Genomic DNA, 72089 nt, shown 5'->3' on the forward strand with positions numbered 1-72089 from the left:
GTCATCAGTTTTCATCAGCTCAGATCTGATGGAAAGGCTCTCAACAGGCAATTTCACGAGGACAATGCAACAGTTTCCATTTGAATATTTGTTTCAGTTTTCAAGTTGTCATGTGAGTGGCATTTCAAACCTCCAAAGTTCTTCTAAGCACAAAATGTAAATGTACATGTGAGGTATTGAAATTAGGATCTTTCACGCAAATGTCAAAAATCTCAAGGGCCCACAATGTATACCTCAACAACTGTCTGTTCACTATGCATCGTCGAGCTGCAGCAAAGACATTCTGAACTAGTCAATGGTGCGATAACTTCTAACATGTCTTACTTGACAAAACACTGTCACACTGTCATTGGATGTGTTTCACGTCAAATAAAGGAGAAAAAAAAAAAAGCTTTTTCAGAGTTTTTTGTGCCTCTTCTTTGAGCACGTTCCTTCCACCAGGTGGCAGTCTAAAAAAAAATGGCTGCCTTTGTGAATATGTCACAGTGCTGTTTCTCTCAGTTTAGACCATATCTGCCTATTATTTATGATAATATACAGATATTCACATCTTTAATACAGCTTTTACTCGAACTTTACCCTTCAGACATTGTTTATTCATGTAAGATTGACAGAGAAATCAGCTCCTGGATTCACATTCAAATGTTTGAATGAGGGTGTAAAACAGCCTTTGCAAAGGGTTTACTGATCAACTATTTGGATGGACGAGTTTTGAAAACTCCATTTGGCTGGTTTTCTCTCTCCTTTTTAGTAATGCAAAATAAAAATGTTAACATTACAATAAGTTAATACATTTTGTTTTTTTTACACTTCAGTGTCAAATAATCCATAATGTTGAGATCATACCTGCTGTAATACTTGTTTTGTAACACTGCCATGGTTTATCTAATAATGACTTTAAACTGATATATGAAGCCTTGTTAATGTGCTCATTGATAAATCCATTTGTTACAACTTAAAAGCCCCTAAAATGCGTTCCTCATCAGATCATGGTGCAGATGATACTGTGAATGAATGTGAATGTTAACTGCAGTGTGAAGAGTGAATCATGTTGTTCAGTTTTGACTGCTGGTCAAAGTGCATTAAACCATTTAAACAAGCATGTCGTTTCCTGGACACAGTTCTGTAAATGATCATTTCACCACTGAGATAATAGCTGCATTTATTGGATTTTGAATAAAATGTAAATTAATGGATAATGGATAACTTCAAACACAACATTTATATCTATGACAATTGTTTATTCTATTGGGAAACGTGGTCATGATAGTTTTTTTTTTTTTCATTTCCATCATGTTCTATCTCTTTTCTTAGTTGAGCTTCCCTCTTAATGAGTAACAGGTTTTTAAAAGATCAAAATATATGTAACATTTTAATATTTCAGCGCTGTGTAAGTATTTTTTGAAGTAAATTGAGGATGCTTTCAAAGCAATACTCCAGAATACCCTCATGCAGAGTTTGGTCAGGGGTGTTGTGCCAAGCACCTTTGAGAAAGCTCTCAGGTCAAAACAAGAACTGGTCTAATGCTGAAAGAGACTGGATGCCATTGCCCTAATTAATCACAATGGCTAAAAAAAGAATTAGACTTGGCTGTTCACGCTGAGATTTTTGGTGATTTGAACACTTTGTTCAGCAGTGGTCTTTATTGCTGTTTCAGAGCAGCATCAGAGCAGCAGTGAGCAGAGCACAGATGGGTCCTGTGATTGGTCTGTGTGCAGCAGCAGATGCTGATGACGTCTGACTTGTCTTCAGCCAACCTGCGAACCTGCTGGTCCGCGCATACACGCCTGGCTTGTGAGGAAGTCCACACTCTTCCCCAAAGCTTGTCACTCCGACCACATAAAACCTCTCCTCATCCTCACTGTAGCACTGAAGAGGGCCTCCGCTGTCACCCTGAAACAGACATAAACGGCAGGGAATATCATACGGATCTGAAACCTGGGGCAAAGTTGATACACATGTCACAAAAAATGCACAAAAATCAGCACCTGACAAGCATCAACCGCCCCACTCTCCTGTCCAGCACAGATCATGTTTTCAGTGACAAGGCCATTATACCAAGTGCTCAGGTTACACGTTGTCCTGTCAACCAGCTCCACCTCAGCTTCCTGTAATCTGTTCAACTGCCTGCCTACAGCAAACACAACAATAGTATTTTCAGTGTCATTAACATATGCATTTGACATGTAAATATACTATATAATACTTTACCTAAAGCAATTATCTGTGACAGCAACATTTGAAAAGCAGGAGGAGAAGCCAACCTGTTACTTTAAATTCCTCTATTAAGCTTTCATAAATCATCCATCCATCCATCTTCATCCGCTTATCTGGGGTCGAGTCGCAGGGGCTTTCATACACGTTTAAATATTTAATGACAGGCTGTAATGCTGCGTGAGCAGATAGAAGTGTTTACCTATGTATTTGTCAATAGTTCTAACTTCTGCTCTCACCTATAAATATAGAAATGTTTTGATCGTAAATGCACTAAAGTGATGCTATAATATTATAGGCCATGTCTCTGTGGGAACAGTCATGCCAGCTCACAAACACTAGAATAAATCACACATGCAATATGATTATTGCTATGCATGACAACATTTTAGTGTCTCATAAATCATTCAAATAAAGAGTTTACAAAGAGAATAAAATTATTTCAAGTATAAGAGAAACCAAATAACATAGAAATGGTCAAATCAGCCAAGGCACAGAAAATTTGATGTATTTTTAATATAAAATACAGTGAAAAAGATGAAATTGCAGATGCTCTTTCTCACAGCTAATACAATAAAATGTGCCTGTGTTCAAATGAGGGCAGTGTTTTGTCTTTGCAGGCTCACATGGTTTATTATGGCTACTTCCTGTTTTATTTTGAAGCGTGTGTATGTATTCCCTTGTCTTGTCTAGCTTCCTTCCTTCCTTCCTTCCTTCCTTCCTTCCTTCACACCTGTATGGAGTCAGCATGAACTCTCGCGGGGCTTTTCATGAATGCACACGCTTTGTTTCGTGGTTGTATTTCGGACTCCACAGATGTAATGTTGAGGCACACTTTTTAATTCCCGGATCACACGAATTTCTGAATGCGCATTTACGAAATCTTCAGCCAAATCACGTGGCTCCTTAGATTTCTCCGCACTGTTAACGTTGTCGTTATGGCAACAATAAACAAAGGCAAGTAACACAAGGTCACGTGGTTTAAGAGTGATTAAGTCTCTCCATGCGATTGGCTGAAACAAAACGCACCTTATTGGTTGATGAATCTGTCAATCAGAAACATGGACAGCTCTATCAGCCAATGGTGACGTTGTGCAGTCTCAAAATTCAACGTACACGTTTCGTAAATGCGCATTCAGCAATCCGTATGCTCCGTGAGTTTATAGTACAAGTGTGCCTCAAAGTTACATTTTATGAAGTCCGAAATGCACCTGAGAGCCCCTGAGACCGTTCTGAATCTGTGTAGCTCCCATGTTGATATGAGCTGAGCTCAGTTCAGCAGCGTGTTCGCCTCAAACATCGACCAGGTTCCTCTGGTTTTGTGTCTCTGCCTGGTGTGTTGGATTTCTGTGTGTGTTTTGTTTTTGTTTTTTGTTAAAGGTTTGGACGTGGCCTGGACCTCGGTGGGGTGTTGGAGGCCCTTTGGCAGATTTCAGCCGCTTCCTGCTGAACCAGACTGTCGGCTGTCGGTGGATATCTGCCTGTAACTCTTTCTAGCTTTATGCCAGCCAGCGGCTCTCAGAGCTGCCACATGACATGTTGATGCTAACTTCTGACCAGCTAGTCCCAATCACTTTTTGTTGACTTTACCCCACTGAAGGTCAGACCCAAATGCCTTTTACTGCTCTGAGTGTTAAGTTGAACTTGACTTCTCTTCAGGTTTCTGTGCAGTTCTTCTGTACAGAAGCTTTTAAAAGGAAGTAAATGTGAATGTCTTATAAAGTGGAAATGTGTCCCTTCACAAATCAGTCAGAGGAGCCAGCAGGGAGACGGGGTCTCATTCAAGCACACTTCAGTGTGAAAAGTCACTATGAAACACTGATTAATGCTGCAAAATCAGTCTTGGAACAGACCTTTGTAATAGGAGCTCCCCCATCCGGAGATGAAACAGTGGCTGAAGTTGAGGGCAACTTCGTGGGTCACATTATGAGGCGTGCAGGCAGGCTGGACATGGTCAGTGAAGTTGAAGGGCGAGCTGAGGAGCAGCAGCGTCACGTCGTTGTCATACGTGGTGTCGTCATAGTCCTGGTGCATTCTCACTTCGCTGATGGAGCGGCTCTGAACATGATCTCCGGGGGCAGATAATACAGTGAGTCCTGCCAACACACGAAAATGGGCCCTGCCAACCCAGCTGGACACAAAACAGAAGGAGATGGAAATTAAATTAAACAAATTTTAAGATGCTTTGTCTAAGGTTGAAAACAGAAATGAACAAACCTGTATGTTAGACTCATGTAACAACAGATTTGAACAAGACGTTTGTGTTTCTTGCAGCCAATTATGTATTCATGCATCATGACATTCAACACAGGTTTGTTCTCTCGACAACCTGTTTTTTTGTTGTTTTTTTTTTTAAATTCCCTGTGGAACTTTTCCAGCTAACCACAGCTTTTGGTGTTCCTGCTTGCATCAAGATCTGGTCTCCTGTTTGAATCCAGCAGGCCGGATAATAAGCACAGATCTATCTGCGCTGTTCCCATGTTGTCTATGGTCACGAGTTTGTGCCCAGATTCTTCAGACATCTCAAACAGATGTGTAAGTTTGAATACAAATTACTAAGCATGACGATTCCTGTACATGTTCTTATAAACATGACAGAAAAAAAGTTTCAACTCTTTTGACAAAAATGGGTATTTTGGAGTGATTTCAGGTTGGATATGGATTTTGAGAGCATGACTTCCTCAGGTGTCTGGTTTCAGAGTTGGCTTGCCCTGACAGCAAACATTTTGGGGCTGAGGAAATGTCTGTGTATGAAGGTCAAGGAGTCTCTAAATTTGTTTGTTCATGAGGTTTTGTTAACCTTCATTAAATGTATTTTATATATTTTATTTTGTCTACCTTCTGTGCACAGTTGTAGATGTGACTGGCTGCAGCTCAGTGTCATACTCACAGGTACTTGTAGAAGCAGTGTGTGGCAGTGAGCACCCATAGGTGGTTTAGGATGGTCCCCCCACAGTGATGCCTGGACTGGATCTGGATACTGACCTGCCAGGGCCAGGCCCCCTCATGAGCTTCCTGGCCCCCTATTATCCGTGACAGACCTGGGGGGGCAACTAGGGAGCGTTGCCCGCAACCTCAAACACAATCCAAAAGTTTTTCAGCAGTTTAGTTCATACGTGTGTGTGTGTGTGTGTGTGTGAGAGAGAGACTGTGATCTGTTAGTAAAATTAAATTTCTTGGAGTTTGCTCTATGACAGTATGTTAAAAATTGGATTTATCTTATCTATATCTGATTAATGGTCTCAATTGCAAACTAATATCTAACTAATATCAGCGATATATGCTAGGTTAAAAAGGAAAAGTTTGTAAAACACTTTCTAGACATAATGTAGAAAAACATTATGCGCAGCTTCTAGATTCATAACTTATGTGGTTTGTGATAAAGTCATTAGGCAGTTTGATTCGATTCAGCCAATCGATTGAGGCCTAGAAATGAAGGAAACTTCCTGGTTGTACTCACTGTACTGTGAAGTCGGTGCAGCCAAACTCAGAGCACTCACAACCAGCAGCAGCCCCTTCAGCTCCATGAGCTTTTTTATTTTTTGAACAAAAACAAAAACAACTGCACGTCCCTCCAACCAATGATGTCATGTGCACGTCCTGAGACACAAAAAAAGATTGTAATGACATCATGACCAAAAAAAAAAAACCAAAAACTGAACAGCCAATGTCTTCATAAATAAATTGTGAACAACAACAAAAAAAAAGTCACTCAAAGTTAAAGACTCATTTTATTTTTTAAATGTTTCAACTCATTCAGTTCCATTCGCACACATTATGTAAGAAAAAGAAAAGGGGGCAGGTTACCAGATTAGCAACTGTCTATTTTCATATAGGAGGGGGGAGGGGGGGTGAGGAAATTATGAATGTAAATATTTTTCAATATTCCCTCTGTGAAAATATTGTTCCTCACAGAAACTGCCCAGAAGGTATTAACGCAGATGGGTTTGGTCCGTATATATATATATATATATATATATATATAAACATATTATATATATATATATTTTATATATAAACATATTATATATATATATATATATATATATACGGACCAAACCCATCTGCGTTAATATATAAACATATTATATATATATATATATATATATATATATATATATATTATATATATATATATATATATAAACGGACAATACACTTTCGTTACAGTGTGTATTTATAACGTTTACATTTACTCATTTACTCTTTTACAAATGAGATAAAACCTAATGCATCATAATATATGTTTATATAAACTGTTCATTCTTTTCTTTCCCTCTTTACAGTGATCTTCTGGGAATCTCTCCGACCAACACCAACCAATAAATTCCTGCACTCCTAAACTCCCCTCACTGCTCCAGCCGGGTTTCTGTGAGGGACGGCCCTGCACCCCCCCCTCCTCCCTCTGCTCGGTCTCCCTGAGGCTGGTCCCTGGACCCGGATCGGCCGCTCTGTGCTGCAGGCCTGGATGACCTTTAGGATTTCACCGAGCACCGCCGACACTCCCTCACATTCTGCTGAGAGTCATCAATTATGCAGGCGAGCTGAGGGCGAAGAAGGCAGCAACAATATGGCGACAACCGCAGTTTCTCCCCAACCTCTCCCACATCTGCAGTCCTGCCGCGGCGCTCCGGATTCCCTGTAACACCGACACGGTGAGTATGGCTCTTTTCTAACCGGTGGGGGATGAAAGGTGAGGGCTCATTTTCTCCTCCGGCCGTCTTCTTGTGCTTGAATGTCGCAGAGCTGCACAGCTTTTTTTTTTTTTTTTTTTTTTTTTTTTTTTTGGCAGCCGGGTGTCTGAGCTCACCCACCGGCTGGACTAGAGCAGCGCGGAGGAGGGGGGGGAATATTTTTATCCATCATTTTCTGTCGATGGGGAGGAATTTATCGGATTAACCGTTCGACGAGCAGCTGAGACATTTGTGAGGAGGAAATGTCTGGTAGTTCAGGCTGCAGGTAGGAGCCAGCCCTGAAAAAACAGAAGCCGTACAGAGGTGTTCTTCCAAATTGTGCTCGCTCTGTGTTTTTTTAATGCCGTCGGGATATTCAGGATGATGCTCTCGGCTCCGGGAAAACAGATGCTATGTGAGTAGCCCGTTTTTCCTTCCTACTGTCAGCAATGGCCAGCATATTCACCTCCAGGTGATCTCTGTGTTTTGTTCGTTGGTTTGTTTGTTATTTTGGTGTGGCAGCACCATCCGTGTTGTCTGCTGCTCTTATTTATTGTGTTGCGGACCGTGTGTTGTGTGGCTGCTGCTGTCCAAGCTGCAGACTCCTGTGTGCAGATAGAGCCTGTATTGATTTGGCAGTCGACATGGCTCCACGGGTGTGGTGCAGATCCTTCAAGGCAACGCGCAAAAACGCACAGAATAACCCCCCCCAATCCATCCATCCATCCATCCTTCCACCCCTCCACCCCCTCCTCCACTAGCACCAAAAAACTCTTTTTTTTTCTGAAGCATTTTTTAATTCGTGCTGTGTAACAGGAGGGGCACATTGAGCTGATTCCTTTATGTTGCATCGACATCACACTGGTGACTTGTGACAATCGCATGGCTGCGTTAACCACAGCGTGACATTTCCAACACACCAGCCAGCCACTGCAGCAAAGCGCCTCGGCTCCGGCCGGCTCCGGCCCCCCAGATCCTCTCTGTGGCCGAGCAGGACCTTTCTGTTCAGTGGAAGCTGTTGGGAGTCTACAGGCCCCCTCTGCTTCTTAATGAACAGCTTTAGTAAACAAGTATCCTTTTCTTGCTGTGTGCTGTGTCTCTGAAAAGGAGAAAATGACCGAGAAGGTGCCAGAAGGTGCTTTTGCCCCCCCCCCCCCCCCCCCCCCCCCCCCCCCCGGGTGAAAACGATCGGATCGTCAGGTCGGGATGTGTCTGAGCCAGAGACACAGCAAGACGACTGTTGTCCCAGAGACTCGGAGGATGGAGTGCAGGCCCGAGGGCGTCGAGCGCAGAGCGCACCGTGCAGGCCTGCTGGAGATCAAAACGCGTTTTTTTCCCCAGACAGATCGGTCATGATTTTCCCTCTCCGTCAACCCCACATGTGCATGTTTATGTGTGTGTGTGTGTGTGTGTGTGCGCGCGTGTGCGTGTGCGTGCGCGTGCGTTCTTGTGGTGCTGAAGCGGACAGCGCCAGCAGAGCAGCAGAAGGCTCAGTGACTGCGAGGTTCCGGGGTCCATTTTATAACAGACGTCTTGGCTCACAGGCTGCATGCTTTCTGTGACTGCCCCCCCCCCCCTTCCCACAGCACCTCCCCATACCAGGACAGAGAGAGTGGAGTCTTTCCTGTCAGACGTCTGTTTTAAATGTCCAGCATTTTCAATTAGATGTTGTTATGCAAGAGGGGAAGTGCCAGGCCTCGTTTTTCAGATATGGCTGATTATGCATCCACCCTTCTTTTCTCCGCTCTTGCCTGGTTAACAAAGATTTGTTTGGAATAGAAATGGGTTGAAAGGAATGCAAATGAAATGACAGCATTACCGTGTAAAAAATGTGGCCCCCAAAACTCAAATGTCATTTTTTTGCCAGTTTCAGGTGTGGCTCTTTTTTCTGCTTCTTCCCTGCTAGCTCTCTCCTCTCTCCTTCACTGATGCCTCACATTAGTACATTGACCCTGAAATGTCCTGCATCTTGAACAGCTGTCATGTAACCACCATACCCTTTTTACATCTAAGTGTGCTGGATAAAGGCTCCACTGACTCATGCAGCCATTAAGTTTGTCATGTTTTGTGTCAGCCTTTCTGCAGCTATTCAAAAGAAAATCATAGGGAGCAAAACTCCTAAACGTTCCGGTTGTCTTCATTGTCAGAGGTTTAGTGCACGAGCGAGGATTTGTTCTAGGACTGGAGGCAAAAGAAATTTGGCATCATAAATAATTCAACCATTAAACTGGTGTCTGAGCATAAGATTGAGCTTAGTTCATGAAAAATATCAAAATTTCGTAACTGTCATGTTTTTTTTAGTAATTTTACATAGTTAACAAATGAATGAGAAAATATTGCAACAATAAACTTTGTAAATTCAGCTATCAAATATAAAATATAAAATTAAACCAACATTTTCTGCTCCTCTGCTTCTGCAAATAACTAAATGTGCAAATTTTAGTATGTATAAAATATGTTAATATGAATAACCAGTAAAATGTGTGATCAGGTGTTTCTTCCTTTGCCAGTGTTGATTTAAAAAATCATCAGTGCTCATGTTACAGAAACTCTTATCTGTATGAATACTGGGTGAGACTTTTCATATGAAAACGCTGAAAAACAGAAAAATCTGTTCAACTTTAATATAAAGAATAACTTGCTTTATTTGTCTCTGTCGTTTACACCCAAAATATGGGAAAATATTTCCATCAGTTATCTACACAGCTGATAAGTGAAAGGTCACTGGAGCCAGTCCTTTTTGGTGACAGGTCCCTACTCTGTCAGAGGGCCAACACATAGCGACAGACAATCACTCACCTTCGCAAATTACAGGCACAAATGAACCTAAACATGAATTAATCTAAATGTGCACGTCTTTAGACGGAGCCAAGCAGGCAGAAGGAGAACATGCCAACTCCACACAGAAAGACTCCAGGTTTGAACACAGAACTCTTGCTGTGAGGTGATAGTGCTAACACTGGCCCACAGTGCCGTCCAACCAGAATCATCCTTGAGGATCAAATGGACATCATCTCAGTCTTAACTAGTCATTTAACCAGCCTCTCTTTTTTGGTTAACCAGACAATAGGTCTAAGATGGTATTTATATACAATTATGGTTTAGTTCTGGTGCCTCTGGGGTCATTTACACTGAGCTTCACCTTTTGGTTCCTTTCTGCCTTTATCAAGTCATGAACCTTCACCTGTAAATATGTGATTAGGTTAGTTTCCTTCACTATTTTAAAACAAATCCTGTACCTATAAGACATGTAGCACAAGATAAAGCTTGTTTTTGTTAAATCAGTCATTACTGATAAAGTGAGTGAAAATATTGTTTTGTATTATTGTTATATTTTTAGTTTATTTTTGGAGACAAAGATGACTGAAATATTGTTTTGAGCAGCGTTTCAGCATCTCCTTAGCGGCTGAACTTCACAGCGCTCCCTGAATGTGGATGCCAAATAGACAATGAACGGAACATGTCCGTGGTGTATCTTGTTACATTTTACAATCAGGTGCACTAAACAGCTGTGGTTGTGTTTTTGCCATGAATCTGAGCTGTTGAGGACCAGCAAAGTGATTCAACATTCAGGCAGTGATTTATGTTGTACTTTGTATTGATCTACTACATGAGCTAAAGACATTTATACATATTTTCTGCCTTTAACTCATATTTTTTATGCTCAGGACTTCATAACTCGATATGTAAATTAATGAACATGATTTCACCAGAGTGTTTTTCATCTTTCCGCTCATGTTTTGTCACATCTTTTAAATCTCTTCCTCTACATGAAGCAATATCTGAAGTCTGATATAAGTCTTATGTTTTTATCTAATAAAAAAAAGGAAGCACTAAGGTTGCTTACATTGTGAATATTTCATCAGTTGTAAGCTCTTGTAAGCGCTCATTTTGTGGTCATGATCTCTGTACAGGATGGCTTGTCTGTTGACCTTTTCTCTTTGTGTCTGCTCCTCCAGCAGAGCTGCTACTGTGGATGGTACAAACCTAAAGACCAAGTAGCTGCAGGATGAAAATATGGCTGCACCCCTTCTTGCACCACCAGGACCTGATAGCTTCAAGAAGTTTACTCTGGAATCTTTGGCAGCACTCGAGCAGCGCATCAATGAGGAGAAGAACAAGAAACCACCCAAGCAGGACAGCAGCTACCGCGACGATGACGACGAGAACAAGCCCAAGCCCAACAGTGATCTGGAGGCTGGGAAGAGCCTGCCCTACATCTACGGGGACATCCCTCCAGGAATGGTGGCGGTACCACTGGAGGATCTGGACCCATACTACCTGAACTCTCAAAAAGTGAGTTTACACACACACACAGACTAAATAAGCAAAATATGTGTGTGCGTGTGTAGCATTTAAAGGATACTGAATCAACACAATTCAACGTTTAAGAATCGTGTCCTCTTTTGTTAAATTAAGCTGTTTTGTAGAAAAACAGCTATATTGTTATGAAATTAAGGAAATGTCCTGAAACATGTATTTCCAAAAACTTTGACAGAAGTATTACATATTTTTTACATGATCCACTTTATTGATAGTATTTGTCCCTCTACCTCAGACTTCCAAGATCTCAAATGGCTGCTTTATATTCTACAAACCTCAATATTATTACGTAGCATGATGATAACTTTACTGACTAGCTTTTATGTTGTTTTAAAAACACTTTTATGTCGATGGCAAAGTTTTTTTGTCATTGGAATCTGTCATTAATTCCTTTCTCTTTTTTTAAATGACATTGTGGCATCTCTACAAGAACCAAGCCCATTATTTAGAACATTTTTAAGCCCCACCTCATTTTTATAATTCTCCCACTTTATATTTGATGCCTAGCAGTTAAACCCAAACCTGCTCGTTACTCTTTCACCTAATGGTCAGTAGACACACAGCCTCATGATGTCACAGTGAGTCATGCATAATGGCTGAATTAACGCGGGCAAAGGCGACTGTGATAGTTTGTTTCTAGGTGGGCCGTCTTTACAGTTATTGCAATTTCCTAATTAGGATGCAGAATGTAAATATGCTCTCCTCCTCAAAGGCTTTTGGGGAGTGTGATGGGCTTAGCACTTGAGTTGTTGAGTGGAAAGTTGGCGTTATCTCACAGGGCTTTGGGGAAAAGGTCAGATGTGGTAATTGTTGTTCCACGCCACAGATTTGTCTAATACTTGAAAATTAATCTGTGGCTGGAAAGAAAAGCTGGCTGGTTGTCTTAGAGGAGGTCAGCGTCTCATTGGGGTTTCAGGAACATCTAAGTGTGTGGATGACTGGATGACCTTGAGAGCCCCTGAATAACATCATAATATGTCCTTGTCAACCAAAACTGTAAAGGAGGCTGTATTAATTCCACAAGGCTTCATCTCACATTTGCTGGTAAAATCTTTTTTTGTGTAGGATACGTAAAATATACGGCCATCACTTACAGATATGACAGACTGTGCTTTGAAGACTGAGGGAAGTTAGAAACTAAAATATACAGCCATTTTGAATAATCTGAGCCAGTTGTGCATTGTAGCACAATGTTTTCTTTATGGGTGTGAACCTGTTAGACTACTTTATTGTAAAATGGCTGTCATTTACATGAGCATTAATCAAGATAAAAAGTGTACCGAGATCAGTTTAAAGCTGGAATGTTTATAACAGGACAGAGCAATGAGTCTACAATCTCTTACCATAGTAACATCATTTGTTGTCTATTTTTAACAAAGAATTATGTAACAAAAATAGCATTATTTTAAATTCAAAATGGACTCTTCCAATCACTTAATCTTTTAAATACAGCTGTGCTTTTGACAACAGGGTTTTATAACTGTCCGTACTGTATACCATAAAATATATCTAAATCCCACCTGAAGCCATCATTACCAGTTAAAATGTATTTATAGTGTGTGTGTGTGTGTGTGTGTGTGCGTGCGTGCGTGTGCACACTCATTTAGGTGCACAGGCTTTCCCTACTATTCATCTGTCTCTGTACATCTGTGTGTCCGTCCGTCTCTGTCTCATATCTCCCTGTCTTTACTCAGTGACTGTTATGTAATGTAATAGTCCAGCACACGAGAAGAAGACATGGTTCAAATGTGGAGAACATGTCCAGCAATACATAGAATTGGTGATAAATTAATTCACCAACACATAGCTCACCTGTCTTTTATTCCGCACATGCCCACGCTTTACTGCCAAAGATGTATTTGAGTCATGCAAGCTTCGTTCTGTATTGTGCTTCTTGCCTCAGCTCCTGCCTTCTTCATCCATCAGTCCTGCCAGCCCTCAGCTTCAGGCAAATCTAATTATGGCCCTCGATCTAGTCTCATTCTAAGGCCAATGGGTACAAATGCTGCTGTGGATCTAACATCAGATCAGGTTGTGACCTTGATGGGGGAACGTTGTATGTTACTTGTAGGGAGGAGAGGGTGGGGTGTGTGGGGAAATATCCCCTTAAAGTAAGCTGCTCATCATTTCCTCAAATCTTTAGTTGTTGCTCTTTTAGATTGTGGCATAGTTAAGATGGGGGGGGTCTTGGCAGACTGTCTGGGTGATGATGCAGCATCAAGCCCTTCCCACCTCGCCGATGGCTGAAGCGTGCTGGGCCATGCTAAGCTGAGCCAGGCCAAGTCGAGCTCTGTGCCGGTGTATATAGCTGGTGGAACAAATCATTTTGAAGGAGAGGCGCTTGGAACAATGACAGAGGAAGGGAGGGAAGGACAGATGAAGTGAGGACAGGGATGAAATGGATGAAATGTGCAAGGATGCATGTGAGCATTTGCTCTCCTTCTCACAGAAGCTGAAATGTGTTTGGATTTTTTCTTTTTTGAAGACCTGAAGCTTCAAAAAGGACACATTACCTTAATGAGAAAGTTTTAGATTTTTTTATAATAAAATCTGACAGAAAAATACATTACCACACTAAAAATGTGTGTTCATCAGGTCTAAAGAAGAATTGGTTCAGTTGTCCTCTGAGTGTTACAGTGATTATCTTAGAGACAGTGATGGTAAACTAGATTTAATCTCTTGCAAAGTGGTCAGTTTTTCATCTATACAGATATCCAGACTTTTTCTAAACAAGAATAAGCATCCAAACATTTTCTGATAATACTAATTACCAATGACAAGGAGCAGGTGAGCAGCCAGCATGGCAGCTGAGCCCCAATTTATTAATGTGTGTGTGTGAGGCTCTCGAGCAAAAGGCACCATAAAATTCAGTCCATTTGCGATTTACCACAGGGGCGGGAGACGGGGGCTCTCTGAATGGCTGCTGCGGCCCTCAGAGATGCAGAGGCTGCAGCCCTGCCTGATGGCTGGAGCTTCTGTGTGTTGAAGCAGCTCTCTCGCTCTCTTTACTTGTCTCCCACCCATCCCCCTCTCCCCCCTCCTCTCCATCTTCTTCCCAGCTCCCTCACTCTGGCTTCTCCTCAGCCTGCTGCTGCCACAGTTGCTGGCTGCCTATCTGCTTCACTTGCTCTGCATCTCTTCCCTCTCCTCTTTGCTCAGCTCAGGATTATGAAATTTTCAGTAGCTTTGCAGTAGTTTAGTCATGCATTACAAAAAAAGGCTCCCCACATAAAGCTGTCGTGTGTGTTTGCGTGTGTGCGTGTGTGAACGCGAGCATCGGTTGCCCATTTCTGAGCTTCTAGATGATAGTTTGTGTGCACAGTAGATTATGTGTCGGCCACGCATGCTTACACAACATACAGTGTGTGTGTGATGATTATATGTAACATAAATGTCATGCTACAGGAAATTGGGGCATTTCCAAGTGTGTCATTAAGGCTGACCACGGCGCTGACTGGGGAAGTTGATAATATCTCTGGAAGTATTAACACTCAGGGTGGAGGTTGCTGCTCTGACCTAAAATAGTAGCTGAGGAGTAAGATTATCCAACCATGTTTCACTGGAGTGGCTTGATCTGAGCTGGCTGAAGATTTCAGTCAAATTAATATCACTGGGTCATGTGACAAACTTGTCCTCCAGGCACAAATGCTCTTTGTTTCTCTTCCATGTTTCTTTTAAAGAGATCTGTGTTTCTACTTTACAGCATTTTACTCGTCATGTCTGTTGGAAGTGTACAGATTAAATGTCACAGTCATGTGACAGCACCATGAGGTGTTTTACTGTATTGTATGTCTCTCTCCCCTTTTTCTTTCCTCCTCCTCCCTTCTTCGCCGTCTCCACCCTTCAGCATGGTGAGTCTGTAGGGCTTAATGTAGTGAGGGATGCCTTGTTAAAAGCAAAAAGAGCCCCTATCACTTGTGCAAATGCAGAGTCTCATTAAAGTTTCATGCAAATCACCATGATTTATTTAAACAATTATGAGGTTATCCACAGAAAGAGGCTTGCCAGCTCCCCTCGGTTTTGCTAGTTTCCTTCTCTTGAAACCACCAAAGCCATGATGGGCAGGATAGTGCTGAGTGACTGGGACAACAAACCAAAATTAGAAACAACCTGGCAGCCATTTTCACGAAGTTCAAACATGTTTCAGCTCATTTTCTGTGACACAGTGTACTACTTTATGAGCAAACGCACACATTATCTTTTATAAATAATCTCATATGTATGAGTTATATATGTGTATGGAGAACTGAGTCTTTGTGTCCAATCCAGTTTCTGGATGCATTCAATTACAGTCAATGCAGTACATGTATTTTTATCTGATTGTTATTTATTAACACTTTCCTTTCCTCTCTTTCCTTTTTCTCTCCACAGACATTTATAGTGCTAAATAAAGGGAAGACAATCTTCCGTTTTAGTGCCACACCTGCCTTGTACTTCATAAGTCCTTTTAATCTGGTTAGGCGAATAGCTATTAAAATTTTGATACATTCATATCCTTTGAAAAAGCATCTTAACAGCAGAGACAAGAGTTTCTCGTTCATGTGTATTATTCATGATGATATGTTCTGTCTCTCTCCTTGCGCAGCTATTGATGTTTCTTGTGACCGATGCTACTGAAAATGATATAGTCAGGAACTTCCTTACATGGAAGTGGATACAAGAAGACACACAGTAGCCATTTTGTCCTTGAAAAGGGTTGCAAAAAAGATGAGTCATCCTTGGTAGTAATCAAGTTAAACGTCCTCTAGAAGCCCATCACGTTTTAACACCATGGATAGATATCTGTCCAGCCTGAACATTTTAATAAGGCTGTCCTTCTTTGGACCAAGCTGCCACACAAAGAATTGAGGTGGGAGGAAAGTTTTTTGATTATAAAATGCATCTGATAGAAGAACAATTTCCATAATGTAGCCCAGATCTGTACTTATTTACCACTAGATGAAAAGGAAACCAATCCCCAGTTTATAATGGAATCCATCCAGATATACTAATATAAATACTAAACTAAAATAGATGCAGCAAAACCAGAATTACAATGATCCTTTTTTCATCTTTAAAATGTTTCTTCATCAAAGTTATTGACCAATTTAGGCAAAAGGCATTTGTGTTAGTTGTTTGTGCTACTTTAGAAACAGCTAATGGAGCCTAGAGCTGCTAGTCTCAAGCAGAGATGAGCAATGGGATACAAAGAGTTTGGAGAACAATATACTGCTATTGCACGAAACTTAGAAACAGCTTTAAAAATATGCTTATCGAGTAACAGGGACAGAGCTGCAAATTAATTTTTGGTGGTGTGTTTTTGTGCCAAGCCTGACTGAAAAAATTATGTAGAAGTACCTCACCCCACCAGATGTCAAATAACTCAAACTATGGCAAATGTCATGCATGGTCAAAAGTTCAAAATATTCAGAATTTAAATCAATGTCTTTGCTCCCACCTTCCACTCTGATGAACGTACTGTTGTTGGCAGTTTGCTATGTAGGCTATATATCTGTACTGATTGTCAGATACAGAAATGCTGACAACAAAAATGAGAACGATACAGAATATATTCCTGTCCCTACATGATAACTTCCATCCACTTTTCCTCCATTAACCAGCTGAAGGGACCCATCTACCTTCGGTTAAAGCTAATGCTGGGGTTTTCCTTGTCTTTCTCTGCGCTGTCAGCCTCGCAAGTTTAATACGCAGGCTTAGTTTTGGTCAGGCCTTTCTCTTTCCACTAAATACATACCATTTAAATATTTCATTGGGGAAATAATGGCCTTTATGGGGCTGGACACACATAACCACCCTTTGTTAAGAGCTATGAGTAGGTTTTATGAAATTAACCCTTTATATGCTGTAGACAGCAAGGACTGACCTGATCAAACAAATGACAATGTACACACACAGTATAGGCCCTGTACGTGTTTTAGTGAGGTTTGATGGTCACAATGTTTGTGATATATGTGGTTATCCTGTTCTCCAATTTTCCTTAACCTGTTCCTCACTCTTTTCAGCATGATCATTATGTGTACTATTTTGACCAACTGTATATTCATGACCTTTAGTGATCCTCCCGAGTGGTCAAAACAAGTAGAGTGAGTACACTTTTAATATATTCATGTGATGGTTTTAAGGCATGCCCTTAGATATTGCCAGTGTTTATTGTTATATTCAAATGTGAAATATACAATCCCAGTGATCTTTGAAAAATCACAAAAAAAAACAGAGCAAACAGACTCTTAGCTTAAAAATTGTGCAGTGGTTTTGTTGTTTAGAAAACAGAAGTAAAAGATTAATTCATTATGAATGAAAATGTGAAAATATAAGATGTAAGGAATATTTTTATGATCTTAAAACCAATATGGCTCTGTGATTTTAGCTTTTTTTTTTTTTTTCAAAAATAAGTCAGTGTTTTCCATTAAATTTTGAAAAGGCTATTTGTGATTCCCAGAAAATAAATCCTGCTTTTGATCCCTTGACTTTTCCTGCAGTATCTTCACAACTACTTAGAGGACCAAAATAAATTTACCATTCATGAGCTGAAAAGAATTTTATGAATGTACAAAATACCAACAAAACAAATGACCCTCAGCTGCACTGTGTATTTCGTGCTGCCAAACAAATGTTTTCATGAAGACATTAAACAAAAATGCCGATTGTGATGCATCTGCTAATATGAGCATATTAGCACTGTCCCTGATAGAAATTTAGATCAAAACACTCCTCTGGCTGGTCATGTTCAAAGATCACTAATATTTTTTGGAAATGTGTTATTTAGATCTGCATTTAATGTTGTAAAACAGAAAATGGCACAAACTGGAGCTGACTCTTATGCCAACTTTATGTTTCACATACTGCATTTACAATTCAGAGTTTCTGTAAAAAATATTGTAGTTTTATCTGACTTCATCTTGTTGAGTCCCATACTCAACTTTGTAATTTCCTTAATGTTAAAACGGTTAACAAAGTTGCAGACATTCAGATATAAGTGAGCTTTGATCCAGTCCGGTGAACTGATTCTGTCAACGTTTTTGTCTTTCAGGTACACATTCACAGGAATTTATACATTTGAGTCTCTTGTAAAAATCACTGCGCGGGGATTCTGTATAGATGGGTTTACATTCCTTAGAGATCCATGGAACTGGCTGGATTTCATGGTCATTTCGATGGCGTAAGTATTTTTCTTGTGATCAAATACAGTGGATGATGAGATGAAGTCGTGTACAATTATAAAGAGGGTGGGCAAGGGAAGTGAGTTTACAGTACTACTGGTGATTGTTCATGCCGTCTCTTTTTTCTTCCTTTCTGTCCATCTCCTGAGACTCCTTTGGTCTTTCTCTTTGGGAATTGAAGGTTTCCATCTGACACTGTGCGGCCTCCCTGACAACACCCACAGCTCATCTGACTTATCGTCCTCATCTAACTCTCCCTGTCATTTGGCCTTTTTCTCTTTCAATCTCCTGGAGTCGTGGGCAACAACCAATACATGGCCCAATATTTTCTCCCAATAAAAATATGCCATGTAGTACCTTACGCCTCCATATGAGCAAATACATCAGCACCATGTCACCATCATCTTTGTTTGCTGACGTGCCACATGGCCCATCTGTGTGTGAATTTAACTTTTCACCTCATATCTGCATGTAAATAATGAGCTGTTGTAACTGTGGTTTGATCCTGCAGGTATATAACAGAGTTTGTAAACCTAGGCAATGTCTCAGCTCTGCGCACGTTCAGGGTGTTGAGGGCATTGAAAACTATTTCTGTAATTCCAGGTAAGACAGGATGGGGTGGGGGATGGTGGGGCGGGGTCGGTGTTAGGTGTGTGTGTCTTTCTTTCCTTTTACCTTCCACCCTTCTCCTCAGTGGACAGGCTCTGTGAGTGGCGTCGTTTCCTCCTGGTTCGGTGGTGTTGTGCTCTTGGCGTGTGTGGTTTTTGTCATCGTGTTTGTTCTGTGTGTGATCCTTCCCCTATTTCAGATATATAACAGAGTTTGTGGACCTGGGCAATGTATCTGCGCTGAGAACATTCAGAGTTCTCCGAGCATTGAAAACTATCTCTGTCATTCCAGGTGAGACTCAGTTTAAACACTAAGGCTGATCCTCTCACCTTTTCTTTTCTACTCACTATTATTATGATTACAAGTATGATTTAAGCAACAAAAAAAAAAAAAAAATTGGAGACAACCATTTTTTGATTTATTTTTCCTCCAAAATTATCAAAAATGGTACTAATACATTTTTGATAGGCTTTGCAGTCTCCTCTAGGGCCATCCAAAGTGTCTGCACTCTCTTCTGCCCCAGTAGCGCAATCATTATGAGGCTTCTATCTAAGGCAGCTTTGTTTTTCTTTACAAACCCACTCCTTTCACCAGCTTTCAGCTTAAGAAAAGAAAATATCCTTTTCCACATCAAAGCAAATTATCGATTAGAATATTCTCGTATAGAAAAATGGTGATTATAATTGATATATATCAGCTGAGAATAGATTATAGCTTCTCAAAACTGACAGCAATTCATCTAGTTGCTGTATTACAAAATGAATGTCCAAGTATAAGTCCAAGTATAATTTTAAGGATCAGTAATTTTGTTGCACATTGGAGTGCTTCAATTGGAAGGAGAGGATCCCATGTTTTTGAAATCAAAAACAATTGTATGTGTACATGTTCATATGAGAAGTGGCATAGCTCTTACAGACATCCCATAGAATATACCTATTATTTATGCATGAAGACTGCCAAGCCTAGCTTGTGAACATATCTCTTATGCTGCATGATGCTTTTCAGTCACTTGCTTTTACAATATTAGCCTACCAAGAGCTTGGCTGACAAATGGCATTGAAAGTTTGATTTGCCCTCTTGTTTTTAATTTGATTGAATTTTCTTTTTCTTTTCTTTCTATGACCTACTTGAATGATATACCACGCAGAAAAAGAAACCGTGCTCTCAGATTGTAGAGGTTGGGAATCTAGATGGGATGGATGAATGACCTATTGACTTTTTGGAGTGACAGTTACACTAACTACATCAGTCTATTAATAGAGAAAGTTGTGTATAACGAACCACAGCAGAGGGCTTTTTGAAGTGGTACATTAGCTGTAAAAATGAGATAAGAAGACTGAATAGAGCATCTGAAAGGGGGTAAGAATTTAGTTTTTAACTATACTTATTACTATACTTATTATTACTAAGAGTAATAATTTGACATTTTGTTTTTTGTTGGAAGTTGAGAGGAATGAGACGATAGCGCCATAACAACTCTAGTTCTAACCCATTTGGACTGTTCTTTGTGATTGATTATCAAATGACTTGTCTTCTCCTAAATGGTCCACTTAGTTAGCAGTCTACTAAAGCTTATGGGCATTTGAGAGACTAGATAACAGCAGGAATAAGTTTGACCTTCTTCATCCAGAAATGAAAAGCTGCTCTGTCTGGGCTGGGATGCCAACCAGGGGACTAAAGCAGGTCCTAAAGGGGCTTTCAGTTGGTAAATCTAATGACACCAGCTATGGAACAGTCTTTACACATGATCCCCTGTAAAATGTAAACTGATGTTTATTCTATTATATTTTACACACATTGAAACAAAACACATATAGTGTGAATAAACCAAACCTGCAAGCATATTTATTCACCTTTCAACAGAGCCAGGTTAGCTGCTTCCTCGTGATCTGTTTGCTGAGCTAAGCTAACCATCAGTTCATATTTAACTTTAAACAATAATTCAATAAGACCCTGGAGTGACATACATAATGACATATTTCAACACATCGTTGATTTAATTTAATACGACTCTGGAAAATAAGTTTTAGTTTAAATAAAAATTTTTACTTGTCTCTATTCTGCCAAGCTCATGGAAATTGTCTGAATGTATAATCCTAAATTTAGAGCATATTGTTCAAGAAAATACAATGAGTTCAGCTGGGAAAAACCGGAATACCTATAGAGACCAAAAAGGAAAGGGGGTGTGGGTCATCCTGCTTCCACTATGTAGTTCCTTGTTGACCTGTGTGAACGCTGCCAGAGGATGCCTGTCTGGAAGGTAAACTGATTTTGACTGCAGGGTTGCGGTTTGGGGAGTCAGTGCTTTCCTAACAACATCTTATACAAGACAGTTCAAGAAGGTGCCCTCACTGGCACTGGCATTGAATTGCTCCTGTTCAGCCTTGGAGTTTAAATGACCTGCATGCGGTTTCCAGCCCCCCTGCCTGTGCCCAAGTCCCTCTCATGGCCCGTCTTTGTGCTGCTGTGCTCTCTTACAGATTTCCTCTCACGTTTCTGCAGCCTTCTCCCTCTTTTTTCCATTGTGTCCATCATTGGCGGTGAAATCCAAATTTCTTCTGGCAAAAAGTCAGTAGTTTTGATTGGAGCTTTATAACATTATTGGACAAATGTGAAAGGAGTGGGAAGGCTCCTAAATATTTATTGTTTGTAATGTTTCTAGAGATTTTATATATGTAATCTGTCAGTTTTGTCCAAAATGTATTACTACCTATATGTAACAGCATATATTTGTATATGCTTATATCTAAATTTACTTTAAATTTCACTTCTATAAATTCACCAACTTGTTTGTTTAGATGTTTTCCTGTACAAGAAGTAATTTTAATATCCCAATTACCATTTATTACATTGATCATTAGCTAATTATTTCATACTAAGCCAGTCGTGTTTTCAAATTCTGGATATATACCAGTAATTGATCCTAAAAAAATCGATTACCATATCAGCCATATTAGCTGTAAAAGCAGCAACTCCAATCATTTATACCTGGGGCAACAGCAGCTCCTGCATCACCTGCGTTGTTTGTGTGCGTGGTTGCCCTCCAGGCCTGAAGACCATTGTGGGCGCCCTGATCCAGTCTGTGAAGAAGCTTTCGGATGTGATGATCCTCACCGTCTTCTGCCTGAGTGTCTTTGCCCTTATCGGCCTCCAGCTCTTCATGGGAAACCTGCGCCACAAGTGTGTGATCTGGCCAATCAACACCACCGAGAGCTACCTGGCCAACGGCAGCAAGGGCTTTGACTGGGATGAGTACATCATGAACGAAAGTAAGTAGAGGAGGGCCTCGCCAGTGGTGAGCTGGCAGCTATCAAGAGTATGAGTCAAGCCATATGCTGGGACATGAAAACGCTATGTTATTTTGGCACAGGGTAGGCACAGCTTAAATGGATGGAAATCAGTCATGTTGACTTGAAAATGTATGTATGTATGTATGTATGAGCAAACTGAAGTTAGACATTGGTCAGAATGGATTTACAGACCATTGCAGAATAAACAGCTGTAGCTGCGACAGAATGAGAGTGAAATGACTTATTATGACTGTTTTCCTTCAGCCAATTTCTACTTCCTGCCTGGCCAGTTGGACGCTCTTCTCTGTGGGAACAGCTCTGACTCTGGGTGAGTTGTCTTTTAGTCTTCACTGTCCTCTGAATGTTGCTGATCCCAGGCCTGTTATAGCTCTTCTATCTGCCTGTTGTCACATTATAATATAAGTAAATGGTGCTGAGCCATTTTCAGGCTGGGGGCCCCATCACGTCTCCCCCACCTCCCTCACTCTCTCCTTCTCCCTACCTCACCCCTCAGCCGCTGCCCAGAGGGCTACATGTGCATGAAAGCTGGGAGGAATCCAAACTACGGCTATACCAGCTTTGACAGCTTCGGCTGGGCCTTCCTGGCTCTCTTCCGACTCATGACACAGGACTTCTGGGAAAACCTTTATATGCTGGTAAAGCTGTGTGTCAACAGAAAACACCACATATCAATCATCACAAATTAGTACATATAAGTAAAAGGAAAATACATACAAGGGTGAAATGTATTCATCGATAGGAAACTTATCAAGTAATTTTATTAAGCAGAAAAGTCAAACCCTCTCATATGCAACAGTATAGCGTCATGCAGAGACAGGAAATGTTGGATTATTCTTGTTTCAGTAGAACTCCATGGCTCTTCCCTGTCTGTCTGTCTTTGTCTGTCAGTCACTTTGTTCCTAACAAAGCGTTCAGAAATGGAGTCACTCTTGCCTCCACATATGGAGGCAAGAGTGGAAGGAAGGAAGTATGAAATATTTACAGTTCAGGATTACAGTATGGCCAATGAGGGAGATCAGAGCTGATGAGAGCATCCAGGCTCACGCTTCTATTTTTGGTTGTATTTTTGAAATTCAGCTTCCAGCTGCAGGCTTTGCTGCCGTTGTGTAGTGCCCCTTTAGAGAAAATATTATACAGCTCAGTTTAGATTTGGTGTTAAATGTTCATAAATGTAAATTATGTAGCAGATTATATTAGACCCTATTATACACAGTTCATATCCAGCATCGCTACCGATTATTATTATTTTTTTATTTTTTTATCAGCACTGGGGGATAAAATGTAACACACTGTTTTTATAAACATAAGGTATATTGGTTTCTGGGACTCAAACACCATATTTAAACACTTTCTAAGTTTATGCTTTGATAATGGGAAATGTGTAGAGGTGTGTCAGCACCTCTCAGCAGTACTTGCCAACTAGATTCATAATTGATGTACGAGAGGACTTCTGGGGACAAAGAGATGAAATTCTTTCTATTTTTCCTCTGTTCCTCATTGACCAAAGCCTCCCTTTGGAAGAGGGAAACTGTTAAATGAGAAACATTTAAATTGAAATCTGTTGTGTCTTATGTTACACTGAGCTTCTCTTAAATATCGTGGTAAATTGGTGACTTAGATGTATCGAAATCCTGGGTTTATGGTTAGGGTTAGGGTTAAACCTAACCCTAACCCTTTTCACGAATGTTTCCATTTTTGCCCCTGCCGCTTAGATTCATCTCTACTGATAGCATCCCAAATCATAGAAGTTATTTGGCTGTGCATTGGTGGTTGACAAAACTAGGTTGATATGAATAACTTATTTATCTTCCTGATGAGCAAGAGTATCTTGGACTCATGCTCAGAACATTAGCAAGCAAAGGGGATAAGGTGCTTGGCTTGCTATACAGGAATTGGTGATGTGCATTAATTGAACATTGTGCGAGATCATAATTTTTTTTTTTTTTTTTCCCCAACCAACCAGATGACTGTATTTGTTCCTAGCGATTTATTGTGATGTCTGTTGTGCCCTGAGCTTGACACTGATCTTAACGAGGTTTAGCTCATGTATCAGAAGTAACAAGCGTTTCTGTGCTTCTCTCCCCCGTGCCTCGGCTGCATTGCACCCCAACAGACCCTGAGAGCGGCAGGGAAGACCTACATGATCTTCTTTGTGTTGGTGATCTTCGTGGGCTCTTTCTACTTGGTGAATCTGATCCTGGCTGTGGTGGCCATGGCTTATGAGGAGCAGAACCAGGCCACCATGGAGGAGGCCCAGCAGAAGGAGGAGGAATTCAAGGCCATGCTGGAGCAGCTGAGGAAGCAGCAAGAAGAAGCCCAGGCCAGTCAGCTGCAGGATGGATGCTGAAACTTCGGCTTATTCACGAAAGATCATTGTTCTGACTTTATTTGTGTGTGTTTCTCTGCAGACTGCTGCCATGGCAACCTCTGCAGGCACAGTTTCAGAGGATGCGGTAGAGGATGATGGAGGAGGACGTCTGTCGTGCAGCTCCTCTGAGATGTCAAAACTTAGCTCCAAGAGTGCCAAAGAAAGACGCAACCGTAAGAAGAAGTGGCGTCAGAAAGAGCAGGAGAAAGAAAAAGGAGACAGTGAGAAGTTTGTCAAGTCAGAGTCCGATGACGGCAGCAAGAGGAGCCGCTTCCGTTTCCCAGATAACCGACTTGGTCGAAAGTCTTCCATTATGAACCAGGTGCAGAAAACATCCTTCAGTTTTGTTTTGGCAAATGTAGATAACAGATTCCTGATTTTTATCTGCAGACACTTTTCCACTAATGAAACGTGCATTAATTTTTTTTTTTTTTTTCAATGCAGCTGAAAGCATTTAAAACTTTTAAAAAGTACATATTCATATTCATTGCATATAACCGGTATCATATCTCAGGGAATTCATGCTTTTTAAGTCAGTCACTGTCAGTGTTAATAGAACTTCCCTCCACGTTACTTAAATTGCAGAGAGAAACTTGCCTTTCTGTGTTTACATGTTTTCCATGTTTTCCACGTTTGTGTGGGTTTCCTCCCACCGTCCTAAGACATGCATGTTCAGGTTAATTGGTGACTCTTAATTGGCCATAGGTCTGAGTGTGAGTGGTTGTTGGTCTTTCTCTTTTTATGTGTTATGTGCTGTGATGGACTGACAGCCTCACTAGGGTGACCTCACCCTCGCCCAATGCAGCCCGTGAAATGGAAAAGCAGTAGAAGATGAATGAATGAACTTGCCAACAAAAATGTCAAAACCTGAGCATAAGTAAAACTAAGTCTGAAGCTTTATGATCTCTGATCATTATTGGTGTGAAGCACAAACAGAATTAGAATAGAAGTAACTCTCATGTCTATGAATAGATGCTAGTGAATAATGTGGCTGCACAAAAGATTTCTTTTACCTGCCAGGTAAGGAATGTTTTTAGAGTGTGTGCTACGGCTATGCACTGTGGTGTTGCATGAGCTCACATACATAGCAGTATATAGTGGCCAGAGATAAAGAAGCAAGTGTCCAGGGCCTGAATTATTTAGTGATTACATGAATATTTCAGGTAGAGAAATCCGGCAGCTTTGTTGAGGTACCACTGGCTTTTATATGTTTTTATAGTGCAATATTCAGCATTTAAGATAAAAATGCAAACTGAATTTAAGAGAAGATTGGCAGAGGTGGAGGACTGTTCTTAAAAATGTGATTTCAGTTGAACTAGTGTGATCATGGTGCTATAATAATATTCAGATCGCTGACAGCAGCACAGACTCATGTTATCATGACTCAGGTTCCTCCATGTTGTCGTCTTAGCTGCATATACATCTGTCGTGTCTGTGAGTGAGAGACCTTGACAGTGTAGGATTTCACTGACCCAATTATGTTTATTAGGTCGCATTATTGCTCCAGCAGAGAAAGCCTCCTCAAGGAGAAACATCCTGCTTGCATTATATTTCCCACAAATGTTGCCTTTCATCCTGACCTCCAAAACTGATGACAAGCAGCATAAAAATAATGGTGCAATCAGTTGTAATTCAAAAACACCTTTGGCTACGTCAGTCACACGACTATCTGCTCTTACCTCCTCTCCTTGTCCTTTGTCTCCCTCCTTCTCTTCCAGTCCCTCCTTAGCATACCTGGCTCGCCTTTCCTGTCTCGCCATAACAGTAAGAGCAGTATCTTCAGTTTCAAGGGCCGCAGTAAAGATGTGGGCTCGGAGAACGAATTTGCAGATGATGAGCACAGCACGGTGGAGGAGTGTGAGGAGCGCCGGGGCTCCTTGTTCAGCCCGTACCGGCGGAGCAGCTACAGTGGCTTCCATGGGAAAAGGAACAGCACGGTTGATTGCAATGGCGTGGTGTCGCTCATCGGCCCTGGGCCTGGTGGACGCCTTCTGCCTGAGGTGAAAATAGATAAGGCAGCTACTGACGACAGTGTAAGGAAGTCAATGAGTAGACCTATCTAGGCATGGCCCCCCTCTCGCCCGTTCATTTTTCTTTCTGGCTCTCTATCGTCTACTCTGTCATCTTTGCAAGTCCGTATGTATCTCTTGGCTAAGCGCTCGTGCCACCCCTCCCCAAGCCCCCGCAGTGTATGCTGCCCTCCAACAGTAGGCAAAGGATGGAGAATTAACTCCATTTTTACTGATTATACTATAGCCAACCCCAAAGTTCATAGGTTAGTAAAACTGGGTCTATCAGTGACTTCCAGGCAAGTTTGTTGTTAACAAAGAATGTCAATGTTTTGGGTATGTTCATATCAAATTTATCCATACATGCACAATGCTTACACTAAACAGGCACTAATCTGATACGATTTAATAGCTAGACTCCCTCTCCATCTGAGCATTCGATTTCTTCTCCTAGATAAAGCCCATTTTTAGTTATTAATACACAGTTTTACATGTGGGATGTTGTGAAGTTTAAAATTTAACACATTTGATTAATAAAACACAATTTTTGTTAAGCAGCATATAATGATGCGTTAACATGCTCCAGTGTGTTGATGTGTTCCTCCTCCAGGAATCCAGGTCCTCTGCTAGCCTGTGTGGGTAGATCTACAGAAGGAGGCGGATGAAACAGAGGGGACCAGCACTGTAGAGCCACAAACATTTTTATGTGCTTCCCTTATACACAGATTATATCCCATAGCAGAGCCGCAAGCAACACACACCATCCTACCAGGCCTTAATGATGTAATTTAAAAAACAAAGGAGGGCTGCTGTCCTTGTCTGTCTTTATCTTTCTCTGTTTCCCAAACTCTCCCTGGTCAACAGTAGTGAATTAGTCGTGTCTGATTCTAGTTAGCATGTTAGATTCAAACCTAAATCAAGCATGACAAAGAAAAGTAGAAACAATGGCTATGGTGTCTGTAGTTTCCTCTCCTTCTCTTTGACTTGGAGCATGCTCGTGCATGACGACTGGATGGCTCACAACTACCTGCCTCCATATGATCTCTTTACAATGCCCTTGACTTGGTGGTTGCAATATAAGTTGTATGGTTTCAAAGTAGGAAGATACAGTAGCTTAAATTTGCAAGTAATCTTAAAATGGCCACATTTGGGAGATAAATAATAATAATAAAAAAATAACCTAATGATTATATTGCAATGACAGCAAAGCCTCCATTATTGCATGACAGGACTGAAAATGCATTCACGCAGAAGCAGTTCTCCTTGCACAATATCTTACAATCCATTTATTATTTAATCAGGGTGAGCTAATTACATTCGAACACAATTAGGTGAAGAAGCCCTAAACCACTGCTCCCAATTTGGCTGAGACCTGCATGCATTTACAGCATACACACATCTTCCTTGAAACCAGCATTGAGATAGAAAAGAATGAAATATGCCCTGCCCCCACCCCAAAATTTGATTCTCAACTACTACTTCCTGCCAATGCTGTTGTGCACTTCCCTCCGCCGGTCCCCGGTGGTGCTGTGGGATGGTGTTCATGTCCTCTCCATGGGTGCTTGATTCTTCCTCTCCTCCTGACAGCCAACTACTGAGGTTGAGGTGAAGAAGAAGCTGTCGGGCTCCCTGATGGTGTCTGTGGACCAGCTCAATACCTCCTTTGGGCGGAAAGAGCGGGCCAACAGTGTCATGAGCGTCATTACCAACACACTAGTGGAGGGTACTGCCACTTTAACCCAGCTATTTAACCTGCTCTCTCATTATTCTTTAACTAGGGCTGCTCTCATTGGTTGATTAGTTTGACATGAATTTCCTGCTTATCTGCTTTGCATATCCAACAGTACCAGATACATACAATGCATACAATTTTTTCTATCATTTGATACCATTGCATGAGGTATGCTCAAGCACGCAAGTATGTTTGGTTTTGATGTGTGATCCGCGCTATGTCTTCAGAACTGGAGGAGTCTCAGCGCAAGTGCCCACCATGCTGGTATAAGTTTTCTAACACATTCCTGATCTGGGAGTGCTGCCCCATATGGATTAAGATCAAGGAGATTGTGAACCTGATAGTCATGGACCCCTTTGTGGACTTAGCCATCACCATCTGCATCGTACTTAACACCCTCTTCATGGCCATGGAGCACTACCCCATGACCCCCGACTTCGAGGACATGCTGTCTGTAGGCAATCTGGTGAGTGGAAGCTTTTTGTTTCTTTTATTTTTATCTGATTTGCCCCTAAACAAGTCTATTCTGCTTCTTCTCAGCATGTGTTATTTTTAGGTGGCATTTTTTTATATTTCAGTCAGAGTTGAAAGGAAAACAAAAACATTCTCACCCCCCTTTACTGTTTCTGTCCGTCCATGCATTTCTTTTTCCTCACACACAAACACACACATTCCCTTTCTTCCCCTTGTGTGGCTCTTTCTCTTTTTCTCCATTGGCTGGGTGGAACTGATGTTTGCTGCAGTGGAACCAGCCTGCCTAACTTTCTCAAACTGAATTATGACCAATGACACAGATATAGCGTTAGCTATTTACTGTGTGTGTGTGTGTGTGTGTGTGTGAGAGAGAGAGAGAGACGGGCACTAATTTACTACCACGATATAAATGTGTTATTTAGAAGACCTACAGGTAGAAATTTCTAGGTCATCTTGATATCAGTATCAGTCATTGTCTAACACATAGATACGCACACACACTTTCAAATCTAACATGTACACTACATTTATTCAGTATATGGTCTCTATGATTGAGGCTCACCGTCAGTAATTTCATAAGCTTGTTATGAGGCCACAGAAGTGCCATTTCATCCTTACTGACTAAAGTAAAGGTGGTGCATACACACACACACACACACACACACACACACACACACACACACACACACACACACAAAATTCTGCCTTCTTGAATAGTTGGATGTCTATCTATCACTACCTGTCTTTCACAGTCTCATCTCCCCTGTGAAAAACAATATTGAGTGAAATCTGTTTGATCACATCTGTCCTACCTGCCAGGTGTTCACAGGGATCTTTGCAGGAGAGATGCTTTTCAAGCTGGTGGCTATGGATCCATATTACTACTTCCAGGAAGCCTGGAACTGCTTTGATGGTTTCATTGTGACGTTGAGTTTAGTGGAGCTGGCTCTGGCTGATGTCGAAGGCCTGTCTGTGCTGCGGTCATTCAGATTGGTAAATGTTCACTTCAGCACTCCTTTAACAAAAATAAACATTGATAACTTGTTTCCTTAGTATCGCTTATGTGGAGTTTAAATCTTGCATTCAGATTACAAACATTATTGCCATTTTAACACCCACTGAAAGAAAGCAGCAATGCAATGTTATGACTAAATCATGTCCTGCCCACTCTGTCCACCCACCCCACTTCAGCTGAGAGTGTTTAAGCTGGCCAAGTCATGGCCCACCCTCAACATGCTGATCAAGATCATTGGTAACTCGGTGGGAGCCCTGGGGAACCTGACTCTGGTGCTGGCCATCATTGTCTTCATCTTTGCTGTGGTGGGCATGCAGCTGTTTGGAAAGAACTACAAAGACTGTGTGTGTAAGATCGCTGCTGACTGTGAGCTGCCACGCTGGCACATGAACGACTTCTTCCACTCCTTCCTGATCGTCTTCCGGGTGCTGTGCGGCGAGTGGATAGAGACCATGTGGGACTGTATGGAGGTGGCGGGCCAGGGCATGTGTCTCATTGTCTTCATGATGGTCATGGTCATAGGCAACTTGGTGGTAAGTTTATAGAGTGAGAGGGAGAAAGGTAGCAAACTGATAACTATCCAAACTAGAACCAACAAGAATTGGAGAGTGAAAAAATAGCTAACATTTAGTCACTGAGATCTTATTCTGTGTCCAAAGGTGTTGAACTTGTTCCTTGCCTTGTTGCTGAGCTCATTCAGTGCTGACAACTTGGCTGCAACAGATGATGACGGTGAGCCCAACAACCTTCAGATTTCAGTTATGCGCATCAAGAAAGGGATCGCGTGGATAAAAGCAAAGGTGCGGATCCTGGTTGCCAGTTTGCTGAAGAAACCCCCGATGGAGGACGAGCAGAAGCCTTTGGACGACATGTATGACAAGAAGCTGAACTGCATTGCTAATCACACTGGGGTTGACATTAACCGCGACCTAGACTATGCCAAGAATGGCAACGGGACCACCAGCGGTATAGGGAGCAGCGTGGGGAAGTATATGATCGACGAGGACCACATGTCTTTCATTCACAACCCGAATCTGACCGTCTGTGTGCCCATAGCTGTGGGAGAGTCTGACTTTGAGAACCTCAACACAGAGGACTTCAGCAGCGAGTCGGATAATGAGAATAGCAAAGAGGTCAGTGTTGAATTGTCATCCACCTCAAATAGTTTGTCACACAAGTCAGTCAGGCAGTAAATGGAATGGGCTCCAATCAGCAGTCAACATGGTGCCCCAGTATTTACATAAAAATTAGGAATTTTATTTTTAGGCTACCAGTGTGTAGCTGTTACAGGTGATGGTCCAAGAGAGGGAGTATTAATCCTCATTATTCATAGTCGTTCAATGACAGTCCTGAGTGTGGCTGGCCTCTGGATTCAGACACTGATGTAGAGCATTATTCAACTAATCTACTAAATAGAACCATCTACAGAGGATGGGACATGCAGGCAATATGGATGAAATGGATATCTGCTGATCCATGTCTTTTGATAAAAATGCATTTAGAAAAATTTCAGCGCATATTATCTCATTTCCCATTTTCAGTTTCATCCATTTCAAGAAGATATGTGATCTTCAGGCTGTTATGTTGTCCATTTCAATGGGGGGGAATGTACATAGTGCTCTAATTATTATTATTATTATTTTTATTTTATTTTTTTTCATTTAGAGACTGAGCTGAAAATCCTTTAGCCCTTCGTCAGCCCTTCATCCATTCTTAGCTGTCAGATGAAAACCGTAAAGTTTTCGCTTTCGCTTGTGCAAATTTATTTGTGTCCGTGTGTGCTCATATATTTGTGTTTCTGCAGCTGGATGACACTAGTTCATCAGAGGGTAGCACTATCGACATCAAGCCAGATGTGGAGGAGGTGGTGGTGGTGGAGACAGTGGAAGAATACATGGAACCAGAACCGTGCTGGACAGATGGTGAGACCACTGCTCTCATTACATCCATTAATTTCACTGCTCAACAGAGACTCCCCTGGGCTGAGTGGAACTGATAAGGTGACAAGGTGAAGGACAGGAAATAAAGGCTCACTCATCCATGGAAAATCTGTTAGCCAGTCAGTCATGCAACTTTCAAATAACTGATATTTAAAGCCAGGGTTCTGGGCTAAATTGACAAAAAGAGAAGTGTCAGGCTTCAAACTGCACGCAGACACATACAAAAAGTCTGTGCAATGAGATTGTCTTGGCTCAGTTCAATTTGGGAAAATTCTCCATGCTCTGGATAGCTGTTCAAAGTGAACACACTATATGTGGAATCAATAATTTATTTAGACTTGCCCTGTCAAATGTCATCTCCCCCCTTGTGTGTCTGCAGCTTGTGTGGCCAAGTATAAGTGTTGTGACGTTGACATCACTATGGGCTGGGGCAAGAGCTGGTGGTTCCTGAGAAAAACCTGCTACCTGATTGTGGAGCACAACTGGTTTGAGACCCTCATCATATTCATGATCCTCCTCAGCAGCGGTGCCCTTGTGAGAAAGCCTTGTGGTTTCACCTTTGCAAACACTGAAACACATGAAATGTGCATTACAATGACCCAAAAAAATTCAAAGTGTATTGGGATTAAATGTGTAGAACTCATTAAAATGAAGAAACCCAGGCCATTGTGCAATTTTTGTCAATTTTTTTAATTTATTTATTTATTCATTTATTTATTTATTTATTTATTTTGGGGGGGGGGGGGGGTAAAGCAAGTCGATCGGGGAGGCAGTTGGCCTGGTTGCTTAGTCTCAGAGCTGTTGTTTGGGGGAGGGGTCAGGTTGTCAGTGATTAATGGTCTGTACCATTTATCAGTGGGAGCTATTTCTGGGTATCTAGTGAGAATTGCTCACATCCATGCTACTAAAGTAAAAGACTGCTGAAAATCTGAATTAGCTGCGTAGTGGTTTTCATGCAGATCATTTACATTTTTTTGTTGTTATTCTGAATCATTGTTATTGATCAGTTGCAAAGTGCACTGCTGTAAACAAAATTTCAACTGCATCAACAGGGGCAATATATCTAATCTATCTAATATATGATGTCTGTGTGGGTAACAGAGCTCTCCTGCTTCTCCACAGGCCTTTGAGGATGTGTACATCGAGCAAAGGAAGACTGTTCGGATCATTTTGGAGTACGCTGACAGGGTTTTCACCTACATCTTCATCTTGGAGATGCTGCTCAAATGGGTTGCTTATGGTTTTGTCAAATACTTCACCAACGCCTGGTGTTGGCTGGACTTCTTCATTGTGGATGTAAGTCCAGCTCTTGTTTCCTATATCGTGTGCAGTAATGTAAACCGGAAAAGCAGCTACTTGGTCCTCAACCACACCCTGGTCCAACAGCAACACATTGATATACACAAGTAGACAGTCTATTAACCAGCAGCATGAATGCTGGTTTCCACAGTACAGATACCACATAGATACAGAATCTGATCTTTTTAAAACCCCATTGTTGTCTGTAGGGTGTGGTTTTGTTTGAAAGGTCAGAATATAAACTGAATCTCTGCTTCATGGCATGTAATAGGTGAAAGGGCATGTTGTGTAAAAGAATCCTCTTTATTTAGGACAGTGCTTTTCATATTACATAATCACATGCCCGTGCCGAATTTTGCAACTCCATGAAGCCATAATCCCAGTTGTTACTTGGTTGATTACTCTGAGATGCTTGAATATGTACAAAATATGTTTGTACACACAGCAAAACACAATTATTACTGTGCCACAATGACAAAGTACAAAAATCTCTTTTCTCTGTACTTGGTGGAAATCTCTAACAGGAAGAAATGATTGAAAACGTTGGCATGGATGCCGCACAATAAGCCAATCAATACTGGCTCTACTTCATCACAACCATATTCAAGCCACGCTCAGAGCAAAGGGACGTGTCACAGATGTGTCTTTACCTGTGTCTTGGACCTGTAGGATGTTTGATATGTGCCTTTGTCCTTTCTCTGTGTACTTCTCTGCTCCTTATGCCAGTCAAGTTTGAAAGACCAGAACTGGGGTTATTCTCAAATCATATTACCACTAGGATGTTACTTTGAGGGCATCAGGACGTTAATCTTAGCCTGTGCAGTTTCAGAGATGTCACTTACTGATTCAAGTGTTGGGAAAAATAAGGCTACGATGATTTGAATCATTAATCCTGAATAAGGAGTAATATGCACTGAGTGGCGGCTTTGAATAGGTGAAGAATTTCCTGGAGTTCTGACTTTCTTCTTGACCTAACCACCTCTCTGCAGTGTCCAACACCTAAGCCAATGGACTCCTATCAATGACCAGAAATGACCATGTGGATTCATCATAAACTCCTATAACCCAGACCCCTGTAGCAAACACACACTCTTCACACTCCAGATAATCTATGCTTTTAAATGTCGGATTTTACAAGTCTAATGCTTAAAATTACACATAGCTACTGTTAATCACTTACTAAAGGAAGAGTTTGAAGAGGTTTTTAATGTGCACTATCAAGGCTGACTAATACAGAAGCACACATCCAATCATACCACACTGTACTGATACTGGTTATTGCCATTGTATACCTCCTCGCTGTAGGTGTTACCTGAAGCCCGACACTTGGGACAGTGCAAGGCACTACATTTCCCAAGTTGTGAAAACGTTACAAAGTGCGGCATCCCTCCTCCCCTCTTTCCTTGCCCCATCCTCCTCCCACTCCCTCTTGAAAGTGTAACCTCAGGAATGTGGTGACATTGTGCTGAGATGTAATGATGGTGGGTGACAGGCGGCTGGCGGTAAGTTTGGTCTTCACTAGCGCTCCCCCTCCAAAAAAAAAAAAAAAAAAAATCCACTTGATGAGTCTGGGTTATGTTGTGCCCTGATCTCCCCCCTTCTGTTCTGTGTTTGTGGGGTAAAACCATTGTCACGGACTCACAAAGGGGGGGCACCATCATTAGACCAGCCTGTATTTCTCTCTGTATTTCTAGTGTGGCTCTGTCCAACTCTGTGTTGCTCCTCATTTCCCTTGTGTTAGTGTATTTTTTTGTTATCCATTTGATTTATGTTTTCGTGATTTTCTTTATAATAATGTTTTTGTACTGAATTTAGCATCTTGCTAAAATATCAGGGGGAAGAAATGCAATTGTTAAATCTTATCGTAAATCAATTTATAGCATCATAGGTGGAGATCTCCACTACATATTTGTAAAGTAAAGATGAATATATTTTATATTTGGTTTACATTTTAAAAACAATAAACCATTTGTGTCTCAAGTCAGCTGCTGAATTGATGATAGCATAGTTATGGTAAATGATGCTTGAATAAAAGTGATAGTGAGGTGTTTGAGTATAAGACTCGTAGGTGTCATACTCCATTCATCTTTCTTTTTCACTCAGATTATCATTGTTTTTGTAGTGTTTTTTTTTTTTTCTTATGTTTTTAATTTGTTTTATTTCTGTGAGGTTCTGCTTTTTGCTGTCATCATCATGGGATCACAGCCCCAGATGTCATTGGCCTTGCCTTGCAGAACTCTGTGAGAAGGACGCTGATGCGCTGAGGCTGCTACTGCACAGCTGGCCCAGCAGGGGGTCAGAGGCCAGGCACCCCAAGGGGGGGTCTCCAAGGGGTTCAGGCTGAAGGTGACAATTACCCCAAATGCTGTAGTGTAGATAAAGGCAAAATCTTTATTTTACTGACTCCTTGCCAGAACAGCTGCTAACTCACTTGAAGGCGAGGTTATTGATTTAAATAGGGGCTTGTGCCAAACAGTAAGTACATGGAGACCTTCCAGCAGAATCTAAATAAAGGTGGTTGAACATCGTCCAGAATTTTTAATAAAAAGCCTGAACAATGCTGATGCTGTTCCTGCAGTCTATTCCATGGTTTGGATGGGTTCCACTCCTTACTGGTTGAAATATTAATCTCTTGTGCTCTGTGTTGATAATGGCATCAGTCAAAATGAAGATTTTGCCTGTTACAATCCTCCCTCCGTGACTTTGGTAAGCTTTGGATGTTGTGTACTTCTTGCGGTGAGTTTGACCGGTTGGTGTCGGTGGCTGGTTGGAGGTGCTTTCACATGTGTCCACCATTGATATTTTTCCTTATTTATAAGGAACTGGTATTCCCCCTGCTTCAGTCCCTCCAGCATCTTGACCAAGAAAATGATTCAGAAAAAGAAAAATGCTCCCACTATTATGTACTTATTTATAGCTAAACAAACAAAAATCTCTCTATTGGACTAAATTTGGAAGACTTTGACGCTCATTTGAAATCTACTGACCTCCCACATTTTACATCCTGAAGAACGTACATTTAGCCAAAGAATGTCTTTTCAAAGGCAGTCTGTAATGGCTGCCTTAGCACAATTGAGGCGACTTCATCAAGGCTAAGTCTTTCATCTGCTACTTACCACTCGTAAGAAAAAGAATGTTTGTGCAGCTTATTGACCAAACTGCACAGCTCTGAACATTTACTATGGTGCTGAGAAAGGATGTGTATGTAGTTTAGTGAAATCAATGTAATGTGTTTTTAACTTACGAGGACCCACGTTCTTTGGTTGGCGGCTGCTGCCGGACATGAGCGGGGTTGCACCAGTTTCTTTGAGGTTGTGTTCTGTTATTGTTAACTGTGTGTAACTCGACTGTACTCTGTGTATTTTTGTACTTTCAGTGCCATCCAGTGCTAAAACTATATCCAGTCTGCCCTTAACCTCCATCCCTGTTTCTTGTGTGTGGTTCATGTGACTGTGGCTCTCCTAGTTGACTCTCAATGCTTTGTGACAATTTGATTTGATGTCTGAGAAAGCAAATGGCAAAATGACACACTTGTACATGTTTACTTGTATTCTTTCTCTTAGGTTCCGTTAGTTTGTCTGTCTTAAATTATATGGGATTTTATGCCTCAGCCCAAGAGCGACATGGAGAGACAATGTTAGAGGGGCAAGGGTAAGGCTCTCAAGTCTGTTGGGTTTTTATCAGCTTCTACAGGGTAACCTCTCTCCCCTCTTCCCTCCCTCCCCAACTCCTCGTCCTTCCCCGTCCCTTCGCTTGTATCTTTACTAAATCATGTAGCACTCTTTTCTGCCTAATTTACCCTCTATTTGAGTCTTATGTCTCTACCTCCTCTCTTTCTCTCTCAACAACAATTTCTTTACAGGTACAAAGGACTTTTCACATCTTGTCAGCTGCCCCAAAATAACAGACAAACAATCCCTATGGCCTACTGCTACTAAAAATATGACACACATAAAACCTATACTAAACACTGACCTTCTCTCTCAGTGTATATACATGTATAAATGCAATATTATACATGAATATACATACATAGTTATATGTGTGTATGTCAAGCAACTCTTCGCCTATGTCAGGGCCGTCTCTCTTCCCTAGTGAATATTCTCACTTCTAACAGTTTGGAACCTCTTTTGCTTCTCTGTTTTTGTGTAGGTGTCTATAGTCAGCCTTGTAGCTAATGCGCTGGGCTACTCCGATCTAGGCCCCATTAAATCACTCAGGACACTAAGGGCCTTGAGACCCCTCAGAGCCTTGTCACGTTTTGAAGGGATGAGGGTAAGATCCAAAGCTAAGCAGCTGATCCTTCCGCATGCCCATTCAACAGTTTAAAGCATGCTAGAACTGATCAAAAACAAAATAAGAGGACAAAAAAAAAAAAAACTCTAATATTGGGGGATTGTTTTTAAAACTAGGAAATGAAATCCAAGAAGTCACCTTTCCATGTGCAATCCTGTACCATGCCTTTTGTTAGAGCGAAAGAACAAGTCATGATGCAGCTGGGAGACTGAGTAAAGTAACGGTGAAGTGATATTGTCAGCAGAACAACGTGCATTTCAATTGAATTTCTTAAATGAACAACAAAATTTCCCTACAAATGGATGTTTTTTTGATAAAAAAAAAAAAAAAAAAAATACCCAAAGAGCAACAGAAATATCTTTCACAAAGCTGCCTCATCACATAAGTAACAAAGTAGAAATTCTGACTACCTCATCTTAGTTTTCTTTTTTTAATTGGCCAAAGTGAATGTGAAATTGGTCAAAGCTAACCAAACTTACATACCATCTCATATAGAGCATTCAAATCAACAACTAGCTCTTCATTCGGCCTGATTCTCAACCGCTGCTTTCAATTGACCCCCCCACACATGCACCCTCCCTCCCTTGCTCCCATATCCCCTCCACCCTCTTAACCCACACCATTCTTCAATGCATTTGGCATCGAGAACAACCAGCAGGAACTGGGGAGCTCCAGGACGTCAAAACCTCTGCCCCCCCCTCCCAGTCACACCAAAACTCTGCATGCAGGGCGGCTGCCAAACAACCACTCAGAGGAATGTCCCATGTGTAAGGGTCAGTGTTTTGCTGGTTGTAAATCCCCTGCTGTGACAGAACCTCTGGTTGCTTCAGCCGTATCCTCCGTAAAGTCGCAGATCTGATTGGGTTTCTATGTGACTGGATGGCAGCAATAGGTTGCACCTGGTTGTTGTCGCCTGTAGTCCCTCCTGTCTTTCTTTCTTTCTCCTGTGGTCTCATTCTCTTCAACCTCCTTCACCACCTCTCACTCTTCTTGGACTGGTTGCCTTGTCTTCTTCTCTTCACCTCAGACTCCCTACTCCTCCCCCTCCCCGTCTTCCTCCTCCTCCTCTCCTTCCCACATGTGCAGCACTGTGCAGCACCCCCACCTTTCCCCTTTTTCCTACTCCTGCGCACCCCTTTATCCCTCCACTACTCACTCCATCTCAACCTGGTTTCGGCTGGCCCGGACCGCTGGAGGGTCCCCACACTCTCTCCTGCTTGTCCAGGATCTTTCTGCATCAGGGACTGAGACAGAAACCACACACTCACTGTGTAGTGGCTTTGGAAGGAAAGTATTTGTCAAGCTTCTGCCAGCATCAGCACTTAAACTCATACTACGTGACCAACTAATCAGCTAGCCGTCCATTCTGGTGGCAAATTATTATTATAAACTCTTTAAGTCAGAATGCCCACATTAAATTCTTAGAAAAATTATAGTGCTTTCCTTTGTTAGTGCATGCAGAAGCTTAGCAAATATTTAAAGCTGCCATTTCACATAAAGCATTACTGCTGTCATGTCATGGCACTACATGTTGTAGCACGTACAACAGGCCCTGGTTTCCTGTTGCCTTCCACTCCCACAGGAAGTGAAACTGGGAGGCAACAATGGGCCCAGCATAACTCTGACTTTGAGTTCTGGGTCTAGGTGGGTGGTGGCCCGTATGGTTACAACCACTACAGCGTTCAGGACAACTCTCTCAACCCTAGACAGACAATGTGTCACTCATCTTTAGTACGTCCCAAAAATGACAGACCACGAGCAGAAGGCCTACGTTACCTTTGATGGGTCAATTGGTTGCAACCAAATGTCATCTTAAAAATTGGACTCAAAGTCTCATTCATACTCGATATCCAGTGACTAAAATGTGATGCTGTTGCAAATGAGCAGACATCAATACGTTTAGGCCCTGGATAGGCTTTATGGATGTTGCCTCGGGTGTTTTACTAAAATGTCATGGGTTTAACTGTTAATCTGGGAGTGGAAAATAGGACTATCAGTAAAATGTCATTTTTGGGGTTAGAAATTATGACACATTCACTCGAATAGAATGCAAATAAATTAAGTACCGATTGCCCCATGAATGACCTCATTCACTGGGTGTACGTGGTGAAAGAGGTGAGGGTGGCCCAGTGATGCAACAGGGAAACAAACGGAGCAATTTGATCCTGCTGTATCAATTTTTTACAACAATGTCTGTGCTCATCAATTGAGTTACAATTTTGTCTGAATTGAAAACTGAAAATTTGTGGTCAAAACAATAAATAAATGAATAGGGAAGAACATGAATGGAGAGATGACACCGTATGAAAGAGATTCTGGAGAGTTAGAATGATGAAAAGTCGTACATCTTCGTTGCTTGAGTCTTATGTCAAGATGCATTGCACAGGCCAAAATATCTCAACAGCACTGATCAAGCAGTGCAGCTTCTATTGGATACATTGCACTGCTTAACATGCAATGATTACTGGCTGTTCTGACTTTGTACTTTGCTCTCTCTTTCTCTTGATGCTGCTTTGTAATCAGTCTTACTTTTTGAATGCATTGTACAGGAATGTCTAGGCATCTTTACCCCAGCTTCAGTGAATCCCCTTTCCCTGAAAAACCCACTGAAGTTTAAGTTAGACCCAAAGATTTTGAAATGATGACATGATATTATCATCTTCACAATCACGGGGCCTTTGGATAAAACCTCTGAACCCCAACCCCTTCAGTGGCCTGTAGTCAGTATGAGGAAACTATGTTACATATTGCTTTATCTTTTACCTTTTTATCTTGCATATATCTCATACTGTGTTGTAGATATTTGTTAGAAACCCAAATAACATATAAATACCAGAATGGCCCGTCAGATACAAAAGCTTCAGTAATTATCTTTTTAGCTGCTATCTCTCTATCCACACATTTCTCTATTTATTTATTGATTGATTTGAGCGGTTCTTGAGATTGCATAATGCCATGTAACACGCATGTAATATAACTGCCGATGCACATTATGCATTTTTGAAAGCCATTTTCCCTCTTTCTGAGAATGCATTCCACACAGCATAGCCTAATTCTTTTTTTAAACAATGAATTTTTCATAGCAGCTCAATTTTACTTCAGGTCGAGCAAAGAATCATTCTCTCAGTGAGTGCAATGACATCACTGTTAGGGACAGAATTCAGTTTTATTTGAAAAAAATCCCAAAGTCATTAGCATTTAGCATTTTACTTTTGATATATTTTAACAGTGTGTCCTTGGTAGACCACCACATCAGGATGTCAGGATGTGAAAGTCCTGTACATGCTGAGAGAATCTTCACTAGAGCTCCTCCCTGTCCGTTTATACTGAGGAGGGAATATGGCTCCACAAAACGAGTCTGCCAAAGATATGCATGCTCAGCTGTCTGCCTGAGAGCTGCTGGTCGGCCTGCCGAACACTGGTAGTGAGCAGTTTACTATGTGCTGAGCTTATTACCAGCTATGAAAAATCAGTGGGAAACCATATTTGTTTGCTAGAAAGGATTAGGTTTTGGGTTGGTGGGGAGTTCTACTTTTTTAAAATTGCTATAGTGTTTTATTGTTTGACTTGCAATAGTTAGTGAAATGGATAAGTAGAATATTGACTGTCTATGGTTGGGATGATAAGAGCAGACACCTCATAATGGTATGGCAAACACGTTATTACATTTTTTCATCGATATTAACAACATTTTCTTCCGCAAAATTTTAGAATATACACACATTATTATGTAATATTTAAGTATATCATATTTTTTTTAAGTAATAACAAGAACATTGAATAAAGAGAAAGTGTGTGTGAGTATGTGTGCAGGTGCACTTTAACACTTCAAATACCCCAGCTCAGTATTACAAACTTTCAATGCATCAGAACTATAAAAGTGCAAGAAAATGTTTGGATGATAAATATGCAATTCCTATCAACATAAAGAACCTATTTGAATAGTTTCTGTATGGTTAATTGTGTTTGTGTGTTCCAGTGTGTGTGTGTGTGTGTGTACATGTTTTGTGCATGTGTCCCTTAAGCATTTCTAGCTGCATGCTTTAACAGATCAAAGAGCATCCGAGAGTCACATCGGTGCTGCTCTAATTAATATGGGACTAATATGTCTCTCCCTTCACTTCAGTATGCACATCACAGCAGGGCTTATTTTGGCAACATGAAATCATAATAGAATTCAGCTGCTGTAAAAAGCCTTTCTAAGTACAAAGTGTGATGCCATAACAGTATGCTGTGTCTTGTTGGAGGGGCTGAATGAGATGAGTTTGTTTCCTTGTTCTCACACTGTCATATCCTGTCTCCCCTGGTCTGGTCTAGGTGGTAGTCAACGCCTTGGTGGGCGCCATCCCTTCCATTATGAATGTGTTGCTGGTTTGCCTCATCTTTTGGCTGATTTTTAGTATCATGGGGGTCAACCTGTTTGCGGGCAAGTACTACTACTGTTTCAATGAGACATCCGAGGAATACTTTCCAGTTGACGTGGTCAACAACAAGACACAGTGTGAGGCCCTCATTAAGCAAAACTTTACCGAGGTCAGGTGGAAGAACGTCAAGATCAACTTTGACAATGTGGGCGCCGGCTACCTCGCCCTGCTACAAGTGGTGAGAGTGTCGCTCTGACTGCATTTCTTCTGTCACGCTGACTTGCTTTCTTTTTTTCGTTGTCTTATGCACGTTTTATTGTTTTCTGGTCTGTTGTTGCCTCAGATTATGTTTACTTTCACAGTACGCTGAGCCTGTCTGCTGTCCATGTTCACAGTGTATATTTGTATGTCTCTCCATGCTCTTTTGTTTCATCCAGTTGTTTCTTTCCATGCACAAGCGTTCCTACAGGACATGCATCAGTTTCGGTTTGAGTTTGAGTATTCTTTGATTTCATTTTAGAATATGCTTGGCATTGTTTGTTTTTTGGATTTCTCCAAATTTATTTATCTCTTGATTCTCTTTTCAAAGGCCACGTTCAAAGGCTGGATGGACATTATGTATGCAGCTGTGGATTCCAGAGAGGTATATTTGTTGCTTCTCAGATATTTTCATTTTCATTTAGAGTATCTCAATATATGTTGTATTTCATGAGCAGGTTTAAAAACAAAAAAACAAAACAAAACAACATTTTTTGAAACATGCTCACTCACTGCCATTCTGAGTGGTAGATGAGCACAGGGATGTATGAAGCTGCCTTCAGCCCCCAGCTACCTTTGTTAAGCATAAAGCTTTGCATATTTCTCAGTCAGGATCAGTTGCCAAGCAACCGGTAGAGTCTCTGAAGTTATTATTGCAGGCCAAGAAATATTTCTGCACATCCATCCATGTACAAACAGCAGATTGCCATTTTTACAACTAGCTTTTTGTGTGGATAAACAAATGTGGGGAAAAACAATGATGAAATTGTTAATCTTTGCTCAGCAGATTTAGTTTTGTCTTTTTCCCGTCCTGGTTATTATTATTCCTGTCAAATACAGTGAATTTAAATTAAGACAGCTGCTAGCTTCATATTCATATTGTTGGTGGGATCTTTTCCCAAAATATCAAGCTAATTCTTGAATGAAATACTTAATATTGTGACTCCCTCCAAGGTGGAAGACCAGCCCGACTATGAAGTCAACATCTACATGTACATCTACTTTGTCGTTTTTATCATATTTGGCTCTTTCTTCACCCTCAATCTCTTCATTGGTGTGATCATTGACAACTTCAACCAGCAAAAGAAAAAGATAAGACCCGTTCTGACTTCAAATCCCATATTTTGCCTGAAGTTTCCATTTTGCAGTGCTAGAATATGATTATAACCAAATCTTTGTTTGTTCCTTTACTTTGGAGGTCAGGATATCTTCATGACAGAGGAACAGAAGAAATATTACAATGCCATGAAAAAACTGGGGTCCAAAAAGCCACAAAAGCCTATTCCTCGACCGCAGGTGTGTTTAGTTTTTCTTTTTTTTTCTTTTTTTTTATTTGATGAAGTTCTTGCTTTTAATTGTTCATATTGTTCAACAAAACTGTTGTCAGTAAATCTTGACAAAATTTCTCTCTTTCCTCACATCTTATAGAACAAGATACAGGGAATGGTCTTTGACTTTGTGACACAGCAAGTTTTCGACATATCCATTATGATACTTATCTGCCTCAACATGGTCACCATGATGGTGGAAACGGATGATCAGTCAAATGAAACTGAGACTGTCCTCTACTGGGTCAACTTCATTTTTATCGTGGTCTTCACCACAGAGTTCTTGCTGAAGCTTTTTGCCCTTCGCCACTATTACTTCACCAATGGCTGGAATATCTTCGACGTAGTGGTGGTCATCCTGTCCATTGTTGGTGAGTGAGAGAGAGAAGTGAGAAGCTCAATTGAATATGTCACCAAGAGGACTCATTGTTTCCTCATTGTCTCTTTTCCACCTTTTCCTCAGGTATGTTCTTGGCTGACCTCATTGAGAAGTACTTTGTGTCACCAACCCTGTTCAGGGTGATCAGGTTGGCTCGTATTGGTCGTATCCTCCGTCTGATCAAAGGAGCTAAGGGCATCCGGACACTGCTCTTTGCTCTGATGATGTCACTACCAGCTCTGTTCAACATTGGCCTCCTGCTCTTCCTGGTCATGTTCATCTTCTCCATCTTTGGCATGTCTAACTTTGGTTATGTGAAACATGGAGCAGGAATTGATGACCTGTACAACTTTGAGACCTTTGGCAACAGCATGATCATTCTGTTTATGATCACTACGTCGGCTGGATGGGATGGCTTGCTGCTGCCGATACTCAATTATCCACCAGATTGTGACCCCAACTTGGAGAATCCTGGTACATCGGTGAAAGGTGACTGTGGTAATCCCTCAGTGGGAATCTTCTTTTTCGTCATGTATATCATCATTTCTTTCCTTATTGTGGTCAACATGTACATTGCTATCATCCTGGAGAACTTCAGTGTGGCCACAGAGGAAAGTGCTGATCCACTCAGTGAGGACGACTTTGAGACGTTCTACGAGATCTGGGAGAAGTTTGACCCCACTGCCTCTCAGTTCATTACCTTTGCCAAGCTCTCTGACTTTGCCGATGCATTGGAACACCCACTTCGTGTGCCAAAGCCCAACACTATAGAACTAATCGCCATGGACATGCCCATGGTGAGCGGCGATCGCATTCACTGCCTGGACATCCTGTTTGCCTTCACAAAACGTGTGCTGGGTGACAGTGGTGAGTTGGACATGCTGAGGCAGCAGATGGAGGAGCGTTTTGTGGCAGCCAACCCTTCCAAAGTGTCATACGAACCCATCACCACTACCCTCCGCCGCAAACAGGAGGATGTCTCTGCCAGAATTATCCAGAATGCCTATCGCGCTCACCTCATCAGGCGCGGCATCATTTTCAAGCGCCACACCTTTACAAACAATACACTTAAGAACGGCGGGACCAACCAAGAGAAGAAAGAGAGTACACCATCCACAGCCTCCCTACCCTCTTACGACAGCGTGACCAAACCTGACAAGGAGAAGCAGGATGAAAATAAAGAGGAATGGGCCAGGAAAGAGAAGGACAAAAACCAAAAAGATGAATGGGAATCCAAGTGTTAGGGTTCAGTGACTCAAAATCCAATAAAACACAGCGAGATGAGACTCTGAGCCCGAAACCCAACAAATGTAGAAAAAGTGATCATTTGCAAGTAAGGAAAAAAAAACAACAACAAAAACACATAAAAAATGTTTACAGACTCAAATACTACTGAGGCAATGTGGTTTCTTATGTCATCAAAGACAGCTGAACCAAACACAATCAGTTTACCGTGGAACTTTTGCCTCATAGAGACTAAGTTCATCGAGATGAGAAACAAATACAAAATGAAAAACAGTGACTCACAGTGTGCTGGCCAATGACACACATCTCTTTGGGGACCAACTGCCAAGGCACAGAAATCTCTGCTAGATGAATGGAGAAATGCAAAATCCCTGCCACCACCGAGCGTGGAACCCCGCAGCAAGGCGCCAATGCTCCGGACTGGATCATACAGATCCCTCTGGAACTGTGTTAGCAGTCTAAAGGAGGGCTCTGTAACACTGAGTTTACCATCTTTATCAATAAAGTAAAACAATAATCAACCAAGCAAGTTTAGCTAGGAGGGACACACTTGCAAGAGGGGAAACCGAGATAGTTGGATCTTTACATTATTTGAGCAGCAAAAAAGATAACATTTAGCCCATGTCACTCGTCTTTTCATTTCCTCTTTCTTATACTGACGCTAAAAAGACATTTTCTACATGGGCTTTCACACTGACCGGGTAGGGGTCATTTGTCATTGTTTTGACTTGGGCTGAAGGAGACTTGCTCAGACCGAGTTCCAGATAAATACTAATTATTGTGCTCGTTCAATGCATAGAAATGAGTTGCATGAAGGCATGTTTTGATCAGGAATCATGCATGAGTAATCATAGTCCACAAGACACTAATTCTCAGACCACTGCAGTGGCTTGACTATAACTTTGAGGCTGTCCACTGGGGAAAATTTATAAGAAATATAATGAAAAAATGAAGATTATGGTTAATGTTATATAGAATATTGAAGGAATGAGATTCTTATGATCCTGCCCTTCTTTAGTTTTCTGTTCAACTGACCTTGATCTTTTTATTCTGCCTTTCATGAAAATTTCAGGTGAGTGAAGGAAGTAAGCACTCAGAGGCATGGTTTGTTTAGATCAGCCAATAATAAGCCAACTAGAAAAGTAACTTATTGCTGCTCTGAATGTGAATAGTTTAGAAAGAATGCGGAGTATTAGGAAGCAGGATGTCCTCATGTTGAGGATGCACAGATTTGCAGGGCCATGTCCGTAGTCCTGAACCAAATCTGGGGCTTTTCCATCCTACCGTCACTTTCCTTACTTTCCTGTGGTCCCTGTTATTCTGATGAGAGCAGGTAATGTTTCATGCCAAGGATTGTTTATCCTGCACCAGAGAGCCTCTGGTGTGGGCAAATGTCAATAGGTATCCCATCTACTCCTCTAATTCCTGGCAAAGGAGAGAAATACAGTTTTTATTTTTCAGCTTTATTTTCTTATTCCTTTTGTTTAGGGCTTGAGCAGAAGACCACATTTTGGTAGAGACATGAGACAGCACTTTTACAGGTTCACTACCTTCATCGCAGTTTTTGTACGGCAGATTCACATACGAATTTCCCAGGTTGCAATGTCTTAGGTAGTGCTTTTGGACAATTTGAGTTGCGAGCTTTAGAAAAACAAAAAGCCTTGAAGTCCTTCTCTGATGTCCTTGTGATGCAATCATTCTCAGAAAAGGCTATGATCAGTGAGCATCACCCTGACCACCTGAAACAGCAGAGTCAGCAGAGAATTATCACATGGACATGCCTTGTTGTGCCTAGCATGTATGGAAGTGGTAGATGGCCATGAAGAGCTTGTGGTTTTGTCTGAAGATTCAAATGGATTTTGTATGACATTTCAGGGAGGTGGATTGGTAATAATTAATACAGCATAAACGTGGACCAATAATTAGGTAAAGCTCCCCCCCTTCAGGGTTTAAGACTGACTGCCATGAGAACTAGAGAGAAATGGAGGAAAGGCGAGAAGAGAATAGTGCTTTGGTCTGAGTCAGAGTGCTGAAAGTCCCATGTTTGTCAGTGTATCATTGTGCTTTTGTAGGATCTCTTAAACACTGTGTGGTGTTGGACCCGAGCTCGCGCCATCTTTTCACATACTTGCAGGCTTTCAAACGCCGTCACCCGCTTCAAGAATAATTAGTCAGAGATGGAGGTAGAAAGCTTAACACTAGTCGAGATAAAACATCAGCAGGCCTCACATCGACGCAGCTATGTTGTATAATAAGCGTTGTGGGTGTTTTTCATAAAACAGAAAACAAAAAAACCTGAGGCTTTGTCAAGTGGCTGACAAGACACAAATGCCTCATTAATGTGTACCTGCCATTTCTTTTCTACACAGGAGTGATGGTCCTATTTATAAGTGGATGACTGGACTTGAATCTGGCATCCATTGTCACACCACTAATGCCATTTGGTGTGTTTAACACTGCCTGTACCAGTACCCCCTGTCTGTAACAATAACTGAGGTCTGTTTACAATATGAGGTCTCCGAATCAGTTTGGCTGCTGCACACTGAAACCAAATACATTCCCAATGAGAACCAGAGGCGTGAGTAATGTCATCCAATTTACCCATGTTCATCTTGGATGTAATGTTTTACAATGATACATTCACACTTGAGAGAAAAAAAAAAAAAAAAAAAAAAAAAATCCAAACAACAAAAAACAAAACAAAACAAGAAAAAAAAATTCATAAAAAAGAAAACAAAAACCTTTATGTGTACAGTGCAGGCTATGATGTAAATGGCACAATCGCTGAAAAAGAATGAACTTTTTGAGAGAAACTATAAATATTGTATTATATTATTTTATTTTATCGGCATGCTTTGTTGTGTTTTTTTGTAAATATGGAATTTTAAAAATGTTACTACTAATAATCAAAAAATGAATAATAACAATAATATAGAATGGCTTCCAGCTATGCCCTTTGTCACATTTGTTACCTTTTGGATTTTTTGAGACACTTTTCACTTTGTTGACAGAAATTGAATGAAATATAGATATTATATAATACAAAAGATATATACACGTATACATATATGTCTATATGTATATACATAAAAGAGAAGAACACTGTTTGTCACATTTGATTTATGTGCAACACGTTCAGTGGATGTCTAAAACTGGTTGTTTCCAGCACCCTTCTATGTTGGGGAATAGCTCATGTGTGATGTTACTGGAGCTGCTTGCCATGGATTGTAGCCTGATCATGACGAAAGGATAATGTTACCAGCACATTTCTCACTTACTGTCATATCGCTCACCTTCACTGAGTATACAGAACACGCCCACAGTCATTGGACCCCCCCCCCCCAGGACATCAGCTGGTGTGCCTGACTGCCCCCCACAAACGCTACAGACCCTCAGGCCCCCCTCCCATACACACACATCAGTGCCATTACAGCTCAACATGCAGACAGTCATGTACTTGCTTCTCATCCTCACCTTTCTTTTGATGGATGGTTTGTTTTTATTGTTCCACTCAATGGCATGTGCCTTTTTTCTGCTTTTTCTGAGAATTTGGATGTCAATCCCAGACTGAAAAAAAGAAAAAAAAAATGTAAAAGGAACACTACAACAACAACAACAACAACAACAAAACAAACATAATAATAATAAAAAAAAAACATGTTTCCAAACTATGGAGGGTGGGGGCTGAGGGTGAGCACAACATTAATCAGGGATGTCGAGTCAGAAATACTGCCGAAAGATCATCCAGACACCACACTTCATCTTCATATTCGACAATGTGTGACGTTAACAGAAAAACAGCTAACTCAAAAATGTCCTGTTCTTAGTGCTATGTTTGTCACCCACTTGGCTTGTGAAAAAGCAGCTTGCCTTCTATATTTCTGTTTTATTTCTTCAGTCTTTTTGTTTCCATCTGAAATTTATTTTTGTATCGATATTTGATTATAGGACTCATTTTTTTTAGCATGGTTTAATATGGGCGTTTTTTCCTTTTTTGCTGAAAAATTAAAAAGTGCTTTTCAAACTGTTGTTATCATTTGGCACCGTGATAGAGGATATACAGTACAATATGATGGTGTGTTGCACAACCACTTGGACTCTTGGTAAGAATATATGAAAGATTGTCTTCATTTGAGCACGAACCTTTTTATTACCAATAAAGCAGCCTTCCAGTTACAACTTGCGTTTGTTTCCTGCTGAAATGTTGACTTCTGAATATCCTTTTGCCTTTTAACTGTCCTTTGGGCAAATCTCATTAAACTGTGTCCACCTTAAGTAGTGGTCACCATTTTGTGTGGATTATTTCACTTTTGCGGTTGCTGTATGAGGTTGCAAGTGGATTACAAAACATCCTGTAAAATGGAGCAGAGTGGTGCTGTGGTAACAGGGTCATGAAAGGCAGCCTTTCAAATGTAATGGACTTATGGATTTGTTAAGAGCCCTGTGTTAACAACCCCCTCACAGAGAGAGGATGGACTATAGCCCCATTATTATGTCCATCTGTACTGGTCTGCTGTTCTTTGTGGTACACCATAAAATAAATAGCTTGGAATGATATTACAGTGATCACCTCCATAACCTCGTTGCTTCGTGTGCACACGGCTGTTGGGAGATATTGATCTGTTTGTGATCTGTTTTTGTTAGTCTCCCTTTGGTGGAGGAGGGTAAAAAGCCTTTTTGGAGAGAAGGTGGAATCGTATGTAAATGACTCCAGGCTGTGCACACTCTGAATATTGTAGACGGCCTTTTTCTCTCCTCTCTTTATTGGTGTTGCAAAATTTTGTCTCCTTGGATCCCTTTTCTCCCACAAGTCACATGGCCTCTTTTCAACTCGCAGCATGTCCATCCTCCTCTTTCCTTCCTCCAACTCCCTGGGTTTTTGTGTGTATGTATATATATATATATATGCCTTTCTGTCATCTATCATGTAGGCTACACAAGCAGACTATGAGGACCTGCTTCTGGCTGAATAAGGACCCTCATCTCCTGGCTGTACTGGGATGCTCCAGGATAGTGTGGCGAGATGGAGGAGAGGGGGGGGAGAGAGCATGAAGGGGCGAGTCAGGAAGGGAGGGGCGAAGTAAGGAAAAGGGAAGGGAGGTGGTGGAGAACTGCAGTGCAGATAAATTAATGAAGCAGCCGAGGCTGAGTCAGCAGCACACTCCCAGTTGGCCCAGTGCCTCCATCGGCTCGTGTCCATGCACTGCTGTTCGGGGTATCGGCTTTGCTTCTCAGAAAGCAAACAAACAAAACAAAGCGTAACAACGACACCACCAAAGTATGGACATTTGAAACTAAAACCGGGCACGTTCTCGGCATCTGAGCGCAGGAAGCGTCGCCGGGAGCTGGTTATCTGTGCGCGCTCACGCGGGGGTGGGAGCTGTCCGCGGTGCTGCAGATTTTACCGCCGGGACAAACAACCTCCGTCCGGGTCTGACGGTCTCTGGGAGGGGCTGCACCGGAGAAGGGCACCGCTGGCTGGCGTGGAGCTAAACCCCACCATAAAATATGTTGAATGTGCGGAGGAGCTCGACCTAATTCGGAGACAGCCACACCTACACTCCCCCCTCCTCCGCCTGCTTTCCTCCCATCCCACCTCCCGCCATCTGAAGTGTGCTGCCACAGAGCATGTGGTTTCTCTGTGGGTAGACCTGAACCTGGCTAAATATAACGATTAAACGTGTCATGCTGTTTCCTACGCTATGATTATTTTGTAAGGCCTTGGCTTCAATACGCGACAGGAATTATTTGATCCCTAATGAGAGCTGTTCATCCATGGCTATGCAATGCTTGTATTGTGCGTATATTCTTCCCATTTTGTCCCAGTTTGCTGCAGTCCTGCTCGTAAGAAAGTGCAAATAGTAGTGGAAAGGGGTTTTCCTACTGTCTGATCTTATTTCAACCCCTGACTGGGATCAGAGGCTTGAGTTTGTGCTCTTGTGGTGTTCCCTTCCTTTCTCCTTTACCTCCTCCCTCTCTCCCCTTCCCCTCCTCCCCTGGTCTCCTTTTGTCCCCAGTGACTCAGACTAGGGAGGGAGGACAGAGTCCAAAGACAGAGTTCTCCATTATAATTATGACGAGAATCCAAGAGTTGCCCTCCTCAGCTTCAACCATACATCACTCTACAGACATATATGTAACCCCCATCCACCCCTCTCCTACCCGGCCTTTCCCACCACACACAGACATAGAAAAACCTACAAGATCACAACCACCAGCTTTAGCATCCAGTTTCTCCCCACCAACTTAACATCACCCAGCCCTTTCTTTTTCCACTAAAAATCAACTCCATCAACTACTGTATTTTCTGCTTGCCTTGTTGCATAGCTTAATTTTAATCAATAATAATACATTTTCATAAATGTGCACGCTATATACAGTCTGCTTTGTAAAAAGAAACAAAACAGATGCCTTCACACCCACACACAGCTTCCCCCCCCCCCCTTTCTACATTTTCCAAATCAGCCTTCTGTTTGACTGCCTGATTTTTCTGATTTGCTGAGCAACAGCACCCACTCATGGTCAGCCCCATGTATACATGAAAGCTATTGTACTTAGTTTTTTGTCAATACAGATCACTATTTACCCTACCCTGCCCACATGATCACTATTTACAGCAAGCCTGCTGTCTGCAAGGGGTCTGGTATTTGAGGATAACTGCTGTTCCTTCAGAAATCTCAAAAGGACGTTTGAAATAATAATACATTTCCACTAACTTTTAGCTTTGAAGGAAATAGCTCTAAAGATTTTAAAAAAGGGAGCTGAGATTAGAAGCAAATAAAGGGGTCAGGGGTCTTGCTTTATGCTGCTGGTTTTTGTAAAGCAGTAACAGGCAAACACAATATCATGAGTGTCTTATACTTACGGCATGGCGCCTGTAAGGAGAAAAAAAAAACAGAAAAGAACAGGCCGATGCCAAACAAAACCAAAATACAAACAGATGCAAATTTGAACACTGACGAAACGTCTGAATGATTTTCACTTCCATCCAAAATTGAAATATTTCCAATAAAGTGAGCTTAAACAGTTAGAAACGGTCCCATTCCTTTTCACTTGCATGCCAGCCTCAGCATCAATCACACCTTCCCAACTTCCTCTGATCGCTCGTGAGGCGTAGGAACCGGGGGGGGGCGTGTCTCTCCAGTATTGGACACAGGACCTCTAAAGTTTTAGATTTACAGATTTTTAGCTCACGATCTTTTATTTTTACTCTCTCGCCGGCGTGTCAACCGATTTGGTTCCCCCCCAAGTTCCGGTTCCCCTTTACGCTAATTTACTGCTGAAGTGCATAGGTTACTGTGCGTAATTAAAGAAGAAACGTGGTGATACACACCAGGTAATAATACGACCAAAATATGTGATGTAGAATGACCCGATCGTTACGGAGAAATAATCCAGGTAGGTTGAGGATTATACATCGTGGCCATGTCTGTACGTGTTCCAGTTAAGAATATGGCCACGATGTATAATCCTCATCCTACCTGGATTATTTCTCCATAACAATCGGCTCATTCTACATCATACATCGTGGCCGTATTATTACCTGGAACAATCATTAGCTTGTAGCCAGAGTTTGGATGTCTTCTGTGGACATCACTTACAACAACACGGTCCAACTCCTCATCACAGAATACAGGTCTGTCTGTCTGTCTGTCTGCCTACACACACACACACACACACACAAACGAGTAATGTCGCGGTCCTTGTGTGTGTTGTTGTGTCTGAATCTGGAGTACTTCTACATTTGCGGTCAATATCTTTGTGCAGACATAAAGCCAACATGTTAATTAAATTCCTCTGCCCCCCCCATGCCACTTTCTCTGTTACCTGACTGCAGCTGGAGCCCTCTCCTCTCTGTCTCTTCCTTTCTGATGGCGCTCCCAAACTCAGCTGTTTCTGTCAAAGATAACGTTTTGTGTCGGGCTTTAATACAAGCTAGGCTAATGGATGTTAGCATTAGAGCTGCCCAGTTAGCTTACGTTACAAGCTAACGGCCCTGTTTCTTACCTTGCTCTACGTTTCTCGTCCCAAATTCACTGTCACCTTTTTAAAAAACATTTGTATAGAAAATTTGTCAACCATTTATTTTCTTATTCTTCTTTCTTTTCCTTGGATGATGGATGATGGACTGATGCTGACTGGACATTTTCCTACCAAACTTCAGACAACAGGTTAGCATAGCAACAGTAACCAACGGGGGCGGGGCTTAGCGAAGGATCGGTGGCCAAAACATTTGTTGTGGGGAGGGGGGGTACAATTAGGAAGAAAACAAGAAAACAAGTTAATATACTGAAATATTACATAAGCTTTCACTAAAATAGTTCATCTCATCTTGTTCGCTTTACTGGTCTAGTCGGTGGACGCGTCCTGTCTCCTGTCTGGTCTCGGTCCGTTCCTGGAGGGGTGCCGTCACCCGTCTGGTCTGGTTCGGCCTAGGTCCTGGGGGGGCGCCGTATCTGCATTAGCCCAGTCCATCACTCGCAACCAATTAACTCCGTAGACACGTTCAGGTGCCCACACCGGGAATGGACCTTTACATACATATTACATTACATTTCATTATATACACATATTCATACATACATATATGATTACAGTAAGTCATACAATCACATTACATCACCATTATATTACATCATGTATACATATTAACGTTATTACAAAGCATGTTATTATCGCAACGTTATTATCACTAACCCCGGGGTTACATTACATTATACATTCACATCACCTACCCTAGCAGGGAATCGAACCCCTCCCACCTAGGTGCGGGGCGGCAGCGTTACCGCTGCGCCACAGCGCTGGTCGAGTTGCAGCTGACATTTGCGCTACTTCACCATTTCACATTTACGTCACCTGACCTAACCGTGATGACGTGTTACCCAGAGTGAGCTGGGATTGGCTCCAGCACCCCACGTGACCTCTTCTTCTTCGCTTCGACTCCACGCCTGTTGACTTGTTTATAATTTTTATGAGTAAATAAATACCATGCTTTGTTGCTGAATTTTTCTTGTGTATATGCTACAGTTTAACTTATGTAGACCTGTAGCCTATTTTATGGGCATGTCGTGCAAGAGATAACAGATCAAGTGTAGGCTTTCAGGGAAAAAATATTTTAAGTGTTCAGTGAATGGATCATTGACTTTCGTATAAATCATGCCCTTACTTGGAACTAACCCAGGGCATAATCTAATTCCCAACCCAGTTTCCCAAAGGGCGGCCAGGATGAGCGTCTGTCATGTGAGTGTATGTTCTTTATGGTAAAATGGACAAACTTGTGTTCAACGAGTTCGTGAATTAAGAAACATACGGACACTGTCCGGTGGGTGTTTCCGAGGAGCAGAAAGTCTTCTTTAAGTACGCACGGTAACTTAGCAACTACGCACGACTCAGTAGTAAACCAGCGTAAAGGGGAACAGGAATTTGGGGGGGAACCAAACGTTTGCTTTTGTTAAACTATTGAGCAGCCTACTGAAGCTGAAATGGCTGATTACTTGAGCGCTCCGCCGTCATTAAGAAATTCTCATTATATGAGCTATTCACTTTAGCCTACCTGGTCACTGAAGACCTGTAGTGTATGAATTTGTTCCAACGGAAAGAGAAATCCATCCCATAGCTACATAGCTAACGTTAACTTTCATGCTAAGATCAGATAGCTCTCCTCACCAGTAATAACAGCATTGGTCATGTTACTGCTGTAACCACGTGAATGATGAACGAAAGACTCGAAGACCCTAGTTTATGAGTCGCGAACGTTACAAGCTGATGATTGTTCCAGGTAATAATACGGCCACGATGTATGATGAAGAATGAGCTGATCGTTATGGAGAAATAATCCAGGTAGGATGAGGATTATACAGAGGTCTGCCTGTTACAAAAACAATTACAATTAAAAAAATGAACGAGTAATGTTAGACTAGCACAAAACTAACGAGAGCATCAATAGAAATGTAGTGGAGTAAAAAGGACAATATTTGTCCTTCAAATGTAGCGAAGTGAAGTAAAAGTGTCCCCCAAAAGTAATACCCAAGTAAAGTACAGATACTCAAAAACTGTACTTAAGTACAATGCTCAAGTAAATTTACTCCGTAACTGTCCACCCCAGTTTATCACCGAGCCTGGTTTTTTGTTTCAACACCAGGTGAAATACAAAGGCGCCCTGGCCTCGGACGTTTAAGAAGCATGTGACCTGAGGCTCTCTTTTGATTGGTTTGAATCAGATTCTGTCTGCGTCCCGTATGCGTCCAAGAAACATCAGCAGCGAATCAGCGATCAGTATCATGTCGTGTTTTTTTTTTTTTTTTTTTTGATCTGATGTGGTTCAATCCCAGTCTTTTTTAGCTGAGCGAAATGGTGGACACAAACATTACAGAGGTAACTAAAGTAAGTGGGTAAATGCCCCCCCCCCATTTTTTTTAGCACCACCCGCCACTGTTCGCCACCACCGAAGAAAAGGCTGAAACAGCTTTGTTTGTTTTTTTTAAGAGTAATGTCAGCGTGAATAATGCTCATACTCGACCATTTATCGACGTATATGCTATCATAGTAGATATTATGTGCAATAATGTCTTTTCAAGAGAGTGGTAGTGTAGTGAGTTTGTCCCGCTAAATTGTTGAAGACAAGAAAACATTGCCTTTCTTAGGACAGGTTTAAATCCCTTTGGGAACCTCTAGCTTGTCTCCAGTGAAGTGATCTACCGGCTTGTCTGGTGCACATGCAGGCTGATATTGATGCAACCGCAGAGAAGCACTCCTTTAGGTCCTGAAACAACACCATGAAGCGACACTGGTCTACACTGTGAGTACTGATTATTTCTGTCACTTTTCAAAGAAGCAGCTGTCCCAGTGTGACATATGGGACACCTGCCACAGCCAATGACTCTCCTCATCATTATGGTGGTCCGGATCATAGAGGATCTGAACTACAGTGGCATGTAGTCCCCACATGGGTCAAAGGTCACAGCTCACTCCAGCTTACTCAGACAGTATCAGGTGTGAACAAACATTGTTCTGGTATATGCCGTCAAGAATATGACTTCAAAGGTCATTGTTCATTTTAATATTTAGCAGCATTGCTGCCTTCTAGGACTTCATACTAAACTATACAGAAATACTAGGGTTGGGTTTTTTGTTCTCTTCTCACCATAGTAAGACGTTTTGATGAAAGCATAGAAAGTCATGAATAAAATTTCTCTATGATTTCATCATCAGATGATCTGTTACAAAGGACAACATAAAAAGCCTCTTGAGGGTAATTGAGCCTTGATGGGGCCTGATGTATCAAACTACCTTACCTGTAATCTTGATGACTAAATAAACCACAGCTGAGAGACACTCTCTTGTTCTGGTCCGAGTTTCATGGCCACACCTCCTCATGTATCCATTCAACAGTCTTTTCTTGACAGGTTTCATCTGCAAAATCAGGGTTTTTTGGGACAACTCTGCCAAGCTTTTTTACAATGATTGGATTATGTGACCCGGTGAATTACATAAACAACCATTTACAGGCACCATTAAACTAAATGTGAGTCTAAGTGTAGGGGCGTGACAGGGCCCAGGGGTATTGTCCCTGTTCAGGAGTCACCGTGAGAGCCATACTGGCATCGCACAAGTCAGAATAACAAGTAAGGAAATGAGTTTTGGCTAAGAGAGAAATGCACCAATACACACACACATAGGGATGTGGAACCAACGCGGTCGAAGTTCAAGATAAGTGTATTTGAGAAATGTATCCCCCCTTCTGTGGAAGCTTTGATTGCCAGAAGGGTCCGGTAAACAGGATGAAGCCTATTCACCCTCTTTCTGCCACAACGTAAGTCAGTAATTCAAGCCATGTAATTCATAAAATGTCCCCAATGGCACATGAATTACATGCATGGAGACGTCAGCTCCAGCAGCCTATATCTGAGCACACAGATGTACTTGGTTGATAAAAGAAGATAAATGATGTAGCTAATGTAAAAACTGAGGAGCATTTGAACTCGTTTATGGTTCTGTTGACTGTAGTTGCTGGGGAGAAAACAGCTGGATGTTTTGACTGAGGTATGTGTCGTCTAATCTCAATTTATGCAAAACACCATTTGCTTCACGAAGGAGGCTGCAGCTAGTCAGCTGACAGTACTAACATATTGAACTGAACTTGATACCAAAAACTTTATGTAAAACCATCTTTCATCTCACAAGCAAAAGGAGTTAATGAGCACAAGGACACTACAGGGATTCACACTGAATCAATGCAAGAAGAAAATAATAACTAATACAATAGAAAAAAAAATCTATTCATCACTCACTGTTTCTTAATTATAAAGTATAAATAGGAATAAAATGTTATTGCAATTTGTCTTTGGTTAATAAAGCATGACATTTTAAAGCTTGACTAATTTTAATCTAGCTCAGGGCTTTGGGATGGGATTGAAATTCAATTCATTTAGTACAGCTCCATTTAAATACTTCACTAATGGAATCACATGTTTCACAAAAAATACAGTGCCTTCCATAATTCATAATACCATGTCAAATAATATTTAAAAATGTATATTTTTTTGAAAGCATGGCATTGTATAACTCAAATATAAATACTACCCGAGGTTTGTTGATGTAACATTCCTGTTCACTGTATGTTATTGACTGGGAACATTTTGTGTGATGCACAATACTCATGTTTAACCTTGGCAAAATGTTACCATTTGCTCATTATTTCAGTTGGTACAGTATGTTTTTGACCAAGGCCGGGAACCCTCTCTCAGATGTGCAGCCTCCACAAACTTCACCCCACCTGAACCATGTAAGTCCAAACAGTTCACAGTCAAGTGTTTTTTTTTTTTTTTTTTTAATGTTTCAAGGCCTTATACATTCCTGTTACAAAACCATATTCAGAATGGAAATGAAAAAGAGAGAAAGCGCCATGCAGCACAATTTGAAAGGTTAAATCTGACCAGAAGGAAGAATTTAATTTTTACTCATGTTGCACATCATTATGATAAAAAAAGAACTATATATAATCAAAATAGAAAAACAGCACCAAAAAAACTATACATAAGACACTCAAATGAGTAATCAGTTAATTCAGCTAATTAATATTCAGTAGAACAACTAATACAGCTGTCAACTAATTCTCTGTGTTTGTGGTTTAGAGTCAAATGAAAATTGTAGCTTGATTGGTCTCATTGTGTGATATTTTTGTCTTTTGGATATTTGTCTGATTTCAATAAAGTTGTGCTGATTTCATGTTTACAAATGAACTTTCTGGCTCAAGAAGCATAACTAGGATTGAAGGACTGGAGATGGTGTCTTAATTGTCCCTTGGTTGTATTAATAGCCTTGACTTGAAGGATATTTTGTTATTGTGCTTTTCGTGTTTGCCACTTTCTGTTTGTACTTCCAGTCTTCAGCCACTAGGTGACAGACTTGACCATCTAGCAGTATAGGGGTCGTCTGTTGTAATGATCCCATGACTGAAAGCTACACAGTAGAGTTTCACATCCTTTCCTGGAGCAAGTTCTTTGGTTTAATCGGTCGGTTGTGTCAACTTTGCTCTGTTTTCAATAGCATGCTGGAAGCAGCAGATAGATTGTTCAGACATACTGATGATTTGTAACATTTTGTCTTTGCAACTCTATGTGACTCCCAGGCTCAGAGTGTGAACACCTTTACTCTCATATATACAGCATTCAATGTCCAATATCGAGCTAATTACACTTTTAGAGATAAATGCAGTGACAGAAAAAAGAAATCTTAAACAACAGTTAGATCTGTTAAAGAAGCTCTGGTTGCACAGATAGTGCATGATAACAGGATGGTACAGTAATACAGTATTCATAAGAAGTGTACTCAATCCTTGGAGAAATGTCCACATACCTACCTTAGAACTGGTACTCACTATTTTCCTCATGGCGTTAGCCCTGGGGAGGGAGGGTACAAATGTTTGAGTCTATATTCGATATATATTATCACCAGGAGAAGATGGGAAGTTCAGAGCAGGGATCATATAGCTGAGGGTCATGCTTTCAGGGGCTGCAATTCTATTCTCTCTGCAGCAGCTTGATAACTTGGTGCTGATTGATACATTAATATTGCATTGATCAGTTCCTTCTTGTACACACAGGGATGGTCCTTTACAAAGCATCACATAAAATGTTTTCGGTGTTATTATATATAATGTACATATAGCATCATACATTTTACATGCATGCACACAAGCACACTCTATATCGGCGATTTTTTTGCACTTCTTTCCATAATTAAAAACCTTACTAAGCCTTCCTCATTATCATATACTACATGTGAATAAAGAGAAAGTATAATCATGTAGTTATAATTGGGTGGATGTTACATAATGTGTAAAACTGGTTTACATCGGAGAGAATCTCCCACACAGTTTTCTAGTATGGATCGTGCCTCACTTGGGGTTTGAAGGCAATATCTGTGAACACAGTGGATGCTACACATTTGATAATTTATCTGCAACAACAAACACCCTCTGTGGAAAAGTGTAACAGGTCTTTGAAATGCCACAGGAGACAAAACAATAAAGCTATCACCTATAAACATCATGACTGAGGGCAATGGTTTAGCCAGGGACTTTTCCTTCAATTTATTTGGTCTGTTAATGATAGGATATCAGATTCCTATCTCCCTTTCCTGCTCTTTCCCCTCTTGTGCTCCCTGCTGTAGCCTGGAGGACTGTTTTGGCAAGCATCTGGAGTGAGGCTGTTGAATAGACTCCTTTCTTGAAGGGCCCTGTGCTCCAGCGAGCGCACTCGGGGCATGGACACTCAGTTATGGTCCACAAAAGAGGCAGAGTTTGTAGTGGGGGTGGGGAGGGGGGATAAATGAAACAAAGCCTGCAAGTACACAGTAGAATATGTTGTGAATTTTCTCTCAATGCATTACTCGCACTTCATCACCACAAAAATAAAAAATAATAAATAAATATACATCTGTATTTTTTTTTTCTCCTTTTCTTTTGCTCCATAGCTTTCATTTTTCTGCTGATGAAATGGAGGACAGGCTTGGTGGTCTTGTGCCGTCTTTGACTAGAACAGGAGGAGTTTGATTTCTTTCTGCCCCATAACAGGATAACTAGTGAACAATGCTCTGCAGCATGGACTCAGGCCTCATCTCAGCAGGGGAATAGGTGGAGGGGGTGGTGTAGCATTCAGCTTGCCTGAATGTGGTTGTAGAGCAGCTGTGGAAATCTATTTTCAGCAAATTTTGAAGGATGCTTGTAGACAACTGTGGTCTCAAAGCTCAACCACCAAGTGATTGCCTCGTACCCTTTCACAACCTCATGCCACTTCCTCAGGATAAAGAAAGAGTGAGATATGTTTTGGAATAGTTTTTTTATTTGCAATATATCCACTAAATTTAAAAGAGGAATCGTTTATTCATTAAGTCTTTAGAGTTTAAGGATTTTGAAGCGTCAGCAGGGAGAGATTCAATTTGAAATGCTTCATTTTGTGTTGTTTACTCTCACACACCAATCCATTAAATAATATTTCCTTTTGAAAGTTCTTAGTCACAACTAAATCCTCTTATAATCTGTGATGGCAAACCCATTTGGATTTGCTTTCAACACTTTGACACTTTCTTACCTATTGATTGTGTGGCTGTGACTCTGGGACTGCTTGTCTCTGCCCTTGCTGTTTGCTGGTTCAGATTTTGGATCAATGTGTTTGTGTCTGTGCATGGAAGCACTGGCTCATGCTGGAGCCGATCTGTGGAAGGTAATGGGATTGTAAGTGTCTGGCAGAGAATAAGAGCTGTAATGAAATGATGGGCCAGGACTGTCAGAGGGAGAGATTTCAACTGACAGCCACTGCATCAGAGGATACACACACTGGATACAATCCAGCTCTGTCGTTTGTGTGTGTGTGTGCGCGCGTGCATGCGTGTGTGTGTGTCTGTACGTACAAAAATTACATGTGCTACATGCTTTACTGCAGGCACACACAGCCAAGGAGGACCGCATGAGTTGGTGTTTGTTAACTGTCATTAGCTCTGTGGCAAACATAAACCTGACAACATAACTGCAACATGTTACAGCAGAGAAGGTGTGACCAACTCCTGCATTTCCTCCTCCTGCTGATAGTTCTTATCTTAGAAGGCAGAGAAATCGGGTAATGCTCTCCCTGCAGCTGTCAAAACAACCCTCTCTGTCCTTGTACTCGAAGCATGTTCCTAGAAGATAGAGCCCAGCTAAGCTGCAACAAAGATGTTATGGATAGTCATAGTACAATTTCCAGTAGGCTCTTGGAGGAGGTGGTGACCATTTGGGCCATCTAAACTGACCCTAAAGCATTTAATTTTGTTGTTGTTATATCATATTCCTGCCAAATCCTCGCAAATACTCCCCTGGCCATTCTGTGAATCGCCATCCTTCTGTTCTGGCTTTGGAATGATCATATCAGTGCATAAAGCCTATATACATCCTATTGTGATTTGATTTGGAGAACAGAAATGGCGGATTAGTCTCAAATCTGCCCAAGTAGATTATCCACTCATCTCTGAAGCTCATGCATTGAGGGTTCCTCCAGACCACAGCTTGCTTTTGAGGGGGCAGGAGTGCCCAGCTTACCCATAGTCCAACAGAGAAGATCTGCTTCCATATTACCATCAGTGTCTACGTATTAAAAGTGTGACTGGCCCTGTTTTTTTTCCCCAGTGTGCTTCACCCTATTGTGTTTTGTCTGATTGATGCTGACTGGGGTCACCTAAGCTTTTGCAGGGGATCATGGAGCAGTGCACAGGGGGCTAAATGTTTACATGCATTCATTTTACTTTACCCAGGGGTCTGCAAGCCCAATCCAGGGTTGTCCCTTGGACAAGCAGGCTAGGCCATATGTCATGCTTTTCTCCAGCACCCGGTTGAGGGTCAGACCCACCAGGTTATGGTGGCTTGTTAGGAAGAATAAATATTCTTTGTGGGCGGATCCTTACCTTGTATTTTGACTCTGACCTTTCAGCTGTGGCACCAGACATGGCTCTTAACATGTATGATATTAATGTTGGTCCATTGTTGACATTAACCTGCCAGATGTGATGGAGAAATACAGGCCTGCACCTTGTGCTCAGTGCGTCAGTTATGCACTCATCTGGAGCCAAGAGTGACAGTGAGGAAACAAGATGAATAAATGGTAAATAGTTGAGCTTGAAAAAGAGAATACAAAGAGCTCCAGGGATACAGAACCAAAACAAGGGGACTGACAAAAAGAGTTCCCCCCTCAGCAGTGAGGGCAGAGGTGAAAAGTCAGTAGAAGATTCTGTGGAAAGTATAAGTAACATGGCTAAAAAAATATTAAACACATAAATATAGGCTTAAAATTACATAAGGATTTTAAGGTAAGATCATTGGTTGTTTCACACTTGACCAGAGGTAGTTTGTTCTATGTGCCATAGTTTTTTCAACAGTTACACGTACAACTGAAGAGTCAGACTACATTTTGTTTAAATATGTCCTCAATAGGCTGCTTGTGTATCATGTTGTCTTTCCCTGAGTTGCTGTGTCGTTTCCAGTCAATATGTGTGACTAATTTTTAATCATAATCTCCCCACCCCACTGACTATTTTCCTCTGCAAAGATCATTAAGGCAAAAACAGTCATATGAATCGAGGTAGCTATTTCCCATTAATGATTGATTTTCTAACGGTAGTTCTGGTAGGGTTGAAATTTCATTGAGACTGTGGGGCATCATAGATATTTCTGGCCTCAGGGGTTTAAGTTACTGACTATAGGCAGAATGAATGAATGAATAGTTTTCTTTTCATTTCTAACCCATCCATCATGGAATGATTCAGGCATGTGACGCAACTTTAAGGCAAATTACAGCTACCACTGTCTTAACAATGCTTCTGCTTCATTCAGGCCTCCTGTCCAAGTGCGTCCTCTGACATAACTTCCTCCCATCTATCTGGATTCTGTGTTCTCGTTGAACGACTTGCAGTGGGAGGACTATTTTGCTTATGTAAGTTGTATTTCGTGGAAGGATGGCGGCATAGTAGTTAGCAATGTTGCCCCACAATAACAAGGTTGCGAGTTCGGTTCCCGGGCCTGGCATCTTTCTGTGTGGAGTTTGCATGTTCTCTCCATGCCTGTGTTGGTTTCCTCCCTCAGTCCAAAGACATCATGTTTAGGTTAACTGGTGACTCTAAATTGTCCGTCTTGAGTTTGGGGTTAGGTCAACAGGGCTTCAGACAGTACGGCTACGCCTCAGCTGTGATACTCTCTAATAATTCACCGAATGATTTAACAGCCAGCCATTGAACCACCTGGTAAATATTCAATGCTTTCAAACAGATTTTCCACTCCATTTAGACATCTCTCCTTCTCTGCCTCTCTCGCCGTCTCAGTCGCTCTCTCATGCTTATGCATAGGAATGTGTGGTGTGTGCGTTTGAAATGAATGTTAACAGGCAGGCAGGGGTGGGGTAGCTGCTGGAGCCTGAATGAGCGAGTGTTGGTAGAATGCGGTTAAGACTGAGAAGAATAGGACAGAGAACAGACAGTGTGGTGGTAAGGCATAGAAATGAAGGATTGTCTGCTATTTCTCTCACCCATTAACCAGACAGGGCCATTGTTGCGCCCATTTCCCACTGGCACACTGTTGCTGTGAGTGACAGCCCAACAAGCCGTCTCTGTAGGTCTGCCACATGGTGGGCCACTGAATGGGGAAGGCAAAATGTCAGTGCTTTGTAAAAACAGCTTACCTCAACTCTTTATGTTGCGAAAAGCTTTCACCTGCGCTTCACTTAACACTTTAGTAATTGCTCTTGCCTCAAAGCCCCAAGGCTGAAACAAAACACGTGTGCTGTTTTTCTGAGGCCTTTCAGATAATTACAAATGCAATTGATCATATTTTAATTGATTTATGAGTTGGTGAATGTCAGATTTCATGTTGCAGTCTTGGCGACTTGATATTGTACCAGAGTCTCACTCTTTTTGTGCAGACATACAGCTGCTCTCTCTGGTGATGAGTTTATGTTTTTACACTCACATTAACACGTCATGGCAAGTGCAGTATCATCAACCATGAGCCGCTGGAAAAAGCAATGTCTGTTAAGAATTCATTTTGGCCTGATTCCACCTTGAGCGAGTGTCCAAAAACACCCACAGATCCGGCATGGCTGGGGACGTGGCGAGGAACGCTCGGTGATAGAGGAGGCACGTTGGATGGGTCTCACAGGCGGAGGCCATCTCATGGAATTCCCGAGCGGAGCAGGAGGCAGTGAGGAGGCTGCTAGGGAAACAATGGCCAGGGACATCTGTCATGCGTGGCTGCACTCCCCTTCGCTTACAATGGGTCCGGGGGACCAGCCAGTGGTGGCTTTCTTTTCTCTCCCCTCCTTTCCGGGGACACTTCTGGCCCTTACAATGGGCCTTTTGTCCCCTCCCCGCTTTTTGCCAACATTTAACCCTTCGAGCCTGCTCCTTTTTCTGCCTCTTTTTTCTGTCTTCACTAGAAAACAAAACATAGTTGAAACTGCGACCATTCATTCACCTCCCTCTGCTTCTGTTTTTCATTATGACTTTTGGCTCCGTCTCTAGCTGTGCACTGTGCTCTTTGCATAAATGATGAGACTCTTTATTTACTTCATGTGCCTGTGAGAGCGGATGAGAGGTAGACAGAGAATAGACGCACTCTGCGTCCTGGTTCACAGAGGAATAAAACAAATGTCTCACAGTCCATCACTCTCCCAGCACCACCACAGTTCTGATTTCACCACATGGGTCCATTGGCTCAAAGAGAATGTGGCAGTAGCCTCTGGCACCTGAAATGGCTTATTGGCTCAATATGCTCCCACACCTCAGTGGTGTCCTCTTCCAATCAGCCCCATTGTGTTTCAGCCAGGTAGCCATGTTTCCAGGAAGCCACAACACTAAGAGGTCGTCATCACGCACTCACTGCCTGGTGATGCGACACCAGTGGTTTCCCCTGAGTGTATGACACCTGGCAGTGTGCTGAGGAGTCTGTGGGACAGAAATGTTGGCACTGCAGGTCCTGCTCAGTACCACTGATTATCAAACTGATGATAATATTAGGGCCACAGCTCGCCACTGACTGGGATGTAATTATACTTTGATCCTTGGAGCTGTGTCTTTCTTGGTGTTTTCAACACTCATCAGCCTGATGTAAATTGCAAATTGATTTTTTCCCCAGCCTCTCATTCTTAAGGACTTAAGGGCTTCAAGCTGGTCTGCAATTGATTTGTCAGATTGCTATTTATTATTGCTGTCACCAACAAGACTTTTCAAGGGGAAACTTTGCAGTCCACTAAGTAAACTGAACTCATCAACTCCATTGTGCCAACTTGGCAAAGCAAAAGTCTGCTAGGTATTAAGACTGACTTCTTAATAATTATATAGTCTGTATCCTCATTACAATGACATGTAATGTTCTGCTTTGGAAATGACCAATGTGGAAAAGTTAAAAAGTTAGGTCTGCATGATTTGGGAGTAAAGATTACTCATCTATCACAGATCTAATTCACAGTCCTAAGTGCTTGTGATTCCACCCCCATGTTTCACCCATTCCTGAGCAGTAATGGACTATCTGGCAAGCTGGACTGCCGCGTTCTGTCCTGGCAGCTAATTGTTACCAGCTGCTGGATGTCAGGGAACAAAGGGCTATTTGAAAAGGTGATCTGTTGATTGGAGAAGCCACGCACCCTCCTTCAATGAGATGTGCATTACACTAGATGCTGCATCTGTGTACAGCGCTCCCTCAGTCTCCCACGTCCCCGGGGCCTGGCGCACTGTAAGAACCCCAGCCCATCTTTGTGTCGTAAACTAAGAGTGAAATTAACTCAAAGAATGAACAACAGGCTGGAAAGTACAGGGTGTCCATAAAGTCTCTTTACAATTTAGAAAAAATAAAAAATTATTCCAAAGGTAATCAATGAGACATTTTAATCTGATTTGTTGCATGTACTCAGTAGTTAAAGTTTTTAATCACATTGCATTTGTGTATTTCAGGTACCCTGTTGAAATAGGTAGTGGTAAATGCCAATTTACCACCAATTATCACTCCCCAGGACTTCTTTCTGTGGGGTTATGTTAAAGATATTATATACCAAACAAAGATATGGGACATCACTGACCTAAAGCAAAAGATCTGATGCCATTGCGACCAATGATGAGGTGATGCTAGGTGATGCATAGCAAGAAATTGATTACTGTCTTTGTGCAACTAATGGTACCCATGTAGAGGTTTATTAAATGAGGCAAAAAAAAAAAACCTTCAATATCGTCTCCTCATTTTGTAATAACTTCCACATTTTTGTCTGTTTATTTGCTTTTGTAATACAGTTGTATTACAAGTTGTAAAGAGCCCTTATGGACACCCTGTATGTTTCCCCCTTCCTTGAAATGTTTGAAGTGGTATTTTAATACAAAGGTGGATTGTATTAATAGTTACAACACCTGATGAAAGCAACTACATACCTTTGGGGTCACCTTATCTCGGTTTTCAATCTTCCCTGGCGCACATGCCTTTTTAACTAGCTCTAAGAGGAGGTGGAGAGGTTTTAGGGAGCAAATATTTCATCTGAGTCAGAGGACGTGTTGATACGGAAGCACGTTTTTGTAGGAGATAACATTCTTGTCTTTTCTCTTTCAGCATAAATATTTAAGTAAACCTGTCAGTGGTGCTCCCTCCCTGTGATTGCTCTCTTGGCGGGAGGAGAAAGCGAGAGGGAGAAAGAGTCAGATAGAGACACAGAGGAAAAAAAGGGAAGGGTACTGAATGATGGCTGTCTGTCAGCAGGGCTGTACTCTAGCTATAAGCAGAGCCACTCACATCTAGACAGGTCCTGTGTGTGCCTAACACCCTCAGAGCTGTCTGCCTGATTGAACGGCCCTCCTGGCGTCCTGTTATGACAGCTCTCTCTCTGCCTTGAGAGACCTCATCTGGGGCGTGTTCTGACAGGGCAGCCACTTGGAATAACTCTGAGAGCCAAGTGCAGACCTCAATCATTATGCTGCTTCTCTGTTTTTCTTTTTTCATTTTTCTGTGTGAACGGACGCAGTGTAGAAAAAAAAATACAGTAACAATGTTTATACGCATAAAAAAGTTATTAATATAACCCTTTTCATTTGAATGGGAAGGTGTGTCCAAACTTTTGACTGGTACTATATATACAATTGTGAAAATCTGTTAAAACATAAATAGAATATAAATTATCTATATAGCAGAGACAAGCCATGATAGATGATCTGCAGTCAAGCAACTTTTGTATTTAATAGTGTATTAGAGTAAAGATTTGGGATGGTTTCCCAAAAGCATCTTCATAAAACGTCTACTCTTATTTTTAGCCTACAATTAGCATAGATGTAATACTGTCACAGAATTTTAATAGGTGGAGTGCTGTATATTTCACTATTTGTTGAATTCCTTTCAGCCTTGGGGCAATTTTGGCCAAATCAATAAGAGAATAGCTGTGGGTCGTAACCCAGTAAATTGAAGTATTTAAAATATGAAGGAGATGTGCTGTTCTTTGGTATAAAACTGGCTTTTTACAATAATTATTTTCAAGGAAAAGTGCATCTGCTGTCCCATATTTTAATACCTCCCATTTAATTGTACACATTTGTGTGGTGCAACATTGACACAACTACTTGGCAAAGAAAATAATAAATAAAATGAAACAAACTGCAAATAAAGTCAAACCTCTGTAGGACTCACTGTGACTGACATTGTGAGGGAGAGATAAGGAGATCAGAGCAGTAAAAATGTCCTTGACAGAGCTCTGGCCTGGCTGTGGTTAACAGATCAACCAGCACCATCTGTGACAACCCTCGAAGCAATTATCCCCTATCACATCCTCACTGACCATCTATATTAAAACCTCCTCACAACACCTGAGATTAACCCATGCTCGCACCTCTCCTGCCATAATCTTGCTTGTCTGCCAGCCCTTGTTGTTTTCCTGCGTGGCTGAGCCAATAGTGTGGGGGCTGGTTCAGGGTCAGCCTCCACCTTCCCTTGCGCTCGGCCATTGCTGCAGCTGCCACAAGCCTGGCCCACAATCATAGCTGTGGCCATCATAAAATGTCCTATTGCTGAAAATGACTATAAGCTATGCTATTACAGGCAGGGATAGAAATAGGAATGGCTGTAAAAGCAGCATCATGTACTTGTCCCTCAAATGGCACCTGAAGGTCAGTGGCCAGTTATGGTTCTCCAGCTGTGCTCCACCACTCTCATACAAACTGCTTTTTACTTTCCCCATTTATCCACTTGTTCATGTCATGTAATGCCATACAGTTTGTTGAATTCAAATACCTGATTTTATCCTTTTACATTGATACATTGATAAGAAAAATTCCAATAAGAGTTTCAGTATTTTTGAAGTGAGGTGAGGTCGTTTAGGTAGATGATACCCAAGCATAGTGACTTCGAGGGGCTCAGGGCATGATGACCTCAGGACTCTGAGGACATGTTGGAGCAACTGTATACGTCTTTATTTCCCAGGAGCACACAAGACTCATTTGGAAGTACTGCAGGATATTGCATAAATTAGTTGATCAGTCATGTTAATTATATTCTACAACAGTAGTTCTCAAAGCAATCCAAGTGATGTAAGGTTTGCCAAATTTAAAACTTTGCCTGATTAGATGGTAAGTAAGCTAACAGAACAGTAGTATATCTAGTCACGGACTGAGAGCCACTGATCTCAAAAACAGTTGGTGTAATGAACATGACAACAGCAAGAAATATTACATGTTAGGGTTTTCCTGCTGAAGAGATTCAGGAGGAACACTTAAAATAAAGTAATATATCTTTTTTTTTTTTTTTTTGCTTTATAAGGCATGTTTTCATGTCTTTCAACACAAAGATAGTGTGTCATGTTCATTCCTTTCCAAGCACAGCAGAAATCTTATTGTCAGTTGGAAAGATCAGCGTGTGCTTGGCGAATTTCTGTGTGCTACGCCTTCAACCCAGAAAATAAACAGACCTTCAAAGTGCACATAGACAGCATGGACACTTGTGATTATGTCTGAGTGAAAGTTAGTGAAATGGCACTGATAAAGAGCAGAGTTTCCGTAGCTCAATGTGACTCAGAGGTGAATGGGGAGAGGGAATTGAGTCCATGCTCATTCAAACGGCTAAATTGTGTGAGATGTCTCTCATTGCCCGACAATGTTCAAGGCCGACTCTTTTATTGTGTGCTGTCTTTGTGCTTTTAGTTGCAGCCTATGAATTGAGTGGATCTAACTGAATATCATGGACTTGAATGGAAAGTGACCAACAGACTCATGTACGAGTCTTATTTCTTGAAGGACTTGAACATGGCTGATGTGACTTAAAAACTCCCCATCTCTCAGTGTGTGCTGTCCTTTTTGTGAGGGCCATTAAGTTTTCAAAGATGTGGCCTGTGAAGAAATGAAACATTGTCCAGAGCTGGAGAATTCCTCTGAGCTGGGGGAGGATAGGGAAAGAAAGCAGTGGTTGTGGGTGTGTGTGTATGTGTGTGTGTGGTGGGAGGATTAGAGGAGGTTTGGAGGTGGAGGAGAGGGTAGACGATGATGATGGACAGACACGGGGGAGCCCCCCCAGTATCAAAGCAGCAGGAATGTCGAGCGGGCTGGTAGGACCTGGAACGCTCTTCTAACCCTCTGATCTGATGTGATGTGTGAAGTGGAGGGGTGAGTCTTAGCAGTACATGCAGCAGCTGAGATACTGAGCAGGGCCACAGATGTACAGCTGGTTACCAGACTTGATCTAGTATTACTGCAGGAAGACATAGAAGAAGGAGGCGGAGACAAAAAGTGTTGATTTCGTTTTCTGTGTGGATGTGTTTTGTTGCATGAGCATTTCTTATGCCTTGATGAATGTCCCCTTTTTTATGTTTTTGCAAAAAAGCACAATATGCCTTAGGACGTCAATAAATCTTTTAACCTTGCGGTTTCTCCTGTAAAATCCAAATCCCATATCTATTTAGCCAGGAGAAAAAACACCCGTTGGTCAATTTTATTTTCTATTTCCGCTGGTGTGATGATCTATGGGCACTTCCCTGTGCATCTAACTGGCGTTTGGTGGTTAATATGTATAGAAGAATCAGATCTGTGCTGCTTAATTGACTGGGGCACCCCTCTGTTGCTGCATGGGGTCATGGGCCTCTGGACTCTGCGCATCCACACCATTTTATTTCCCACTAATAGCCCTGCTCCTTTTCCAAGTGTTTCCAAGTGTTCACTCACTATGAGGGAGATACACATGGAGTGTATGTCTTTGACCTGACTTATATCCCTGTGAGCACAAGGAGAGAGACAGACAGAAAGAGGGAGTACAGTGCTGTCTGCTAGCCATTACAGAGATGCCTAGAGCTTTTACAGTATCAGTCCAATTATGGCTATGCATCCGCCTCAGCTTAAGTCCATTTGCTTTTACTTAATGCCCCAACTATTCCCTGATGCTTTGTTCTTTACTCTAAATACAAATCTCTACCTCCATCTCTTTTTCTCTCGCCCCTTTCATGTCCAGGCTGAGTGTCTCCTTGCCCTCTCTCTCCACCTCCCTTCTGAACATGTGAACTGATTCTTTCCACTAGCAACGCTAGTCATTAACTCACCGGAAATTTTGGCTTTGTTTCTCGGTTTTCCTTTTTTTTTTTTTTTTTTTCCTTCGCCTGGAACAAAGGGAGAAACATTCAATAGATATTGATTTAGAGACATACAACTTTTACTGGAGATCCCATTTAATCACAAAAGCTGATTTATTGTAGGCCCTCTGACAATCCCATTAAATTGCTGTCTAGCTAATCAAGTCCATTCTTTCTCCTCGAGGACTAATCTTTTATAGGGCAGGCAGAACAAATCCCATCAGTAACAGGATTGGTGGGGAACTGGAAGGTCCAGAGCTGCCTCATCTTATCGTAAATGAGGAAAAAAAATAAAAAATAAAAATATGTATATATCACAAAAGTGAAAAATATTCAGAGTTTTTGACAAAACAAAGTTTACTACAAACATCTGTTAATATTTCTTCTTTTTAACCATCACCTCACAGACAAGTGCAAAGTAGTAACCAGATTTTGAGGAACTTTGACAAGTTTGTGCAAATACTGTTTATCTTCATTGCTGTCATTTTGGACTTAAGGATAATCCTGCATCCCTGCTGAGGTTCTTTGGATTTCAGGCAGAGCTGTTTTTGTGCCTCTTGAAACTGAATGCAAGACAAATGTGTGAGACAAAAATCTATGCTCATATGTGTTGTGTTTTGCTTCCCTGACATGGGGCACCCTAACATCTCATAATTAAATTGTTCTAGTAAACCTTTATGTTTTTCCCCCATGCATGTTTGTGTGTTTACATCCCTACTTTATGAGTTGCTCATTCACTGGGCTCCAGCCCATCCACTAAATGAATTGAAAACCCAAAAGAAATGATGATAGAAACCTGTAGACACATGACTGAATTTTATGACATGCTGATAAAATTTCACTTCTCTCAATGGACAGTTCAATGAAAAATAGAGCTGAAGATGTTATTGTATATTTTTTTTCCATTTCATTTTGACATATCTAAGCCATCTTTGTTGATTCCACCCCAATCTCTCAACTTCAACATTGCACTTAGTGAAGTGCTTTTCATGTTGTGGTGTGTAGCAGAGCATTGTGTTATTTTGTCTGTGAAGGAAAATGTCATAACATTTCTATTAGAACAAAATTGTGCTATTACAAATAGCTTGTGTTAGAGAGATGTAATTGCTTGGTTTTGCTGAACCCAAGGCTGAATTCAAGGCTGTCAATAGAGAGCAATTCTATGCCAGTTGCTATTAGTCTGGTGAACATGTTCGATGTGATTGCCATATATAGTGAAACACTAACTGGGCTGCAGGGTATCTGTTGGCTCCATGTTTTCAGTGATGCTGCTGTCCATTCAATATGATTAATTCCTGTGTAGCATCATCCTTGTGTGTAAAAACAAGAAAACAAAAACATCTATGCTTCTCATGGCCACTCATTGAGCCCAGTGTTTGAAGGGCACAATGGCCACACTCTTATTTTAGCATTATTTCTGTTACATGGGAACATGTTGTCACAGAAAACCCACGGCCCCAATAATAAGATACCATGTGTAGATCCAGGTCTGAC

At 41.5% G+C, this 72089-nt stretch overlaps 2 protein-coding genes across 2 annotated transcripts; one reads left to right on the top strand and one right to left on the bottom strand.

The window, feature by feature from the left end:
• Nucleotides 1-1501: 1501 nt before the first annotated feature.
• Nucleotides 1502-5741, bottom strand: LOC115045659 (transmembrane protease serine 11D). The gene is made up of 5 exons (XM_029505445.1): nucleotides 5675-5741; nucleotides 5105-5288; nucleotides 4068-4345; nucleotides 1989-2131; nucleotides 1502-1893 (listed from the first exon to the last, which is right to left on the bottom strand). Exons 1-5 carry the CDS (start codon nucleotides 5739-5741, stop codon nucleotides 1654-1656), a joined length of 912 nt encoding a protein of 303 aa, XP_029361305.1. The 3' UTR covers nucleotides 1502-1653.
• Nucleotides 5742-6702: 961 nt separating this feature from the next.
• scn8aa (sodium channel, voltage gated, type VIII, alpha subunit a) lies at nucleotides 6703-47810 on the top strand. The gene is made up of 27 exons (XM_029506243.1): nucleotides 6703-6869; nucleotides 10847-11183; nucleotides 15582-15700; nucleotides 17204-17293; nucleotides 18241-18369; nucleotides 19179-19270; nucleotides 22027-22248; nucleotides 22534-22597; nucleotides 22784-22925; nucleotides 24404-24610; nucleotides 24699-24980; nucleotides 26377-26691; nucleotides 28255-28390; nucleotides 28627-28865; nucleotides 29693-29866; nucleotides 30065-30421; nucleotides 30548-31027; nucleotides 31693-31810; nucleotides 32208-32362; nucleotides 32951-33124; nucleotides 37280-37402; nucleotides 41741-42025; nucleotides 42377-42430; nucleotides 43000-43137; nucleotides 43237-43341; nucleotides 43474-43744; nucleotides 43837-47810. Exons 2-27 carry the CDS (start codon nucleotides 10905-10907, stop codon nucleotides 44994-44996), a joined length of 5910 nt encoding a protein of 1969 aa, XP_029362103.1. The 5' UTR covers nucleotides 6703-6869; nucleotides 10847-10904; the 3' UTR covers nucleotides 44997-47810.
• The last annotated feature ends 24279 nt before the right edge of the window (nucleotides 47811-72089 follow it).

The sequence above is a fragment of the Echeneis naucrates genome, chromosome 7 (genome assembly GCF_900963305.1).
Source record: "Echeneis naucrates chromosome 7, fEcheNa1.1, whole genome shotgun sequence".
NCBI classification, from domain to species: Eukaryota; Metazoa; Chordata; class Actinopteri; order Carangiformes; family Echeneidae; genus Echeneis; species Echeneis naucrates.

Coding starts and splice junctions, on each gene's coding strand:
- LOC115045659 (XM_029505445.1), bottom strand. CDS start 5,741: ATGGAGCTGAAGGGGCTGCTGCTGGTTGTGAGTGCTCTGAGTTTGGCT. Junction 2,132..4,067: donor GGGGAGCTCCTATTACAAAG/GTCTGTTCCAAG, acceptor TGTTTGCTGTAG/GCAGGCAGTTGAACAGATTA. Junction 1,894..1,988: donor GGGCGGTTGATGCTTGTCAG/GTGCTGATTTTT, acceptor TGTCTGTTTCAG/GGTGACAGCGGAGGCCCTCT.
- scn8aa (XM_029506243.1), top strand. CDS start 10,905: ATGGCTGCACCCCTTCTTGCACCACCAGGACCTGATAGCTTCAAGAAG. Junction 15,701..17,203: donor ATTAAAATTTTGATACATTC/ATATCCTTTGAA, acceptor CCTGTTCCTCAC/TCTTTTCAGCATGATCATTA. Junction 24,611..24,698: donor AGCAGCAAGAAGAAGCCCAG/GCCAGTCAGCTG, acceptor GTTTCTCTGCAG/ACTGCTGCCATGGCAACCTC.